Source organism: Myotis lucifugus, unplaced genomic scaffold (genome assembly GCF_000147115.1).
Source record: "Myotis lucifugus unplaced genomic scaffold, Myoluc2.0 scaffold_29, whole genome shotgun sequence".
Lineage (NCBI taxonomy): Eukaryota > Metazoa > Chordata > Mammalia > Chiroptera > Vespertilionidae > Myotis > Myotis lucifugus.
The window spans coordinates 6,519,492-6,591,580 of NW_005871077.1; the positions used below are offsets into that span (position 1 = coordinate 6,519,492).

The window sequence follows — 72,089 nt, forward strand, 5'->3', positions numbered from 1 at the left end:
AACACTTAGAACATCCATTAATTCTCTAAAATTCACATAATTACACACAAGTACTATAGATAGAATATTTATGTCCCTCCAAAAGTCATATACTAGTATATGTTAAAACCTAACTCCCAGAGTGATGATATTAAGAGTTGGGGCCTCTGAGAGGTGGATTAAGTTCTGATGGTGGAGTCCTCATGAATGGGATTAGTATCCTGATAAAAAAGGCCTCAGGGAGCTTCCTGGCCCCCTTCTGCCCTTTGAGGACAGCCAGAAAAGGCCGCCATCCATGAACCAGAAAGTGATTCTGTCAGCACCTTGATCTTGAACTTTCCAGCCTCCAGAACTGTGAGAAATACATTTCTGTTCCTTATAAGCTAACTGGCTATATTATTTTGTTATAAAAGCCGGAACAGACTAAGACAATACATATTCTCTTTGTCATACTCTCCTCATGAACAGAAGTACCCACCATTTTTGGCACCAGCTCTAAGATCTATGTCATGCTCTCTGGAAGAGGTGTCAGGACAAAGCTGATTGGTTGGGGGTTACTGCAACACTTTCTTGTCTTCCAGGCCGGATGGGAACGTTGTATTGAAAAATATAAACAGCGCTGAGCAAATCTCCAAGCTTGCAAGGAAAGGTAGGCAGGACCAGCTACTCATCCGCTCTGTGACTCCGCCAAGATGACAGTTTTAATTGAACTTGGCGGATGAGCTAATTATGGACCGAAAAAGTTAGCACTGAGGTTGCAATGAATAACACTTTTTTTTTTTTTGAAACACAGCACACAGGTGACATTCTTATACAATTTAAGTGTTTCTTCAAGGGTTTGGAAAGATATTTAAAGCAAAAGTGTTCCGGATAAAGGTGAAGGGAAAAGAAAAAGTGTATGTGTGCAACTGTGAAGGTTGAGTGGTGAGCAGGAAATGGAGTTCAAAAGAGGCAGAAAAATGACTTACAAAAGGCAGCAATAAGTGGGAAGGAACAATTAATTGAATCAGTCTGTTAAGGCTCAAAGCAGTCTGATAGAAAGACGACGTAATATCCTGATTCCCGAGTTAGGATCCATAATTAAAGCCAGCTCTTGAGAAATAAATTCATTCATTTGTGTATTCAAAAAGGGAACACAGTTAGCCCTTTGACCTTACTCCAAACTTTTTTTTGGGGGGGTGGGGGGGCACGCAGGGGTTAATTCTTTAAGATCCTAAAAAAAAAAAAAAGAAATAAAAAAGAAAGAAAAAGAAAAACATTTGAAAGCGTTCTGTATAACCAGGATGAATTTGAGATCCTAATGAAAGGACCAGGAAACAACCTTCACTTCCAAATGTTTGGCCACATCCTATACAACCCCCAAAGTTTGCTTTTGAAGATTCAACTGCTAGCTTTAGCATGGACTTCAGAGAGTCTTACTGATGATATTGTCATGTTTTCTATTTCTTTCTCCATTTTGTTACCCAACATTTATATTTTCAGACACACATATACATACACTAACACCACCAGGAATTTGGGCAGGAACAGGACAACTAGCCCCACTACAGTAAACAGGGGTAAAAAACAGGCCAATCGTTTGGATCCCAGAATGGAAAACAGATACACCTAGACTACCAGAGGAAGACTGGCCCTGGTCTCTGTCAAAATAGTTACTAGCATAATCATGTGGAATGTTAAAGAGCAGTTTTTAAACTGGATAATGGCTCCACCTCTACTACTGGGGAGGTGAATTATTCAAGTTTTGTGATTTAGAACAAAATAAATGAGAAAAGAGCCATTAAACTACATGGTATTGGCATTTGAGAAATGAAAAATAAAAAAGTTTTTTTATTGAAGAGGAATTTTACTCTCTGCTTCCAGGAATAGTCAAGGGCTCTCCCTCCCTCCATCAATAAGAAGCACAAGATGGCACCAATGTTAGAAGAAACAATGGAGAAGGCATGGCACTGTTGGTAGGGTAGGGGGAAAATGCCAGCTGAGAAGAACAGCTGAAAGCCATCATCTCTACTAGTAAGTCTGTGAATGTGGGTTCCATATTCAGAACAGCTGAGAGTAGGGCACAAAGCCAAAGGCATGAAGAGCCCACGGAGCGGAACAGCCCCTAGTTAGTGGCCAATATCCATCAGAATCACCTGTTGCCAAGCATGAGCCAGTGGAGGTAATGGGGTCTCAAGCTCAGACATTCTGATTTAGTAGGTCTGGGGAGGGGGCAATAAATTTGCATACCTAACAAACACCCAGGTGCTGCCAATGATGCTGGTTCTGGAGATAGATGCATTTCTACAAGAGAGTTTGGTTAGCATTCAAGACTGTAATATTATGGGAAACTCAGTCTCCATGTTCCTTTAACAGGCAATGCAATAGCATATAGCAGGTCCTCAAATAACCGTTTCATTATAACTGATAAAATGCCATAGGAACTTAAATCTTGTTCATATCAATTTAGTCTGATATGTCATTTCTCTGTAGTTCCAACAATCTATGGGTGACATTAAGTGAGGACATACTGTATTCTGTTAGATTTCTTGGTAGGAAATGATGTTGACTTGCTTGCAGGTGAGAAGCATCATCAGTCCAGTGGGCCCATGTTTCCAAGAACCAGGGGAAAAGGCTCATTGCCAATTGTTGGTTCTTTGTGACAGAATCATCTCTGTCACAAGGGTCATATTGAGAAGTGTTTGGTTCAAATATATACACAGCATTTTGAACCCTTCTCTAAATGAATAGAAAGCTTTGGTATTCTGTTTTTTCACTTCTTGATGTTCTCAGGGTTATTTTGTTTTGTTTGTTTTGTTTTGTTTTGTTTTGTTTGTAACCCTCACCCGAGAATATGTTTTTTATTGAGTTTAGATAGAGGAGAGAGAGAGGGGGAGAAAGAGAAAGAAACATCGATGTGAGAGAGAAACATTGATCAGTTTCCACCCATATGCACAGCGCCTGAGAATCAAACCCAAAACCCTTTGGTGCACGGGACGATGCTCCAAATAACTGAACCACACCAGCCAGGGCTGTTCTCAGTTTTTAAGACAAAATTCAAGATATCCCTGAATATTATGCTAGGATGTTTTTTTCCCCTTCTTCACAGCAATGTTTTTTATCTAGGCCTATTAAAGTCCTTGGAGACTTCTGAACACCTGTCAAGACAACCGAGAATCACATTAGCTCTGGAAAGAGAGCTGAGGTTAGTCAACACGTTGGCTTTGTTTGGTGTTGAACTTGATTTGGTAGTGATGGGATCAGGTGGTCTCAAAGGGAAATTGCAGGATATACACAATACATTCAGCTAAAAAGTCAATGACTCCCAGACAGGTATATTCTGTTTGGCCATCTAAAAATTGTGTCCCCAGATGATTTGAGTGAGACAGCCACTTTACCTAGTGGTTGAAAAGCCTTACTTCCACTGTAAAACAATTTCAGCACTTGTTCATTAAATTTAAATTTAAGACATCAAAGAGGATTTGCAAATCTGGAAAACATTTATGAAAAATTTAAATGGGGTGTCACTTTGGCAGTGTAAGTGGCATGAACTGTTTGATTTTCAACTATTTGCAGATGTATCTGACTCTGGGATTAACACATGTATATTCCAGAAGAAATTGTGTATGCAAAGTTTTGACCAAATTTGTCTGGAAGAGAAAAATATATGTAGTATGGAACTATTCTCCTGTATGTAGTATGTGCCTGTTTGTGTATATGAGAAAAGAGAAACATTTTTTTTCATTGTTTTATAGCTCTTTTTTAAAAAAAAAAATCAGCTTTCCTTTTTTTATTTTTATTTTTTAAAATATATTTTTATTGATTTCAGAGAGGAAGGGAGAGAGAGAAAGAGAGAGAGAGAGAGAGAGAGAGAGAGAGAGAGAAACATCAATGATGATAGAGAATCATTGATCAGCTGCCCCCTGCACACCCCCTACTGGGGACTGAGCCTTCAGCCCCAGCATGTGCCCTTGACCGGAATCAAATCTGGGACCCTTCAGTCCACAGGCCTACGCTCTATCCACTGAGCCAAATTGGCGAGGGCTGTTTTATAGCTCTTGATATAAATTATGCATCAAAAAATTTAAGAACTTAATGTTCTATTCTCATTTTGTTCAGAATTCCTGAGTTCCAAAGTTGACAAATTCTTGCTTTCTTGGTTCATATTTACTTTTAAGAACTTCCTTTATATAACATCTGGTAATTGGTCACACCAGACAATACCAAAAGACAATACAAGCTGGAAACATATCTCAATGTAGGTCCTCTACAAGTCTAGAAGTTTTCTCAAAAATTGTTTTTTATTTTTATTGTAGGTTCCAGCAAATGAATGACTCAGAGCTTCAACCCTTGACGGGAAGGTGGTGAGGAAGAGAAAGTTCAAGTCTTAGCTAGAATACTTTGAAAAATTAAGTGTTTTCTGTAACTCTTATTTTAGTTCTTGATTATGTCACTTTGTATTTCTAAAATGATTTTATGTGACTTACATAATATTTTAAAAACAAGCCAAGAAAATAAGGAAAAATAAAAAGTGATTGTCATAAGTACTCTATTAGAAGTCTCCTGTTTATGGGGATCTGCATTTTTTAGCAGCCAAGGCAGAGAAGGAAACACTTTTTGAAACTATTTAAAAAAATGAATTGTTTAAGAAGAGAATAATTAGTTCTAGTACTGGTACTGAGACCTAAGTGAAAAATTTTACATGGCTCAGTGGGGAGAGAATACTCTGTAATATTCTCAACATCTTTCTTGCATGATATAATTCAGGCAGTTGTCCCTGGGTATTACCTTCAAATCAAACCTTTGAAAATGTTGAACAATGCCCCCCATGCCTCATTCTGCATATCACTTGAAGAACAATTTGGGAAGAGTTGGAATAGTTTGGATGGAATTAAGTTTTACATTCGCAAAGCACACCTCTGACTTTAAAAGTCTTGTTTTCTTTTACTTACCAGAATAATCTGTGACATGTAGATCTCAAAGCGCCTTTCCAAATGTCCTGATCCCATATAAATTCTGCACTTTTTCATCTCTATGTCAATGCTTGCTGTTTCCTCCAGTGGAAATATTTCTCTGATCTCACCCCAAATGAGGCTCCAATCCCACTGAGTGTCCAAGGCCACTCAACTGTGCATCCCACACAGCAATTAGAACAATATCTTCTCCAAAGTTGAAGTTCAATTAATATTGAATGGAAGAGTGAATAAATGTCAGTATTGGAATGTTCTCTTGGCTGCATTATGGAAGAAAATAAAACATTTTTTTGTTTTTCATTATTTAACTCAATCTTTTTTGCCTACTTTGGCTCTTCTTAGAAACCAAAAAGAAAAGCTTTCATATGTGACTCTTCACAGGAGGCAAAAAACCTTTCAAGCGGGCCACGTGTCATATCCTCCTAAGACAACCTCGCTTTACACCACGAGTCAGAGCACCGGTGCCGGGCAAGCTTAGTCATGACCCTGGGAAATCCACCGGATGAACATTTGCTCAAGATTTTGAGACCAGGCAGCTTGGCATCAGAGCAGTGGCTCAGTTAGGAGAGAAGCATTGGGAGCATCATTTGCTCTTCACCTGCCTGCTATTACGGGGGCAATGACACCACAGGATACTGCCATTTATCAGAGGGAAATAGCCTGGTAATAGAAGGAGAACTAGACCTCATTAAGATGAAATAGTGTCTGATATCCTTGAGTCAGACAAAAGCGAATATGAAATTGATGTGGTCAGCATTCCTGCCAAGATGCATTTGAAAAGAATCAAACAAAGTGGCAATTGACAGCACTTTAGGAAAAAAATACCCACAAATGAAACTGAAGCATGTTGAATGTAAACCTCTAGTCTTAAGTGCATTCAAATAAGACTTTGCATTTGATTTTCTTCCACACTGAGATCATTCAGAACAAATCTATAAAAGAAATGAGGTGTATACATTTAATATGTTCTTGTCAAAGCCCTACAGCAAAAGGTGGTGATAGGATTAGTTTAATTCGCACACTCTCATCCTCCTGAAATCAGTATGGACATGTTTCTAGTGTTGAAAAGACAAAAAGTGTTTCATGAAAAGGGGTGGAGAAGGACAGCTGGTGACTCCTGCCTTGGAGAAGAATATTACTGACACTGGCCACAGTCCTCAAAGATCCTTAACTATTGCATAAAAAGGATATCACCTCTTTCTGCCATCTTTCCGTGCTGCCATAAGGACTGGTGCTTTGGAGAGTATCAGCAATGCCGAAAGGAGAGGCAAAGTCCAAATTCTTATTAGGGTGTGCTCCAACATCATCCCCCAGTTGACGATGAAACATGGTTACCTTGGCAAATTTGAAGTTATTAAGGACCACAGAGCTGGGGAAATTGTTGTGAAACTCACAGGCAGGTTGAACAAGTGTGGAGTAATCAGCTCCAGATTTGATATAACTCAAAGATCCAGAAAAAGGGCAGAATAACCTGCTTCCGTCCCGTCAGTCTGGTTTCATTGTACTGACAACCTCAGCAGGCATCATGGACCATGAAGAAGCAAGACAAAAACACACAGGAGGGAAAATCCTGGGACTCTTTCTAAGTATGTAATACGTAAATGCAAATAAAATGCCTCAATGGACAAAAAATTAAACAATAAAAAATAAAAAGAATATCAGTTATCCAACGTTACTTTTCTGTCTGGCACCTCCCAAAACTATAGATAAAATGGAGGTATCTGTTTACAGTGCGCTTTAGCTAGAGAGCTTCAAAGTCTCTAAGCATAAAAGCCTTTATTCGAGTGATAGTCCACATTCTCAGTGGCTTCAGAGGAAGATAGTCAGCATACTCTTGTCTGAGAAGCAACTGGCAGCTAGTGGCCTTTTAGTCCATGTCAGGTTTGGTATTGCTTGTTGTTGTTTTGTCTTATTTATTAACAGAAGAAAACTTGATCATTTTTTCCCAAAGTATTGTCCATAGATACTACCCTTTGTCTCCCACACAGGGAGCATCTCCAACCTTCCAACCTTTTTATTTTTTAAAATATATTTTTATTGATTTCAGAGAGGAAGGGAGAGGGAGAGAGAAAAACATCAATGATTACAGAGAATCATTGATCAGCTGCCTCCTGCACTCCCCCTACTGGGGATTGAGCTCACAACCTGGGCATGTGCCCTGCCAGGAATCTAACCGTGACCTCCAAGTTCATAGGTTGACGCTCAACCACTGAACCACACTGGCTGGGCCCATCTCCAACCTTTTATCTCCCAGTCTTTGGAGTCCCTCCCCACCCTTGCTGTGTTTCTAAAACAACCAAAGAGCAGCATTGGACTGAGGAAGCAGGCTTTAGTCTCCTGGGGGTGCTACAGGGGTCAAATCTATTCTGGAGATTCAACCTTAAAGGGCTGGCACCAATGCCTCTTCTCCCTTTCCTGGTTGTGAATTATTTTTAAAGTGAGAAATTTATGGACTTGAAATAATGTGAAGCCACATTTTTTTAAAAGCATGAACATATAGTCTACTTCTTAATTTTGAAAATATCAAGTTAAATACATCTATATGTGGTAGATAATGCAGTTTTAAAAAATAAATTTCTTATTAGACTATTTCCCTAGAACAGAATGTTTGTTGCATAGAATAAATCTTTGGAGACCTTATTGGACACACAGCTCTTCTCCAGCCAACTGTGACAACAATAACAAAGGGTGAAGTTCTTGCTGTGGGAAAAGGCAAAGCAAACAAAAAAGTGCAATATGTTCCTTACAGAGATTTGCTTTGAAATATGATCCATAATAATTGCAAAAGAGGGAATTACTTTCCAGTAATTCTTTAGAAAACTACCTCATCTGAAAAGTAATTTTAAAGTAAGAAATAATGGACTTTTCTAATTGTAATCTTCTCAAAATAAATAAATTCTTTTAACAGGGTAAAGGGGCAATGTGGTCAAGGACCAAACAATGAAGTGACAGTGCAGAGCTTCCAGGTGGCCAGGACTCCATGAGTCAGTTACTGAAATTTTCTGATCCAGCTTTCTCTACTTGCAAGGTGAGATTCAACAATTGACTTCTCAGAGACTGACAAAAATTCACCATAATAACAATAACAAGAAGAAAGCTTCTATTGAAAAATTTTGAACTTTGTGAATACCTAAATCATAGCATCCAAACTATTGTAAGGAAGTGCTTTAAGAGACTCATTTTTCTAACTTTGACTTTCCTGGTAAATTTTTTCTAAGGAGAATTTCAATGAGTAACAGGATTAAAAATATTTTCCAGATTCTAGAGATAAAATAAATATGGTGTATGTGATGATGGCAGGATGAGAGGAACAGCAAGGAGCCCCACGCTGACCTGCTCCGACCCCGCTGCCAACACACCCCTATGAAGTTATTTTTCAGTCAAGAGGAGATGACAGAGTTTACTCCAAAAGTGATGCTGGGGTCAGAAACAAGCAAGCACTACAAAAAGTTAATTTTTACTGCAAAATATGAACATTTCACTTGCCCTATGTTTAGCATAGAGCAGAGACTTATTAATGAACTCTGTGCTTATGGGGGAGTTTTTGTATATGAGTTAGAAAAGAAATGTGAGAACCCCACAAATAGAAAAACCTACCCATTTCTCACAATCACATATTCTTGATGTATTTAATCTTTCGCAATGATTCCCATAGCAACTCCTCCTGGTGGTAGCAAAACTGAAGGCTACTCAAGTCTTGAAACCCAGTCCTGCCCTGAGCAGTTTTGTTTTTTTTTTCTTTCTCTCCTTCTTTTCATTTACTTGCTTATATTAAATCTGGGGTATCTTAGAGCTCTTTTTGCATTGGCCCTCAGAATCCAACCAGAGGTAAGAATATGAGATCCTTTCTCACGTTAAAGACAAAATATGTTATTTTTGTTTGTTTTACTTTTGATTTTCAAAGCAGAGGCTCTGATTCATTTACATGTTCCCTCTCTTCATCACCACTTACAAATTCCTTAACAGCACTTATAAACCTGAGGAGGTACTTCTTAAGGGGGTATTAATTAAACTTGTTCCTAAAGAGTGAAAATATCACCTCTGCTCTGCCCTCAGTTCCAAGGTGATCAGGAAATCAAGAAGCTGAAAACTCCATGTAAAAATTCATGGGGTGACACAGGCAGCTTTTGTAATGGCAGCTTTGGGACTATATACTGCTTAAGAATTCAAATGGTAGGACATATTTCCCATTTCCTCCCTTCAATTTGTTTCTGCCCCCAGATACTACCAGCTCTAAGGAGTGGGCTCAGGAGTAGAAAATCAAATATTATTATTAATCACTGTAATTACTTTTCTTGGCCCAACTGTGGAACTGGGACACAAACCAAATTCTCTTGAGTGCAGTCTTAACTAAAACATGTTGCTAAGCCACCATTACCTCATCCTTAGTCATCTACAACAAATATTACTGCAACTTTTTTTTCTAAAATGTAATTGAAATTGTTGGTTTAGATACATTTAACTCATACAAGACAAGGTTTACAGCACTTTTCCCTAAAGATGGAGAAAAGTCTTATTTCTAACTCTTAAATATCCGGAAGACTTAAATGTAAATAAAATTAGTTCAAAAATTGCTTATGTATATTGGTATGAGAATACACTTCTGTTTGCCAGTTGAGGAAAATTACAATTTTAGAGTTAATAATACTTAAATACCTTGTTTGAAATTATAGCAGTTAGGAGAGGAAAGAAGAAAGAGAGAGAGAGAGAGAAACATCAATTAAGAGAGAGAATCACTGATAGGCTACCTCCTGCACACCCCCTACTGGGGATCTAGACCACAACCCAGGTATGTGCCCTTGCCCGGAATCGAACCCAGGACCCTTCAATTCACAGATCAGCTCTATCCACTGAGACAAACCAACTAGGGCTAGCAGTTTATACTTCTAATATCTTAGTAGTACATTCTATTTTCTGATAAAGGTACATGTATAATCCTCCATTAGGCTGCCATTCACATTGAAAAAATCATAGACTTGTGTATATATTATGACCATTCTCCAGCAAATATTCTTTTGATCTTAAACAAATAAAAAACAGCATATTATGAAAATTTTCTGAAGAAAGTATGCTTTTTTTGTAATTTGCACAGAAGCAAATACTAAATATATTAAATGCATTCCATTTAAAGCCACCAATATGGGTTATAGAATTTACCAAAGTATTTATGGTCAAATGAAACTACTGGTTATATTGTGCTATACTCAACAACTATTAGAAAGATTGTATTTTCGACCAGTGAATTTACTATCAGGTAGTCAAGTTGAGACCATTTGTCTGCAACATTTTGACCATGTATTTATATGTCACTGTGACTTAGCTTAATGGGTGTCAAGAAACCAAAACTTGCCAAAACCGGTTTGGCTCAGAGGATAGAGCGTCGGCCTGTGGACTGAAGGGTCCCAGGTTCGATTCCGGTCAAGGGCATGTACCTGGGTTGCAGGCACATCCCCAGTGGGAGATGTGCAGGAGGCAGCTGATCGATGTTTCTCTCTCATCGATGTTTCTAACTCTCTATCTCTCTCTCTTCCTCTCTGTAAAAAATCAATAAAATATATTTTAAAAAAAAAAAAAGAAACCAAAACTTTTATTTCTCTGAGCTAGAATTCTTATATAATTTGGGGCACATCAATTTACCCCATTCCCTTTAGTTTCCTCACCTAAAAAATTATTATAGAATCTCTAAGGTCTCTTTGATTATATGTTTTATAAGATTCTAAATTTGATTCACTGACACTTTTAAGAATGTGTGATTGCACTATAATAAAAAAGACATCGCTTTTAAAAAAGTTAGTATTTTGTAAGTCAAACAGCAGCATATGAGACATTCAAATAAGTCAACTCCTATTTTCTTTCTTGAAAAACATATATTGAAAGATAATTGACATACAGTAAGCTGCACATAATTAAAGTTATGATTTGATAAATTTTTATTTATGATATACCCAGCATCATCACAATCAAGATAACGAACACATCCATCACCCCGGTAAATTCTTCATGCTCCTTCTTGTCCCTCCTCTCTTCCAACCCCATTTCAATCTCCAAAGATCTGCCTTATTTCACTACAGATTACTTTGTATTTTCTAGAATTTTATATAAATACAACTATATAGTATAAATTCTTTTTTGTCTGGATTTCTTTGCTCAGTATAATTATTTTGAGACTCATCTTCTTGCAAATATCAATACATAGTAATCCATTCTTTTTTATTGCTGAGCAGTATTTGATTATGTGGAGATACCAGAGTTTGTTTATCCATTCAGCTGTTGATAGACATTGCAGTTGTTTCCAGTTTCGGATTATTATAAATAAAGCTACTAGGAACATTTGTGTATAATCTTTGAACATATATTTTCCTTTCTAAGAGGAACACATAGTAGGTGTATCTTTAACTTCTTAAGAAACTTACAGTCTGTTTCCAAAGGGGTTTTTTTTATGTACATGCCCACAAGCAAAACATGAGAGTTCCAGTTGCTCCAATTTCTTGCCAACATTGGTATGCTCAGTCTTTTTAATTTTAGACATTCTAATTGGTGCCCAGTGATATGTAATTGTGGCTTTAATTTGTATTTCCTTACTTTCAGCATATTTTCATGAGCTTATCTGCCATCCATCTATCTCATTGGTGAAATGTCTATTAAAACCTCATGCTAATTTGGTTTTTGGTTATTTATCTTCTTATTACTAAGTTGTGAAACTTCATTATATATTCTGAATGCAATTCTGCCCATCAATGGCTGTCTTTTCTTTCTCTTTACCATGCTTTCTAAGAACAGAGTTCTTAAATTAGTGAACTCTAATTTATTAAACTTACTAGAGGCCTGGTGCATGAAAATTCATGCACTGGAGGGGGGGTCCCTCAGCCCGGCCTGCCCCCTCTCACTGTCTGGGAGCTTCAGGGGTGGGAGACGACCCAACGATCAGGGGAAGACCACCCCGATCACACCTCTGCTGCTGCCACTGCTGGCAGCGCAAGCCTCAACCAGCCCTGGTTACCTGAGCCTCGGGCAGGGGACTCCGGAGGCAGGCGCGTGGCGGGGCTGAGGGGACTGGGCACTGCCATCTTATGGCTGTGGGTGCCACCATCTTTGAGGGCAGGGCAGTCAATTAGCATATTCCCTCCTAATTGGCTGTGGGTGCCGCCATCTTTGCAACAGTGTGAGGGTCAGTTAGCATTTTCCCTCTTCATTAGATAGGATTTCTTTTATGAATTGTGCTTTTGATGTTATATGTAAATAGTATTTGCCTAACCAAACATCACAGATTTTCTTCTATAATGATAGACATGTTCTTCTATAAGCTTTATGATTCTTTTATATTTAAGTCTGTGATCTACTTAGAGTTAATTTGTTTATATGGTTCAAAGTATGAACTGATGTTTACTTTTGCACATATGACTATCCAATTGTTCCAGTAAAATTAGCTGGAAAGACTATCCTTTATCCCCTGAATTGCCTTTGCAACTTTATCAAAAATGTATTGACCATATATATGTGTCTGTCTGTTTATGGACACTCTTGAGATTTGTCTTTTTATCCTTGCAGTTGTATCAATTTTTGCTTCCTATATTTTGAAGTGTTGTTATTAGATGCATTAATTCTTATAATGGTGTGCTCTATAATGAATTGATCCAGTTATCATTATGAAATGACCTTCTTTATCCTGGTAATATTCTTTGCTCTAAAAACTTGTTCATCTGATATTAATATAGCTATTGAAACTTTCTTATGATCATTGTTAGCATGATATATCTTCTTCCATACTTTTACTTTTATAGTTAAACTGTATTTCTTCCAGACAGTATATAGTTATCCTTGCTTTTTTTTCCATTTGCCAATTTTTGACTTAATTGTAGTGTTAGGCAATTGCAATTTAATGTACTTTCAGAAATGATTTAGTTATATGTACTATATCACTATTTATTTTTTTATTTGTCTCATTAAATAGTTGAATTATAGCTATTGTTTTATTATGTATTTGTATCTGTCATTCAAATTGATGTTTCCCTGAAGGTTGTTTCTCCCTGGCTGTTTTCATTCTGTCTTTAGTTTTTAGAAATGTAATTAAAACTATTGATTACTCTGTGTCAGGCATTGCCCTAGACACTGAAAATACAACTGTAAGTAAAACAGACAAAATTCCTGTCTTCTGAGACTTATCCTGTAGTGGGAGAGATAACAAGGTGACCAGATGGCTAGAGTAGGATATACAAGGAAGAAATTGAAGTAAGAGGTTCAGTCAAAGGTCAGATCACACAGGTTTTTATAGATCATGGTAGGTGTTTGGATTTTATTCTCTGTGTGAAGAGAAGCTACTGACAGGTTTTGAGTATGAAAGTAACATGATTTGGTTTACATTTTTAAAGAATTATTCTGGCACTATGTGCCAAAGGTAGAGTAGAAACAGAAAGTGCAACTGAGAGGCTATTGCAGTTTCCTAGGGAGAGAGATGAAGCAGTTCAGATTGTAAGTGGTTGTGGTTGGATTCTGGCTATATTTTTTAAGGTAGAACTCATAGAACCTAATAATCAATTAGATTTGGGAAAGGAAAGAGAAATTGGGATGATTTCTAGGTTTTTATCTGAGCAACTGCATGAAAACTGATGCCACTTGCTACAGATTATCAGGTTTGGACATATTAAGTTTAGGATGTGTACTAGATATTCAAATGAAGAGATCAATTAGGAAGTTGGATTGGAGCCTAGAAAATGAGGGGAGAAGTCATACTGCAGAAGAATATTTCTGAATCACCAGTGGGCTTGTGTAAACTTTTACAAAAATATCTTAATTGCTCTATCTCAGAGGAAGAACTTATTTTCTTGTGATGCAAATATAGTATGTTTCATTGTGCTCCAAGTTCAACACTCAGCCTATGTTAGTGAAGATTCTTTTGATCACATACAACAAAAACTGACTGAATAGCTAAAGAAAAAAAAAAATTGATTGCAAGGAATTTTCTGATTCAGTCACAGAATTGAAGGAATATTGAAAATTATGACATAGGAAGGGCAGCAACCAAGGCCAGACCAGAGACCTTCATGATAAGTGTTAGAGGAATTGCTATTAATAAAACTGAAGTCCAATGGCTTTAGGTCCTCATTGCAATGCTCTAAAACACCAGGAAAGCCATCTGTTCATCAACTGTTAGAGAAAGGGATTGAAATAACTCCTTGCTACTCAGAGTGTGGTCCTTGGATTAACAGTTTGAATATAGAATCTTATATCCCATCACATACCTAATCAATCATAATTTGCATTACAACAAGATCACCAAGTGATTAAAACACACTTTAATGATTGAGAAACACTAAACTAAATAATCTTCTAGACATAAAGTTCTCTGATGGTCTGAATTAGGCAAATGTTCATATAGCAGCTATATCAGTGTTAGGTCCTTTTGGATTCTTACCCAAATTAACTTTAGGATTCCATGTTGATTTGTTTATACTGTTTTTTAGTGCATTGTGTATCATTTTCCTGTTAGAGGCTCTGAGTATTACCACATATATATGTATGTATCTTAAGTTTGTCTATTTGTGTCAACATCTTACCACTTCAAGTGAAGTTTAGAAACTTTACTTTTATTTAGATCCCTTGATCTTCCTCATTTTTAAATATTATTATCTTAAGTTGCAAATCGTGTAACAATTTTTAGTCATCAGATTTGATTTATAAAACTCATGAAGAGAGGAATGGTTTATTGTATGTACATCTATTTCTGCTCTTTCCATTGTTTTTACTTCCTGATGCTTCAAAATTCCTTTGTTTGCCATTTCCTTTCTGTTCGGAGAACCTCCTTTAGTCATTCTTCAAGGGCAGGTCTGCTAGCAACAATTATTTTAGTTTTTCTTCATCTGAGCATATCTTTATTTTCTCTTCATTTCTGAAGGATAGTTTCACCAAACATGGTATTTATGACTGACAGTTCTTTTTTTAGCACTTCAAAATTGCTATGCCACTTCTTTCCAGCCTCCATGGTTTCCAATTAGAAATCCACTGTCATTCAAATTGATGTTTCCCTGAAGGTTGTTGTTTCTCCCTGGCTGTTTTCATTCTGTCTTTAGTTTTTAGAAATGTAATTATCATATATCTTAATGTTGATTTCTTTGGGTTTATCCAATTTGGAGTTTACTAAGCTCCTTGAATATATAGGTTTTTTTTTGTTGTTGTTGTTGTTTGCCCAAAATTTTTGTCATTACAGTACTTCCTTGAATACCCTTTTGGCCCCATCCTCTTTTTTCTTCTCCCTCTGGGACTCCACTGATATAAATGTTAGATCTTTTGTTATTGTCCCACAGGTCCCTGAGGTTCTATTCATTTTTTTCCAGTCTCTTTTCCTTCTATTGTTCAGACTAAATAAATTCTATTGACCTGTCCTGGTTCTTGGTAAGCAGTAATTTTTTTATCATATCTTGGACATTGGGCTTTTATGTTAGCAGACTCTGGGCCCTATTTAGATCTCTTATGATAGCAGACAGTCACCATATGATGTTTAGCACACAGGTGCTGGACTAATTTTGTGGGCTGTGGTTCCAATGACCACTTAATTTTCAGAGCCATGTTGTGCTATTTATCTGCTTGTTTCATTGGTGCCACTGGACTCCCTCTGTTGGTACTAATGACCACTTAATTTTCAGAGCCATGTTGTGCTATTTATCTGCTTGTTTCATTGGTGCCACTGGACTCCCTCTGTTGGTACTAATTGGGGTGGTGGGGTATATTTTCCCCAAGCCAGGGTATCTAGGGCCTCTAGGTGGGAAAAGAGATTCTCTGTCCAAGAGTACAAAGAGACTTTCTGGACCAGGTTCTTATTGTGGTGGGTTTCCTTGTTAGGGCCACCTAGCCACTCAACGTTTTTGGATGTAGCTTGGAGTCTCAGCCTAGAGGGGAATTAGAGCACTCCTGGGTAGTCTATGCAGGGGATACCTCTTGCCAGTGCCTCTTCTGTGTCTTTGGTTGAGGAAGGGAGTCTCAGCCCCAGTGAGAAATGAGCGCACTTCTTTGTGCCATTTATCACTAGCGGGGCTATCAATCAATCTCCATTTCTGATGCTGCTAAGCTTGCCTAGTGCTGTCAGGGTTCTTATTCAGTCCAAGGTATAAGTGAGCCCATCTGAAACTGCCTTCTGTACAGGTTGGGGGCTCAGAAAATGCTAATCCTCAGTTACTTCTTTTATTGGGTAAGCATCCCAAGACACCTTGAGGTTTTTTTCCCTCTAGTCCTGAGGTCTCTAATCAACTTAGAGTTTTCCTTTCGTATTATTTTTAGGGAATAGCTGTACTTAACAGGGAGAAATGAATCTATACTATTTTACTTAGACCAGAAGTCCCTGGATTGAGTTTTTTGTTGTTGTGTTTTATGATTCTCTTTACCTCCTGCATTTTCTTTTCTTTTTTAAATATAGTTTTATTGATTTCTGAGAGGAGGGGAGAGGGAGAGAGAGATAGAAACATCAATGATGAAATAGAATCATTGATGGGCTGCCTCCTGCATGCCCCACACTGGGGATCAAGCTCACAACCTGGGCATGTGCCCTGACCAGGAATTGAACCACGACCTCCTGGTTCACAGTTCAACACTCAATCGCTGAGATTATGCTGGTCAGGCCCTCCTGTGTTTTCTTATTAGCTATAATAGCTATAATGCTCTGTGGCATTATTTTAGTAATTATTCTAGGGCTTAGAGTATAGTATATAATTTTAGCTTATCAGAATCTATCCTCATATAATATTATGCCTTTTCACATATAGTATAAGGACCTTATAACAATATTCTTGTACTTCTTCCTTTCAGCCTTCATACTATATTGCCATACATTTTATTTCTATAAATGGTATGTACTCCACAATACATTGTTATTGCTTTAAGCCAGGGGTCCTCAAACTACGGCCCGCGGGCCACATGCAAATACAAATATTGTATTTGTTCCCTTTTTGTTTTTTTACTTCAAAATAAAATATGTGCAGTGTGCATAAGAATTTGTTCATAGTTTTTTTTTTAAACTATAGTCCGGCCCTCCAACAGTCTGAGGGACAGTGAACTGGCCCCCTGTTTAAAAAGTTTGAGGACCCCTGCTTTGAGCATTTGATTATCTGTTCAAGAGATGTAAATAAGAAGAAGAAACTCTTCCTGCTATCTACAAAGTTATCATTTCCTTGGCCCCTCATTTCTTTGTGTGGATATAGATCTCTCTCAGGAATCATTTTTCTCTGCTTAAAGGACTCCCTTTAACATTTCTTGTAGTGTTGCTAATAATTTTATTTTTAGCTTTGTCTGTCTGAATAAGTCTTTACGTGATGTTTTCACTGTGTAGACCCTAAATTGGCAGTTTTTGTCTTTGAGAGATTTTAAAATGTTGCCCCATGGTCTTCTCACTTTCATTGTTTCTGGGGGGAAAAACTGCTTTTATTTGTTCTTCTGCATTTAATGTGTCCTTTTCCTCTGGTTGTTTTTAATATATTCTCTTTATCACTGGTTTTAGACAATTTGATTAAATGTACCTTGGTGTATATTTCTTCATGTTTCTTGTTTTAAAACTTCTTGGATCTGTTTATACTTTCCATAAAATTTGGAAATATCTTAGCCATTATTTCTTCAGAACTTTTTCTGTCCAACCAAAATTACACAATATTAAACCTCTTAAAGTTGTCCCAGAGCTCAGTGGTACTTTTCTTTTACCTCTTTTTAAAATTTTGTTTACTTTTTGTTTCATTTTGGAGAGTTTCTACTGCTATGCTTTCAAGATCACTAATTTTTTATTACGAATTGTCTAATCTGCTGTTAATCACATCCCATGTATTTTTCACCTCAGACATCAAAGGGCTTCATCTCTAGAAGTTTGAATTGGTTATTTGTGTGCTTTATTGAATTTATTGGGATCACACTAGTTAATAAAATTATATAAGTTTCAGTTGTATGATTCTGCAATACATCATCTGTATATTGTATTGTGTGTTAACCACCCCAAGTCAAGTCTGCTTCTGTCACCTTTTACCCCATCCTTTACCCTTTTCTACCTCCCCCATTACTCTCCCTCTGTTAATCACCATACTGTTATTTGTTTCCATGAGTCCTTCTTTTTTTTCTTTGCTTAATCCCTTCACCTTTCTCACCTAGCCCCTAAACCCTCCCTTCTGACAGCTGTCAGTCTATTCTCTGCATCTATGAGTCTCTCTCCACTTTGCGTGTTAGTTTATTTTGTTCATTAGATTCTACATACAAATGAAATCATATGGTACTTGTCTTTCTCTGACTGGCTTATTTCACTTAGCATAATATTATCCAGGTCCATCCTTGATGTCCCAAAGGTAAGATTTCCTTCTTTTTTTTACAGCTGAGTAGTATTCCATTGTGTAAATGTACCACAGCGTTTTTATCTCCTCATCTATGGATGGACACTTGGGCTGCATCCAAATCTTGGCTATTGTAAATAACAATGCAATGAACATAGAGGAGCATATATTCTTTTGAATTAGTGTTTCAGTATTCTTCAGATATATTCCAGAAGTGGAATTGCTGGGTCATAAGGCAGTTCCATTTTTAATTTTTTGAGGTAATTCCATACTTCTTTTCACAGTGGCTGGACCAGTCTGCATTCTCACCAACAGTGCAGGAGGGTACCCTTTTCTCCACATCTTTTTTTTCTTATATTTTATATCTTTAATTCATATATTCAGTCCTTTCTCTAGCTTTGTAAATTATATTAAATAGAGTTATAATGACTATTTTAATAATATTCTTGTCTACTAATTTTAACATCTGTGTCAATTCTGAGTCAATTTTGATTTTTATCCTCATTATGTGTTATACTTCCCTGCTTTTTTTGTATGCCTGGTAAGTTTTGAATGGATACGGAATACTGTGATTCTCACTTATTGACTGCTGAATATTTCTGCATTCTTATATATTTTCTTGCATGGGGGTTCAAGTTACTTGGAAAGAGTTTGATTCTCTTGGATTTGGCTTTTAAGCATTGTTAGGCAGGACCAGTGGAGCGTTATGTCTAGGGAGAACTTTACCTCTGAGCACTCTGCTCAGTGAGCCATAAACTATCAGGTTTTCCACTCTGACTGCTGGGAGTAGGCATTCTTGTAGCCCTAATAGACCGCTGGGCATTTTTCATTCTAATCCTTTTGACTAGTTCTTGCTCTACCCCCAGTAGTTTCTCAGAGATGTGCTCTGATCAGTATTCAGCTGAATACTTAAGGACACCCAGCAGATCTCCAGAGTTCTCTCTCTCTCTGCAGCTATCTCCTCTCTGGTACTCTGTCCTGTGATATCTAACCAACTTGACCCCCCTGTGCTCCCAGCTCCCTTCTCCTTAACTCAGAGAGATTACTAGTCTACATGTGGCTTCTATTCCCTGCATCATATCCTGGATACCTCCTCCACATAATAAGCTAGTCATCATGGACTCATTGTGTTTCCTTTGTCTCAGTTGCTTCTGTATTGCCTGGTAACCTAATGTCCAATGTTTTGATAACTTTTGTTCCACTTATTTTTTCTAGTCTTTTAGTTTTTCTTGTGAAAGGGTAAATCTGTTCCATGTTAATTTACCTTTGCCTGAAATAGAAATTTTACTCTTACATTCTTTATGTAGAAAAGTGACCTGGAATTGATAAGAGTAAATGTAGGGATATCATTTAGCAGGCTATGTCCAGGTAGCACTAGGATGGTGCAGGAAAGATGAAGAGATACTTAGGAAGTAAAATCAGCAGCATTTGATGACTGATAGACTGTGCAGGAAGGTCAGAGGAGGAAGAAGGAAGTATTAACTGTGCCACTGGATGCAAGGTGACACTACCCACTGACATGGAACTCTGGAGGAGGTGGTGGTTTGGGTGAGATAAGTTTAATTTGGGATATGTCCAATTTTATTTTGATGGGCAGAGTGTTCATAAAGTGAGTTATTAAAAGGTAAGGTTAGAAAAGTAGTAATAAAGAAGGTAATTTATAAAAATAGAATCACATGAACAAAAGATTGTGATCATGGCTTTCTATGGTATTTTATGGATCATTCTTACTCTTTGTAGAAGGACATTTATTTAACACTTAGAAACAGAAGTTTCACTGACCAATATTGACTGTTTTTAGCAGGTCAGTAAAATAAAAATGGCTTAGCTTCTAAGGTTAAAATTAAGAATGGTAAAGATTCCTATTAATGGAGTAGATATTTCCTAATGAATTGCTTATAAGTTGTTATTATTACATAATTGAAAATTCTCGATTTGCATCATTAGGCTTTTGTGTTATAAGCTGCTTCATCTTATCAAGAAAACATTGACTCCCAAATGTAGATAGCAGACTGATATCTAGAAAGGTTAAAGAATTGAGCCAGATTGACAAAGCAAGGTATAAGAATTCACAGCAAAATTTGAAGAAGATGGTGGGCTTGGTTGTAATACATCAAAGACAAAAATTGAGCCTCATTGTATAAACTGAGAATTTCCAAATATGTAAAAATAATTACTTATAAGGGATTCATTATAAAATATTTACTCCATTAGTAATAATAATAATAATAACAACTAACATTCTTAATTCTAAAATCAGAAAATGAAACTGAGACATTAAAAGCAGACAGAATTGTTTCAGGCTGAGTCTTAAAAGATCTGATTATGATCCAATATCAGAAGTGTAGACAGTTTTAGGCAGCAATAGCAAGCAGCTGCAGAACTCACCATCATGTTTAATATTTTGCTGAATTTTGATATATAAGATCTCAGTTTAAATACTTGTCTAACAGAAAATCATCAGGCTTAAGATACTGACCTTTATTTGTCAAAAAAACACAGAATACTCTCTCTCCTGTCAATGATCATAGCTGTCAAATGTTCTGTGTTCAGTCACTAAAGACCTCCAAGATTGCCAGTTGAGGCATGGATATTAAGTATACATTTAATCAGCTGGGGAAGGTGAGAAGGAACATTACATTGATTAATTTCAGTAGTAACTGTAATTGGCTCTTAATTATATTTAGTGTCTGGTAGATTCATTTAGTTGCTGATTGCAAGACATAGTGGCAAATATTGAGCAGAGTAGCTCTCTTTATAGACGGTGCATGTTTGAAAAAGAAACCCATATTCTCAAACCACATTATTGTGAATGTAAATTGAGGAAACATCTTTGGAGTATAATTCGGCAATACCTATGTGCTTATATTCCCTTTGACAAAGCAATTTGAATCTAATACTTTTTCCTACAGATAGTTTCACATGTATATGCAAAAACATATGAACAAAGATAGTCATTGCAGAACAGAGGTTAATGGAAACAGCCTAAATGTTTATCAACTAGGAATTGGATGGATAAATTATAGTATTTCCATACAATGGGATAAAGTGCAGCTATAAAAATGAGACAGTACTTTATATATATTGATTTGGAACATTTTCTGAAACATGTAGATATGTGAGGAAAACAAAATACAGAACAGTGTGTAATATACTATTTGTGTCAAAGAGGAGGAGTGAGTGTAAATACTATGCATGTGTTGCTGGAAGCTACCCATTGTCTATGCTATCAGGAAAGTGTAAACAAGGAACCCAGAATGCTGATGGACCTTGAGCTCTGGCAAGGGCCAAAGCTATGCACTGATTGTTTAGTTGAGACAATGGTGGCTCAAGCAATTTCCTGACCTAATAGTCTCAAAGTAAATCTTTACTAATATTTACTGACCTTTAAGGTAGTCTGTCTGTTACTGGAATTGCCTGCCTGACTAAGGGCAATATGTGTATCTAAAATTGAATAAAAGGCTGGCAGGTCCTGGGCACCAGTGAAGTCCTTCCACTAGAGTTGGGCTCTCTGCCTGGCCCCCTGTTTCTAAATTTGTATTTCTTGTCTAGTCTTGTCATTTGCATGCAGCCCTTCTCCAGGTCCTAAACCCACGCCACGCAGGACGTGATTACCACATCTTTCACATCTGGCGCCCTTGAATGATGGACACCTGTAGAAGAAGATTCACCTAGAGCAGTGGTCGGCAAACTGCGGCTCGCGAGCCACATGCGGCTCTTTGGCCCCTTGAGTGTGGCCACGAAGTTTCAATTGCACTGTATGTACGCGCCCGCACGTGGTATTTTGTGGAAGAGCCACACTCAGGGAGCCACAGTTTGCTGACCACTGACCTAGAGCGAAAAACAAAGTTCACCGGATAGGTGGGGAAAATTCACTGGATAGATGGGGAAGAAATCACCGAAAAGGTGGAGGAAATTCGCCATATGCAAAGCCTACGCTAGCTGCAGAAGTCACGATCTGTAAGTGGGTAGGAACGTCTTTTTTAGCCAGGCTAATGGGGCAGAATTGGGTTAAAAAGGGAAAACCTTTATTGTAGACTGTGGGCTTGCATGCTCAAGGATAAAAGAATTAAGGTGTCAGAAGGTCTTCTCTTACATTTTTTGCATATTATTATAGAACATAATACTTGGTTTCCTGAAGAGGGTACATTAGCTGTTGAATGTTGGGAAAGAGTGGGGCAGAACTTGAAAAAGCTCAGCAGCAGGGGAAAAGCTTGCCTCCATGTTCTGATCCTGAAACATTTAATTCATCGCTAATAGAATCACCTGTGCAAATGAAGTATGGTAGCAATCATCTCAGGTAGAAACTGTAGTTTAACTCTAACCCTGCTGTTTGGCTTCTGTACTTATTTGATTTGTTTAACAACAGAAAAGTTACTTTGATTTTCTGAATTGTATAAATCATCCCATTCGATTGAATACCTTATTGATTGTGATGTGAATAACCCATTGATTGTGATCTTACTGGTTATCAAAGCACATTCTTCTGTACCTGGGAAACAGGACAGCACAATTATCCTAAATTGTCTCAGTGGCCACAGATAATGCATTCTGGTTGACTCAGTGGTCTCAAGACCCGAGGGCTCTAGATAATGTGTTCCTGTCGACTCAGTGATCTGGAGACCCAAAACTATAATTAACATGCTTAATTCTGCTTCTGTAAACTGATTTTTTGTGAACCAGGTTCCTCATTCCAAACCCTGGGATGTAATCAATACCTTTGTGATTTTTGCCTATATAAATCTGGTGTTGCGGCCATCTTATCACTTCGAGATTTGGGAGAGTGAAATGCCCCCTCAGAGTCCAGGATTGCAATAAATGTGACTCTTTAATTCAACTTCTTGAGGCGTCCTTCTGTGATTCGCGGGGTACATTACAACACAAAGAGCTATCTGAGAAGGATTAAAGCACATGATGTTGGAGGAGAGACTTGCTTTTCCTATTATACAGGTAGCTGACCCACATTTCCCAAATCCTATCTAATAAAAGACAAAAAGGGTAATTAACTGAACCTCTGCTACGCTTGCCATTGGCTAATCAGGGTGATATGCAAATTAACTGCCAACAAAGATGGCGGCCGGCAACCACGCAGCTGAAGCGAACATGAGGCTTGCTTGCTCCAGTGATGGAGGAAGCCAAGGTTCCCCACCTGCTGCGGCCCGGCTCTGAGCCTGAAAGCAACAATGTTTCAATTATAGAAGCTAAACAAACCCCAGATACCTGCTTTCAGTCGGCCGTGGCCTCAGAGCTGGCGCGGCTCTCAGCTCCAGTGATGGCAACAAAGTTTCAATTATAAAAGCTAAACAAACCCCAGATACCTGCTTTCAGCAGGCCGTGGCCTCAGAGCTGCAGCGAGCAAGGATGGCAACAAAGTTTCAATTATAGAAGGTAAATAATTCCCAGAATTTAAAAAAAAAAAGAATAAAAGGAGAGGCTGGGAGCTTCAGTCGTCGGCCAGCCTGAAAACGGCCCTCAGCCCCTCACCCAGACTGGCCAGGCACCCCAATGGGGACCCCCACCCTAAAGGGGGTGTGACCAGCCTGAAAACAGCCATCAGCCCCTCATCCAGGCTGGCCAGGCACCCCAGTGAGGACCGCCACCCTGAAGGGGGTGTGACCAGCTGCAAACAGCTATCAGCCCCTCACCCAGGCTGGCCAGACACCCAAGCGGGACCCCCACCCTGATCCAGGACACCCTTCAGGGCAAACCAGCTGGCCCCCACCCGTGCACCAGGCCTCTATCCTATATAATAAAAGGGTAATATGAAAACTGACCCTAACAGCAGAAAGACTGGGAATGACTGGTCACTATGACACACACTGACTACCAGGGGGCAGACACTCAATGCAGGAGCTGCCCTCTGGTGGTCAGTGCGCTCCCACATCGGGGAGCTCTGCTCAGCCACAAGCCAGGCTGATGGCTGCCAATACAGCGGTGGTGGTAGGAGCCTCTCCTGCCTCCTCAGCAGTGCTAAGGGTAGACAAAAAGGGTAATCAGCCCCTGGATGAGGGGCTGATGGCTGTTTTCAGGCTGGTCACACCCCCTTTAGGGTGGGGGTCCCCACTGGGGTGCCTGGCCAGCCTGGATGAGGGGCTGATGGCTGTTTTCAGGCTGGTCACACCCCCTTTAGGGTGGGGGTCCCCACTGGGGTGCCTGGCCAGCCTGGATGAGGGGCTGATGGCTGTTTTCAGGCTGGTCACACCCCCTTTAGGGTGGGGGTCCCCACTGGGGTGCCTGGCCAGTCTGGGTGAGGGGCTGAGGGCCGTTTTCAGGCTGGCCGACGACTGAAGCTCCCAGCCTCTCCTTTTATTCTTTTTTTTAAATTCTGGGATTTATTTACCTTCTATAATTGAAACTTTGTTGCAGCTTAGGTCTGCTCCCCACTGGCAAGTGGACATCCCCCGAGGGCTGCCGGGCTGCCAGAGGGATGTCTGATTGCCAGCTTAGGCCCAATCCCCCGGGGAGCAGGCCTAAGCCAGCAGGTGGTCATCCCCCGAGGGGTCCCAGACTGCGAGAGGGCACAGGCCGGGCTGAGGGACCGCCCCCCGCCCCGCCGAGTGCACAAATTTTTGTGCACCGGGACTCTAGTCAAATAATAAGCAGTGACTTGACATTATGTGCAACAAGCTTATGAGCAAATTAGACTTTGTGGAAGAACAGGACATTTTTAAAAAGAATGTAAGCAACCAAAAAGGACACAAGGTGCTCATGGGAAAGGCACAAGCATTCCGGCTCCAGTGTGGAAAGGTTCAACAGCTAGAGAAAATGGGACAGGCAGATTTTAGCAAAAATAACTTTGGATGCCAGTCAATGCTATGTAGAGCAGAGTATGAAAAAAATCTGTGAACTGGGTGCTTGTCTATGTGTATTGTTTATTGTTAGTCTATTAAGCATGCCTTTAATTTAATTTAATAGAAAAGAAACAGTAGATGGCCAGTCCATTACTAAATTTCCCCAGAGCAAACAAAATGTGGGAATGGAGAGAGAGAGAATATGAGTGGTACACATGGCCAATAACACAGGTTTTAAGAAAATTCCCTAGACAGAGGGAAGTAATTAAAAAATTACTAGGTCTTTTGGTGATCCTATAAAATCGATGTCCGCTCTCGAGAGTGTTATTAAAAGTCTCATTTTCACCATGTTTTTATTTCCCGGTCCATCATTTAAAATTTTGCAGAATTTAGGAATGCATCTGGGATTTCTGTACTTGTGAAGAGAAAAAGGCTGGCTGAAGAGAAAGGCGCCCACCTGATTTTAGGTGGCTGTTGGCTGAGCCACAATCTCTTCATGGATGCTATAGAATAAACCCAAGATTGTTTTTTTCCCTAAAAGATGGCAAAAATGACACAAGGAAAAGATACAGGCTATCTTTGGACAATAGAATTAATGTTTCCATAATAATGGTAATTCTTGAATAATAATGTATCACATTCCAAGGTTGCCTCCCAAATCTTGGGGGCAGTCCTGTTATATAAAATAAAAATAAAATAATTTAACATTAAAGTCACTGAAAGTCAGTAAGTTATCTCTGTCACAAAATTTGTCAAAAGAAAATGCCTGAGATAGTAATTGGCTTTAAAATCTCAAAGTTGTTAAAACATAAATAAATAGATGTAACTAAAATGAAGAATTCATAGTGAAGCTTTTCAGTAATAATATATTAATGATAAATGGTCAGTTGCTCTTCTCCCTGTAAAAGTGGAGAAGTGGGTGGCAGCAGCAGCCTTAGATGTTATCTCTAAGGAAGAATGTGGTAGTTTTAAAATTCAAGAGGGCCTGATCCCTCCTCCCCCTGCCTTTTTCGCCAGCCTCAAACATCGTTTTCCAAAGTCTTTGGTAACTTAAAACTTTAGAACGTTGCTGAATTAAATAATAAAAATTATTAAATATCTAGATATTTTAAAATTACAAAAATATTAAAATATTAATCTAAGTTTGCCTCATATGAAAAATCTAGAGGATAGATTTGAATTTATTAATTAAATATGTCTTATGTTTTATTTAAAATATATATCCTTAAATATATAAAAATATTACTAATTTGAGAAATGCTAAGTATTTAACTTGCCACCTAAAATTTGAGGCTTCTAAAAGTATAAAGTTCAAATTAAGTTAGAAGAAATTATATGGTTGTAATAATAAAATGCATAAAGTTTAGAAATTCATTTTTGAGAAAAATATTTTCTCTGGAGAAATTAGTAATTCAAAATATATTGTAGTCCTCATGTGTACTACGTGTAGTAAAATTTCAACCTAGAATATAATATTTTATTGACCTAAAAAAAAAAGGAGGATTAATTCTATAGTTTGAGCCAAATTTTTAATATAAAAACTGGTTTAAATTTAATTCCTGTCTTTTAGAATAATTACAAAAGGTGTGTTGATAAATGTCAACCTAAAAAATGCTGGCTGTTTACTTTTAATTATCATTGGAAAATTAAGGTTTAAATATTGTATAGTTTTAATAATAGAAGGCAGGACATGCATTTTAAAGGAAAAGGAGGAAAAATTTCTATACAAATAGCTGAAGATATATACAAGTTAATAACAGAAAGAAAGAATATTAGAGTAAAATGCATTTTGAACATAAAAAGAAGGTTTGAAGACTAATTTGAAAGTATAAAATTTATGAAGGTTATATATATGATGAGAAGGAAAAAAGAAGTTTTGAAAGAAAGAAAGAAATTCTAAAGTTAACTATTTTCAAAAGTTGTAAAAGGGTCATAAAATCTCAGGGAAGTTTAAACAAAGACTAGACCACTATCCTTATCAAGTTACATATGCAAATGAGCACTAGCCAAAAAGAATGCTGTTTAAAAGTAAATTTTAAGCTTAATAAAAAGAAATTTTAAAATCTCTTCCGCTACTATTTACAAAATAAACTAAAAGTTATTTTTCAAGCATTAAATCTCACCATGAGACACCATAAGTAAAAAAAAGAGAGTTACTTAAAATGTATGCATGGCAGTATTGGCCAGCATCTGAAAAATAACCAAGTTGTTGCTCTGTTTAAAAGAAAGAAAAAGGTTTTTAAAAGAGGCTCCCTAAATATAGCTTAAAGATCACTATGGGAGGAAATAAAGGGAAATGCCTTTCAAATATTTAGAAACTGTAATTAAAAGTCAATATATTAGGCCTAAAAAGTAGAAATGCAAAAAGAATTGCCTTGAAACCTTAAATGACTTTTTAGAAGTTATTAAAGGACATTAATTGGTTAAGACCTTATCTAAAAATCTCTATGGAAGAAATGACAAATTTGTTACTCAATTAAAATGACTCAATGACACAAGCTGTCATTTCCAGCAATTTTGTAAAAAGTGGAGAATTTAGCACACTGCAGGATTTTCAAAAGCCTCTTAATATTATTTAAAACAGAAAAGGGGGGGTGTGTGGAGAAATCGCCTGTAAGTAGACTAACCAAGCTTAATTACTTTAATTTTTTTCCCTTGTGATGCCGATGACAAGACACCCATGGAAATACACTGGTGTCAGAATAAGCCAAAGGAAAATGGTCTGGTTAAATGGGAAGATCCCGAGTCTGGTTTATGGAAGGGCCCCGATCCCCTGTTAACATTTGGTTGAGGATACGCTTGTGTATTTCCAGAAAACTACTCCAAGCCCGTGTGGATTCCTGCAAGAAATATTAAACTTCAACATGGATCCGAGGGAGGAAATGGCCAGGTTAATGAGGACCTTGCACCTGGAGCCACGCCTAGCAGCTGCAGACAATCAACTACCCCAGCTGCAGATAGCAGCAGCCCCACGCAACCCACTGAAGATAAGGAGTGGGAGGAGAATGAGGCGGACCACAAACAGCCCAAGGTCACCTGGGGGATGGTGAAAAAGACGGTCCAGAAAGCTGAGTGAATTTGTGAGGAAACTAAAACCCCATGGACCCCTGAGAATGTCTTTCTTGCCATGCTAGCAGTCATCAGCTGTGCAGTAATAATACCGGGGGCAAATGGGGAAGCATTTTGGGCTTATGTTCCTCACCCTCCATGGGTAACACCCCTTCCGTGGGCTGATCCCTTGCCTAATGTAGTCACCAATAACACCAAACACCTTGGTCATCCAGGAAGACCACAGGTGGGACAGGGAAGTATATGAGCAAAATATAATTACACAGGTGTCACCACCCAGCTTCCCTTTTGTATGACACAGAATCAAACCACTGCTCCTTTGTCTGTAAAATTAAAGAGAGGCTTCTGGCTAGCATGGACACCAAAGGAGGGGGGAGCAAAAGCCCAAATACATCTCTTATCACTATTTGCTCCTGCGAGAGGTACAGAAAATGTAACTTTACTAAGACACCTTCCCATAAGCCATTATGTAAAAAGTTTTATGAATGGCACCCCACGGAGGAAGAAATTAATTGGCAAGACTGTTATAGTGACTACCCTACCAACAGCAAACTTAATAACAGTTTTTCTTTTGTGGATTGGAGCCCCTACGGGTCTGCGTATAGTAACAATAGCACCCTAGAATGGAAGGGGACCGCATCCTATCTATATGTTGAAGCTAATCACTCCATGGCATGGAGGAGGATTTGTTGGATCCCAATTACACGACAATTGGCCCCTACAAAATACACAATGGAAATTAGCTGCTGCACTTGCACCTATTAAATGGTATAGTTTTAACTATAGCTCAGATAATTCCATTCGTACCTTATGGGGAACTCCCAATAGGACAGTATTTGCCACCGCCTGTGTATTTGATCCATTTGTACTCCTCTCAGGCCCCATCCAGATGTGCCTTAATGCTACAAGCCATCTGTATAAGAAGTAATGCACAGGCTTCACACTATCCTTTCCACTGGATCTCCTTACATTTGCCTCTTCTTACATTTGTCTCATTCTTGTTCTTATATGTTTATTTCTAGTCTGTAGATGTGGAATGAAGAGTCTTGAAAGGACTCAAACCCTTCAGGCAGCATTCACTTTTCAAGATTTATTAAGGAAACAAAAAGGGGGAGATGCTAGAAGCTACCCATTGTCCAAGCTATCAGGAAAGTGTAAACAAGGAACCCAGAATGCTGATGGACCTTGAGCTCTGGCAAGGGCCAAAGCTATGCACTGATTGTTTAGTTGAGACAATGGTGGCTCAAGCAATTTCCTGACCTAATAAAATAAACCTTTACTAATATTTACTGACCTTTAAGATAGTCTGTCTGCTACTGGAATTGCCTGCCTGACTAAGGGCAATATGTGTATCTAAAATTGAATAAAAGGCTGGCAGGTCCTGGGCACCAGTGAAGCCCTTCCACTAGAGATGGGCGCTCTGCCTGGCCCCCTGTTTCTAAATTCATATTTCTTGTCTGGTCTTGTCATTTGCGCATGGCCCTTCTCCAGGTCCTGAACCCGAGCCACACAGGACATGGTTACCACATCTTTCACAATGTGTAAGTATATGTTTGTCTGAAAGCAAATGAGTAATCATGGCTGTCTCTGGGAAACCAAAGGACAGGGTATAAGGAAAGGGTTGCTTTTCATGCATATCCTTTATATGTTTTGAATATTTTACTATTAATATATAAGCTATTCAAAAATTTAAAATGCATCAAATATTTAAAATTATATCAAACCATTATAAATTTTGACATGGCTTAAGGAAAAAACAAAGCCAAGTCTTCTTGCTAGAAGACTGAGTAGAGGAACTTAAAATATGCCAAGTTCTGTTAAAATTGCATATAAAAAGAAAATTGGGGTTTCTGGTCAAACTAATTATTAAAAGAAGTGGGACACATAGAAACAAAGAAGGTAGGATACTTTCTTTGCTGGACACATTAGCTTCAAATTTTGAGAGAAAAATCATGACAAATTTTCTGAACAGAAAACAAGCCTGAAAGTCACTTATGTCCTCTCAGTTCCTCCTCCTTCTCTCGAGTAGCTCAGACCTTGTAGTTACCCAGCATTTATTAGGCTTCTATCAGTAAGCAGCTTTGTCTGACCAACAATGTAAGGAGAATCAGGAAAAGGAGAAGGCACCATTCTGAATGTTTATTGGAATAAAAATACTATGATAAAAATATTTTATTTGTCAAATTTCTATGTAATGAACTGCAAATATCTATCTATTAAAAAGATCTTAATTTTCACTACTTGGAGTTTGAAGAATATAGACAATAAATAAGTGCATACTATAAAATATATTATGGGTGTGGCTACCCCCTAAGCTGTTATAACCCAGAGGAAGAACATCTAGGCCACAGTGAGCACTTCTTCATAAATTTTTTTGAAGACATGCAATCTAAACTTATAGCCATTGTTTGTCATTTATAAATATCAGAATATTTGCTAACAACTCACTTTTTATCTTAAAACATTTTTAATGGTCCTGGTTCAAGAACTTAATGTATCAAGAGAGAATTTTTTAAAATTAGACATGAAAATTGGTATTTTGTTTTCCCCCTCTGGTCAGTTTGAACAATTATAAGTTGATGGGCTAAAAGGCCTAGCCATCAGTTAAAGAAGCAAATCACCAGGTTGAGGACATCAAACATCAGATTGCCTGGTCATGAATTATCAGTGAGAAAATTCACTTCTTACCTTAACAAAGTTTAATCATATTCTACAAGTTGTTGGATGTTTTCTTGGACAGATCCACTCTGGTAGAACTTAACTTACTCTAAATACAACTTATGAGACGATAGAAAGCAGATGCTCCCTAAGGCTCACAGGCAGCTGCATTTTAATGAACTGAACTGGTGCCAAAGACTAACCACCATTTCTATGGAAGAAACACAAGGAGAGAAGAAAAGGAAATGCAAGAGGTAATGAAAAGGGAGGATACATCAGAGGAGAAAAAAAGTTAATTTCCTCTAGAGGAGCAAACTCTTTTGTTTCCTGCACACCACAGCTCCTCTGTACACCACAGACTCAAGGCCTGCTTCCCTTTATATAATAAAAACCATTTTCTCCCATTTCCCTCTCTACTTGACTATGTCTCAGACGGCCTACCTGGTCTTCAACAATTCTTCTCACCCCATCTTGTAGTCATTTATTTAACATCTATACACATGAGGCTGTAACACATGATTCATTATCCAGCTCACAGTATAGTGAAAGTTTTGTAGATCTTGACTCTGAAGCTTGAGCCCAAAAAAGCAGAACAGACTTCAACATAGTCTATTTTTACCCAAGAGTCCTACCTGTTGTGCAATGGTCCTGGTTCAAGAGAGAATTTTTTAAAATTAGACATGAAAATTGGTATTTTGTTTTCCCTCTTCACTTCCTTCACTTACTTTAGCTGCTCAACTGAAGTGTCTCCTCTTATGTCAGTTATTATTTCTGTTCACAGATTTTCTGCTGCCTGAACACTGGGTATCTGGTATTTGAATTGCTTCCTGTGATTCAACTAAGAAATGCTTTACCTGTGGTGTGGACAGTTAGAAATGGTCTCACAAAACTCTCTCAACCCCACATTATAAATCTGTAATTCTGCATATGGAGTAACCAAAAAAATTAACAAATTAATCATTCATTGACTCAGAAAATTTGTTATTGAATGTTTACTATATGTCAGATGCTGTACAGGTCCTACAGATAAAAATGCGAATAAGACATAGATCCTGCATCAAAATTATAAAGAACTTGAACATGAGAGGCATGTTGAATGGAAGTAATAGGTAGAGAGAGCAAGTCACAAAAGTAAACAATTAAGTGATATAAGTGACCATTGTTATGGTGGAGATATACTTTTGATGGTAAAGTAGCACAAAGGAAGAAAAACTGAGATTCAGAGTCAGAGAAGATGCAGGTAGATCTTAAGAGAAGGGAGAGCAGATAACAGAGCCTTCAGAAGGGTGTGCCTGTGCTAGAGAAAACACAACAATGAGACCTGTTTGTCCACTGCTTTGCTCCAGTTCTAACACAAGGTCTGGTGTATCATGTGCTATCAGGGGACACTTGTTGAGTGAATAAATGTATGATGAATAATGTAATTGTTCTATACATCTCTAACAGAATGAGGGAAAGGGGATGTCAAAGGATGAGGTTTTAGTATCAGGAAGTCCATAAAGAGACTTCTACATATCTTGGAAAGGAGTTTGTATTTTATTTTATAGGCAACAAGAAGCTATAAAGAATTATTTGAAGAAAAAGATATATAAATATTCATTATCATTTTTCCCATGTTGAACACCTTATGTGTCTATGCCTGTTCATGCACCAGTCTTCAGGAATGCTTGTGAGAACATCTGGGTGCAGCCCTTCAGCATGATGGCACTGGCACATTCTTCTTTGATAAAACCTTCCCAGAAGGAAGTTTAAAAGAATGAGGGTCATGTTGCATGTTACCTGAATGTGGACATATTCTTGATATAATCCTTACATCTTGGGGCAAGAAGACGTGCTGGATCTGGTATTTAACCTTATTTGCAAACTAATAAATTATCTTATTCTTGTTTTATGGGTGCTCACAGAAAGCACAAGTTCCCTGGGTCAGAGACAACAGACTATTACTCACAGCACAACAAGCAGCATTAGCACCACATGTTTTAACTGGTCCCCTGGCCCCCCTCAGTCCCATGAGTATGAGGCTACATGGACCCTGATGGGTATTGTGCCCACAACCTTTTTGTATCATGGCTGAATGTGGGGCGCGGCTATAGGGTTAAGCCTCAGACTGACCTGTTGGCAAAGTCACAAACAAGTCCCAGCTTAGAAGGCACAGTCCTCTCAGCATAATTAGGCTTGACCTTATAATGCTCCCTAGATCTTATCTGGGAAGCTAATGGGCTGAGGGAGGTGCAGCAAGTGCTGCCAAAACACGTGAAACTCACAGGAACAGTGTAACTATGGTAACCACTACCTTGTTTACCTCTGACTATAAAATAAAGGCTCAACTTGCCTCTGGATCTCTCTCTGTGGCCTCAGCCAGGCACAGGAGGATCCACAGAGAATAACGCTGTCTTCGTGTCCTTCATTCTTCGCCGACTCCGTCCACACCTTGGGAACCCCTGGACCGCTGGGGCTGGACCCCGGCAGCTGAAGAATGCTGAGCTTATCAGCAGATCCCACTGCTTTTAAACAGTAAGCAAGCCTGCCTACTCTTAGTCACGGGAGAGATGCGACATTATGCCTACAGGCTGCCAGTCTCAAACACAACCTGAGAACTGGCCCAGATAAAAAGCCACCAGAACTTTATGCCCAGCAGGATGTGTGGGAGCTTAAAAGACCCAAGAATGGCTGTCTTTCTTGATCAAATTCATAATCTTATAAAATATGTCTGGAGAAAAATAAAAACAACTTAATTAATATTAGTGTTTGGGATTTTTGTTATGTCTTTCTGGATATGCCATTCCAGAATGCTCCTCTCTCCAATGACAAGGTAAATTACAGTCCCAGACTAAATTTGAGGGAGCAGCAGACTCTGCTGCTGCGTTTTGTACTCCTTGACTTAGTAATGGCAATGGTATAATAACATATTAGATTTATGAGGCAGTGTGCTGGTGTTTTACATGAATCATTTCATTTAATCTTTCTCAACCCCATGTGATGAATTCTAGTAATTACCATTCTCATTTTACAAATGAGGTAAGTGAAGTACAGAAAAGTTAAATACTTGTCTAAGGTCACTTACTTGACAAAGCTGGATTTTTAATGTAGATCTGACTGACTTCAGAGCCCATTCATTGCTGGGAAATGTTCTACCAAATTATTATTTCAGGGCCTTTAAGTATGTAAGTGGTGGGACCAGATCTGGGTTCAGCAACCTTGGTACTTGAGTTCTGGCTAGGAAAGAATTCAGAGTCCAGACTCAAACTATAAGAGAACATTTATTGATAAAATCATAGAGGTGGAAGAAGTAATTCATAGAAGAAATGGGATTAGGAAACTTAGTTATAGAGCTAAAGTGGGGGCCCTTGAAGCTTAGGAGTGAGGAAGATATAAAGGTGACTGCCCCTGGGATGGGGAGGGAGAAGGGAAAGGCGAGGACATGCTCCCGGGAGGGAAAGCATGCTGTGCCCTTCCTCCTAAGGGTTTTAAGGGTGGAGATTTTAGGGGAGGTGCCAGGGGAAGATCTCAGTAGAATATTCAGCAGTTTTCTAGGTGTGTCCATTCACGGTTGTGGTCTCCACTGATTGATTGGCTAGCACCAGGGCAGGAGGTCATTAGCCAGTGCAGCTGGTCCTGAGGTCAGTTGTGGCTGCTTTTGTTGCTTTTCTGGGCCTGGAGCTGAAATGCAACTGAAGCCTAGATGTTATCTTTAGGGGGGAAAGGTCAGGAAGTCCAAACCACTTATCAGCTATATGTTAGGGGAGGAAAGGTCATCTGAGGGTGAGGTCTCACCTTACAATTGCCCTTTGCTAGGCATCCAGGGCTTTCCACCCTGGTGACCTGTACCTGGCCAATCATCCTTTTTCTGTTCATGTCTGTCTAACTGCCTATCACATTGGCACATGCTTATAATTCTATTAATTTAAATACATTTAATTCTCTAAAAAACAAACAAAATCCTTACTTTTAAATAACCAAGGTAGTCCTGAAAGATATTCATGGGCTTGCCACACAGGAATTGCAAGTCAGGTTTTCCTGTTGGAGGACTCTGATAAGTTTATCAATGTAAGAAATGTCCAAACCTATAGAGAACTTTTATAAAAGTTTATTTGAGTCAAACAGGATATGCCTGGAAGCCAGATCCCAACAGACTGAGAAAAATGGTTTGGATAATGACAGTTTTGCTATTTATTTTATGTATTTGAGATTAAGGAGGAAATGTAAATAAGATTACATGAAGATGGGGATCAATTACAAGATAGTTAAGATTATGCGCTCTCTTGAGGGTGGCCCTGCTTTTTTTTTTTTTTTTTCCTGCATATGTAGTCCAGGGGGTGGCCCTGCTTTAGACGGAGGGGTATGAAAGGAGGCATTTTAAAGGTGTGTTAACCTAGATTCACAGGAACAATGGACAGGGCTTACTTAAGGCAGAGATAAGTGTTTTTACTAAAAAGTTGTATGCCTAGGGCATGACTATCCACCATGACCTGCCCAGTAAGAAATGTAAGATGAAATCACCCTGTGAGGTTACTTTCCGTAGAACCTTTTTTTTGTCCACAAGTTGAATAGAGATTCTCAGAATGGATAGGTGAGACCCAAGAGCAAATGAGAAAGGAACAGGAGTGTTTTTCTTCATCATTCTCTCAGTCTAAGAATAAAAATTGTTAGAGGCTAAATTCAAGGAACCAATTGAGTATATCTTATGAAGGCAAGCACCCCAAAATATGCCTCTTTGGAATATTGATTATTTTAAGCTGGTTATTTTTAAGAAACAAAAGACTCAGGGAAAAAACCTTTGACCTTCCCCCTTACTGGCTAAAAGAGTTTAAAATGGAAGACCTGCTCCAGGAAGGGAGATATCATCACAGATGACTATGGTTTAATCTGAGCTAGTGTGTGATAGCAATGCTCATTTAATCAAAGTCCTTCCTGCCCCATTGTTTCAAGATGGACCTACAAACATTTATTTACCAAATATTAACTCTTTTCATCTCCTTGTATAATTTTGTCTTACAATCTTTGGAATTTTCATGTTTATGTGAATTCCCCATGTGCACATATTAAAACTGTATTTTCTTATCTGTCTCATGTTAATTTGATTATTAGTCCAGCCTGATGAGTTTAGAAAGCTAGAACGAAGATTGATTGCTCCTTCTCACTTTCACAATAAGTATGTGCCCAGACCAGGGGCATGACTCTCCGTCTAGGCCAGCCGTGGGCAAACTACGGCCCGCGGGCCGGATCCGGCCCGTTTGAAATGAATAAAACTAAAAAAAAAAAAAGACCGTACCCTTTTATGTAATGATGTTTACTTTGAATTTATATTAGTTCACACAAACACTCCATCCATGCTTTTGTTCCGGCCCTCCGGTCCAGTTTAAGAACCCATTGTGGCCTTCGAGTCAAAAAGTTTGCCCACCCCTGGTCTAGGTCGACCTATGAGTGGGGCCTGGCCTACATCTCTTGGCCTCTCAAATGACAGTCCATAAAATCACCTAGGATGAAAATCAGATTAGCTGTCAGTAAACAGAATCGACATTAAGACAGGAAAGTAAGTAGCTTAGTGCTTCACTCTGTAGAGGTAAAGTAAGAATGTTTATAGAAGAAGCTCAGGGTCAGAAAGAATGAGAATGGAGGATTTCAGAATCCATGTGTCTGGGTGTCAATCCAAGGACAATCTTGCAAGGGCTAAACTGCTCTCCTCCTAGGAATCTCAAACCCAAAAACACCACACTTAGCAAAAATAGGAAGACCCAAAACAGGAAAATACCAGTGAACAAGAAGCCTGAGGGAGAAAGACTTCAGATGACTGAGTCTACTTGGCAAGGCTCTTAGCTTTCACACCCAATCCACACATTTATCATTATATACATCTTTTTTTAATAAGACTGTATCACTGAGATGGCAGGCACTGTCCACATACCTACAAGTACTTAAAGAAGTTATGCTCAGTGACAAGGAGATGATTTCAACTAAAGATGGCTTCACAAGAAAGGGTATAACTAAAACCAAGTTTATGTGAGTTGTTAAGCATTGAGACAAAAGAAGGTCAAAAACAATACTCATATATCATATATCGACAGATATCCAATTATGTGAAGTCTCTAGAACAGGGGTCCTCAAACTACGGCCCTCAGGCCACATGCGGCCCGCCAAAAACATTTATCAGGCCCGGGGGGTGTTTTTGCCGCCGCTGCCTGTTGCTTAGCAGCCGACTCGTCCTGGGCCCGCAGTGTACATGTGTGGAATGTGCACCGCACTTCTCCGACTCCCCTCCTTCTCTCTGTCTCTCCACTCCTCCTCTCAGTCTCGGGTGTGATCAGACGAGTCACGAGCTTGCCTGTGGAGAGCCTGCTGCTGCCTGAGGACCGAGGTAAGAACAAGTTAGGATTTATTTTTTTTTTGAAGTTAGGAGGTCTATTTTTTTGAAGTTAGGAGAGCTTTTTCCAGAATGAAACATCTGAAATCTCCAACCAGATCTAGACTAACTGATGCACACTTGCATCACTTGTTACGACTAGCAGTGACAAATATGGAAACGCACATTGACCATCTCATTAGCCAAAAGCAGGCCCATAGTTCCCACTGAAATACTGGTAAGTTTGTTGATTTAACTTTACTTGTTCTTCATTTTAAATATTGTATTTGTTCCCGTTTTGTTTTTTTACCTCAAAATAAGATATGTGCAGTGTGCATAGGAATTTGTTCATAGTTTTTTTTTAAACTATAGTCCGGCCCTCCAACGGTCTGAGGGACAATGAACTGGCCCCCTGTTTAAAAAGTTTGAGGACCCCTGCTCTAGAACAACGATTTCCAACCAGTGCACCACAAGAATTTTTAAAATATGAAACATCTGACTATGTAGTCAGGGGCATTGACCTCTTTTCTCTTAGATTGTCAATTTTTTTTTAAAAGACAACAGCTGACACAATAGCTGTACTGTGTGAATGAATCAAAATTATATCTTTTTTTTGTCAGATTGGCAAAAATAGATTTTTGGTGTGCTGCAGAATTTTAGTAATTAGTTTATGTATGCCATGAGATGAAAAAGGTTCAAAATCACTGCTCTAGAAGGAACTCCCTCATCTCAGTTAAGTCACCTATGACTTCTTCACCATCCCACCATAACTGAAGAACATTTCTTGTTTGAATGTTTGATTCAATCTGCTCTGATGTCTTAGGCAGAGGACATTGATGATATTCAATAACTTTAGAAATAGTATTTTACCATTACAGGAAATAAAGCTAGAGCATGAAACCACATTGATCTTTGGGGAAAATTTTAGTTGCTTTCTTTCCTTTATTTTTACGTTGTATAACATGAGAAAGAGATTAGGTTCTTAGTTTCAAGTATTCAGGATCAAATGGAACATAAGTACCATTGAAAACTACTCATCTTTATTTTGATTCACTACCCTTAGAGGGTAATACTTTAGGATTAAGAATCAGTAAATTATATAATTAATGCCCTTGAGTAGCTCTTTCATGGTTGAGAGAAGTCTCAATATATTCTCACCACATTTTATTTATTTATTTATTTATTTATTTATTTATTTATTTAAAGAATTGTTGTGAGTTTATTTGAGCCAAACTATCGACAGTTGCTGGGAAGCAGGATCTCAATGGGATGGGATAATGCTCCAGAGAATGGCAGTTTTTCACCTAGTTTTATACATTTATACAATCAAAGGAGGGGATGTAAAATGGGTTACATGAAATCCACTGGTGATAGATTAGGGAGGTGGGAGGAAGAAAAGGGGGGGAAACCTCTGGGATTGGATAAAAAGTCAAATGATAGACGCATTCTTTTACTTAGGTGGGTACAAAATAGTTAACAGTCAACAAGTAACATGATAACAATAACATTGAAGGAATTTGTGTTCTCCAGTCCTTGTGCCCTAGTACATTTGATTGTGCCCTGAGGGGTCTGGAAAAAGGGAAGTTACAAGTTACCCTGACATTTCACAAGGATGTTATCTTACATGCAAAAAGACAATAGGCTCAGTTAAGGTAAAGATTGACCTTTGTCAGGGAAGATACTGGCCTAGGATGTGACTACCCACCATAACTATTTTCAGTTAAAGTTTTAATTTCAGACCACCCTTTGTGGTTACTTTAGGTCTTTGAGTTTGCAAAACCACCATGCAGGTCTTCCCTAAGCTTGTCAGGTAAGCATGTGGCCTCTTTTTTGTACACAGCTTTAAAAAAAAAAATTTGTATATGTGTATATTTATTCCGCACCAAAAAGTATATGAGTGAAAGGGTGAGGCCTAGGCCCTCCACCTTGCCTCAGGGTAAGGGCTAGGCCCTCCACCTTGCCCCAGGGTAAGGGCTAGGCCCTCCACCTTGCCCCAGGGTAAGGGCTATGTTCTCTATCTTACCTTGGCCACGTGCTTGGCAAGGACCTTCTTCCCGGAAGTCTAAGATTCTGCTAGCCACACCCAGGAACAAGACATCGACTTGCGCCTGGCCAATCGGCAGAGCACAGTCCTTTCTCCTCCCCTTACTCCAACCCCCCCTTTAAAACCCGTCTCTAGGCGGGGTTCTGTCTCTCAGCCACTTGGCCTGCCATTGTGTCGGTGAGTCTGGTGGATGGGGAGCTCAAGCTAGCTTGAAATACAGATTCTTATGCTTTTGCATCGGATTGGGTGGCTCCCTGATGTGGTTTCTTGGGGATCTTGAAATCTGGGCATAACAATGAGGTGACTTAAAATGTATAAACAAGAGATTGTAGCCCTAGCCAGTTTGTCTCAGTGGATAGAGCGTCGTCCTGCAGACTGGAGAGTCCCAGGTTCGATTCTGGTCAAGGGCAGGTACTTTGGTTGCAGGCTCCTCCCTGGCCTAGGGCTCTGGCCAGGGCTCATTCAAGAGGCAACCAATCAATGTTTACACCACATTTCAAATAGTCTATTCTCACATGCACACATCAATGAAAAAAAAAAACAAAAAACAATGGCTGGGAACATACCACACGACAGCTCAAGGGCAAATTATAAATAGTAATAGTGTCGCAGGAGTTTGCAATCAGGGGCTGTCACTTTATTATTAGTCATACATGTTACTGCCTACCATAGGATCTACTTAAAATGCTTTATTACAAATTTCAAATTATAATTAGACGATTATTTATCACCTAGTTTAGGAATGATAGATAAAGAGACTTTGGATGATTAAATAATGCCTAGAACATCTGTCTCAAAATTGTATTCTTAAAAAAAACTGTATTCTTTGTTATTAAAAAAAAAAGAGAAAGAGAAATACCTTAAATTATAAAGGGGGGGAAAAAACAGAAAATGTTAATGATCATAGCTTCCAAGTCAAATTGCTTAATTTGATGTTCTGTGCTATGTTAATTTCAGGTTTCCTACAGAAGTGTAAGGCTAATGGAAGGTTTATCTGACATTTCTTCTCTCAGTGCTCTGAGTTCTTTCATTTGTCATTTCTTGCTGGCAAATTGATGGACATTGTTACTTTCTGAGCACATGTGGAGGCAGCTGCTTCAGTTACCTTTTGCTGAATCAACAGATTGAAGCAGCTATATCCATTAGGGAAGGCAGCTTTGGCCTGGAATTCAGGAGATGGGCTTCTAGTTTTAGCACCTCCACCAGTTTGCTGTATGACCTTGAAGAAGTCACCACCTCTCTGGAGCCTGACTTTTCATATATAATTTAAGGGAATTGCACGGGATGACCTCAAGGATCCCCAGTCCTAATATTATAGTCTGTGGTAATATAAAAGAAATGCAACCATATTGAGAAGATAGAACAAAATATAAGAGAAACAGCAGCCTGAAAGGAAACTAGTTCAAACTTAAAGCCCAGGCCAGCAACTTGATCCAAAAAAAAAAAAGAGCAGGTGGCAGTTTTGCAGGAGCCTGTTTCCAAGTTTCACAGTTCTCATCTCAGAACTTGAAAAGCCAACATCTCCAGTATCTTCTCCATTTTGGCGACTGAATCCAAATCAGGCCTGAGACCAGCCGCTCACGCATTGTGCCCTTAGCCAGAAGCTCTCCTAGTCCGCACTCTTTTCTTCTGATGTTCTTTTTCTCTCACACTGAGACATCCATAGCAGGAAAACTGAAAGGGCTGAGAAACAGGAAGAGAATTCATAAATATGCAGCAACAAAACAGTGCAGGTGAAGGAGAGCTCAGGTCACAAAGGAATCCAAAGCAACTGAGTTTAGCAGAAAGGTGACTAGGAAGCAGAGATGTAAGGTGCCCCACATCCCCGTGATGAATAAGTCTCAGCAAATACAGCAGGAGGGTGCTGTAAGCAGAGAACCAGCACAGGTGTTCCCAAGAATGACTGAATACATCAAGACATTTTTTAAATGCCGAAATCAAGAAGAGGATATATTATCAATTCCCAGGGAAGACACCAAAGTCCTGTTGCATTATTCAAATCCAAGCAAGTCAGGGCATCAGAAAGACATACCAGAGGGAATATCCACTGGGATCAGATGACCAGGCTGCATGACTTAACAAGTCTTTCCTCACTTGTCTATTTTGGTGCCTGGATGAAAGCCACAGCAAGGGCCCTGGGGCTCCACGAACAGAAATAACATTAGTTAAATTATCCACATTGATAGCAATTAGACCTTGGTTTATGGGAATAGGGTAATAAATTGCTAGTTTGGGAAAATTGTATAATGAGATAGGAGTGTGTTTTCCTTGCTGGCACTCAAGTTCTCCATTGTCATAAAAGCAAACTGCTTCTTAACAATAAACATGAATTTCATAAGAACATTTGGGTCCTGTGGCATTTTCAGGTGGGTGAAAGGGTATGTTTGGGGAAGAGACACCTTTTACATTCTCTCCCTCTAACTAAACATAAGAAGATAGCAAATTTTTTCTGCCCAAGAAAACATAAAACTAATATTCTGACAAAGACCACTGCTCTTCAAATCCAACTGGAAAAGGTGACAATCTGGACAGAACTACCCAAGTCCCCTCCATTATAAACAGCTCTGTAAATGCCCTGTTAAGAAAAGGACACTAGTAGCTTCATTTGTGGAATCAAAGAACCAGCGGTGCATGCTGAAGTGCATCCAAATGTGTATGTTTCTCCCAGAGAGCAGTTCCCTGTGACAGGACGTGTCTGCTTTAGAGACTGGGAATTCCCACAGCGATATAAGACAGGTTTGCAAGTGAATTCAGCTCTGAAACTGAAGCACCAGAGAAAATAGCTACCTAAGCAACACAATGCAGGCAGCAACCCAAAGCCTCAGGTTCCTGCACCCCACTCCTCAGAATGGCTTTTTCTGCTGTTGCTGTGAAATAAGTCAGTTCTTCGTTAGCGAGAATTCTAGATTCATTTTCCCTGCAGGTTCTGACCAAGCTCCACCTGATGGAGTTCCTAAATTCTAACAACCTTTCTATAAGAAAGGGGTATCCTCCAGGAAAAAACTTGATCTCCTTCTTTTATTTTTTTTGGTATTTTTTTTAAATTAAATCTTTATTGTTCAGATTATTACATTTGTTCCTCTTTTTTCCCCCATAACTCCCCTCCTCCCAGTTCCCACCCCACCCTCCGCCCTCACTCCCCACCCACTGTCCTCATCCATAGGTGCACGATTTTTGTCCAGTCTCTTCCCGCAACCCCTACACCCCTTCCCCCCCCAAGAATAGTCAGTCCATTCCCTTTCTATGTCCCTGATTCTATTATAATCACCAGTTCATTCTGTTCATCAGATTATTTATTCACTTGATTCTTGGATTCACTTGTTGATAGATTCGTATTTGTTGTTCATAATTTGTATCTTTACCTTTTTCTTCTTCTTCCTCTTCTTGAAGGATACCTTTCAGCATCCTATCTAATAAAAGAGAAACATGGTAATTAGCCGTACCTCCGCTACCCTTCCCATTGGCTAATCAGGGCGATATGCAATTATCTGCTAGCCAAGATGTTGGCCGGCAGCAGGCAGCTTACAGCGAACATGAGGCTTGCTTGTTTCAGTGACGGAGGAAGCCAAGCTTCCCCGCCTTCCTTGCCGGCCTCTGAGCTTGCAGTTTGAAACATTGTAACAAATATAGAAGCTAAACAAAACTCCAGAAACCGGCTATCAATCAGCCAGGCTTCAGCCAGCAAGACCGCAACATTGTTTCGAATACAGAAGGTAAACAAAGGCCAGAAACCTGCTTTCAGCAGCCGAGCCTCAGATAGAAAGCCGGCTCTCAGCTCCATGACAGGCATAGAAGGTAAATAAATGCCAGAATAAAAAAAAAAAGAAAAAAAGGAGAGGTTTGGAGCTTCAGTCGCCCGCCAGCCTGAAAACAGCCCTCAGCCCCTCACCCAGACTGGCCAGGCACCCCAGTGGGGACCCCCACCCTGAAGCAACAAGATGGCGGCTAATTTGCATACTGAAGGCAGGTGGCAGCAGGCAAGGCTGTCTGCGGTCTGGGACCCGGATCTGTGACCCTGCCGGGCGGGGGCAGTGCTTGAGGCTGCCTGCGGTCTCGGGACCCAGATCCGTGACCCTGCCGGATGGAGGGCAGTGCTTAAGGCTTTCCGTGGTCCCGGGACCCGGATCTGTGACCTAGCCAGGCGGGGGGCAGCGTTTGAGGCTGTCCGCTGTCCCGGGACCCGGATCTGTGACCCTGCCAGGTGGGGGGCAGTGCTTGAGGCTGCTCGCGGTCTGGGACCTGGATCCATGTCCTCGCAAGTGGGGTGGCAGTGCTTGAGGCTGTCCGCGGTCCCAGGACCTGGATCTGTGACCCTGCTGGATGGGGGGCACTGCGCGGGAGGCTGTCCGCAGTCCGGGACTCCGATCTGTGACCCTGCCCGGCGGGGGGCAGTGCTTGAGGCTGTCCGTGGTCCCGGGACCCAGATCCGTGACCTGGTGGGCAGGGGGGCAGCACGGGAGGCTGTGTGCAGTCTAGGACCCGAATCTGTGACCCTGCCAGGTGGGGGTCAGTGCTTGAGGCTGTCCACGGGACCAAGACACAGATCTGTGACACTGCCGGGCAGGGGGCAGTGCTTGAGGCTGTGCACTGTCCCGGGACTCGGATCCGTGACCCTTCACGGCGGGGAGGCAGCCATCATGGCTCAGGAGTGACTGCGCAAGATCCGCCTCCTGGCCCAGAAGGTGCAGGATCGCAGGGAAAGCCACCGTGGCGGGCCAGACTGACGTCCTCCTGGCCGCACCACGGGGTTTGCGGATCTGCAAAGCCAGAGGCCTCTGGTGTGCACATCCCCCCCTGGCGTGCGAACATCCCCCAGCACACTGTCACCCTCCCACGCCTGCAACAGTTGCAAACCAAGGCGTGCACAAGTTCCCCCGCCTCTCCACCGCACTTCCATCAACCGGGCATGCCTAACACCCCCACAGGATGTGCACACATCCCCTCTGATGCGCTCACGTCCTTTGGAGAGTGTCTGGGTGTTCTGGGTGCTGAGAGTGGGCGCCTGTGAGATGACAGTGAGAGGGCGGAGTGGTGATGCCCTGTTCCCACGGAGGCCAGTGCAGCTACGAGATCACCTCTGGGGAGTTAATGCAGGTGCTGAGGCAGGAGCAGGTGCAGACAGACACACCTGGTGGGCGCGGGCGGCCCTCTCTGAGGTGCCTTCGGTCAGCGTTCAAGATCAAGTGCCCAGAGGCAGAGAGGAATTCCGTCCTCTCAGTGAAACAGTGGGATAGTCGGGGCGACTGTAGAGGAGGAATGTGCACTTTGGGTACCAGCACCCATGAGTGAAGGCTGCCCTGACTGAGCCTTGCTTTTTGAGGCCTAGCGCACTCCTGCTGGGCAACGGGTGACAGGATGTGCTTATCCGAATTAATGAGAGAAAACATTGATTCTCCTGCTGCCCACAAAGGTGGAAAGTGAAGTGGGGAGACATGTGGGGAATGAGCAAGGTTCCCTGTCTGGGGGTTCCAAATCTGCTGTTGATTTCTTTCACCACTGACTAGAGATATACAGGGTGTCCCCCCAAAATGTATACACACTTTGAATACCTACTAATTCCAATGGTTTTAAGCATAAGAAAGAAACAACAATGGAGCTGTTATCTGTTAAAAGTGTGGGCACAAACAGGTACTTGGACATTCCCTGAGGGGTCTCAGATTGGAGAGGTTGAAGGCCAAACTGAGGGGCCCCTTCTCCCCCCACTACCCCAGTGCACGAATTTCGTGCACCGGGCTACTAGTTTCATATAATACTGATTTGGTAGTGATGAACTCCTTTAGCTTTTCCTTATCTGTGAAGCTCTTTATCTGACCTTCAATTCTGAATGATAGCTTTGCTGGATAAAGTAATCTTCATTGTAGGTTCTTGGTATTCATCACTTTGAATATTTCTTGCCACTCCCTTCTGGCCTGCAAAGTTTCTGTTGAGAAATCAGCTGACAGTCATATGGGTACTCCCTTGTAGGTAACTGAGTTTCTTTCTCTTGCTGCTTTTAAGATTCTCTCTTTGTCTTTTGCTATTGGCATTTTAATTATGATGTGTCTTGGTGTGGTCCTCTTTGGATTCCTTTTGTTTGGGGTTCTCTGTGCTTCCTGGACTTGTAGGTCTATTTCTTTCACCAGGTAGGGGAAGTTTTCTGTCATTATTTCTTCAAATAGGTTTTCAATATCTTGCTCTCTCTCATCTTCTGGCACCCCTATAATTCGGATGTTGGTATGCTTGAAGCTGTCCCAGAGGCTCCTTACACTATCTTTGTATTTTCGGATTCTTTTTTTCATTTTGCTTTTTCAGTTGGGTGTTTTTTGCTTCTTCGCATTTCAAATCTTTGACTTGATTCTTGCGCTACTCTGGTCTGCTGTTGGGAGTCTGTATAATATTCTTTATTTCAGTCAGTGTATGCTTAATTTCTAGTTGGTCCTTTATCACAACATCGAGGATCTCATTAGATTTCTTGTGGATCTCTCTATATTTATCGGCGGTCTCATCAGTCTTTTTGAGGGCCTTACTAAATTTATCGGCGGCTTCTACACAGTTCTTGAGACACCTTAAAAGTGTGGTTTTGAACTCTATCTCCAGCCTTTTGCTTTCCTCCATTTCTGTCATTTGTGTCCTGTTTCTTTGTCTCTGCATTTTTTATGCTTTCTTGGTGCACCCCCTAGTGGTCTTTGTGCGCAGTCTTGTTGTAGTTAAGCCTTGATTGTTGTAGGTAACACTGCGGGGGATTTGACCTCCAGGCCAACTGGCTGTGAGAATCAGCTGTGTCTGCAGTGGGAGAACTTCTATCCTCTAGGGAGGTGCTAATCTAGCCTTTGCCTGAGGCTATCCAGCAAATGCCTCTGTGCAGGGATTGGGCAGGGTGGGTCCCAGGGGATCAACAGGGTGGGCGGAGCGAGCAGTTATGGCTGCTCTCAGTCCCGTCCCCAGAGGCTCTGCCTCTCAGTGTCCCAGCAACCGCTGCAAGTACCTCGGAGAGAAAGCTGCCCTCGAGCTCCGATTGATGCCAGACAGTCCCGCTTCTCCCATTTGAGTCTGGGTCCCCAGAGACTCGCCCAGAACTGGAGCCCAGAGCCTGAGACTCCCTCCCGATTGAAAAAGACAACCGCGCCCTCAGCCGCCAGCCCGCTCCACACGCACCTCCGCACCTTAGTATTTTACTTCCGCACTGCGCCTCCTCTGAGTCTCGGTATGCTTTTCTCTTTCCTTCTAGTTGTAGAATTTCCCCTCAGCCGGCCTTCCTGTGGTTCTGGGTGATGTCTGTTCCGTCTTTTAGTTGTATTTTTGAAGTAGTTGTGCGAGGCAGCAATCTCCGGTGTTTACCTATGCTGCCATCTTGGTTTCTCCTGATCTCCTTCTTAAACAGCTTGAATCTTAATAAGAAGTTATAAAAGACCATAAAAAAATATGTACTTCCCTCCCTAAATATCCAAACTTCATACTCAGTAATAATATCAAAAGAAATCCAACTGGCTATTTAAAGTTATCCTTGGATTCATTAGAGCTTCAATATCATACCTATTGCTGAGTTGATGACAGGTGGGGATTTTGCCAAAATCAGTGTATCCAATTAGCACCAGGGGTCCACAAGTCAAGCACTTGCAAGATACAAATTATAGGTGACATTTCTAAACACAGATTGGCAGCTTAAGCCAGGACAGCCTTCTCTACCTTTGGAACATTATTAGGAAGCAATACTCTACCCAACCTTTGTAATCTACATATATTTTTTTAAAAGAGGATCCTGAGAATTTTGTTGCCATACAGACTTATATGGCCAGGAGGCTGGTATATGCTTACTCTCATGAACCCAAAACAGGCTTGTTAGTTATGTGTGCATTTTGTACTTTTAGGAACATACATATCCAGGCACCCAGACTGCACAAAATTCACTATTATGATAAAATTATATAGTTTGTTGATAATGGAGTCACTTCTGCACTCTCCTTGCCTTGTAAAATCCCAGACACCAGTCTTGCAAATAGAGTTCACTTCTGTTTTAAACTAGCATTCTAAACTGTTTCCATAAAATAATAGTGCTCTATAAGCTGGGCCAAAATACCCCACAAGTAAAACCCAATAATGTCAGACAAATAGTTTATAGGAAAAAGTTGGAGTTACTGATTGTCAAATAGGTTTTCTGGCATATAGTTTTCTTGAACCCTTGGTGCTCTCTCCCCTAGTGTCCATTAGAATACATTGCAGATGAAAGAGTGGATGAACAAATAGCAAATAGAGGGAAACTCAGTAACAGCTGATCTTGCTGGTTCAACATGTGTGTCTTTTCCCACGTATATGTGTGTTCTTGGTTGTGGTTTTAGAGGCATGTCTCTACCCACAACTCAACTGACTATTTAAAAACGTGTCTACTTTATTAGGAGGTAAATCACATATACGCACTCTATATCCATCAGGGATTACAACTTTTAGCTCAGTGCCTCTCTGTAGTGGCATTGTTCAGTTGAGAAAAACAAGACTGAATGATATACAGTCCATCCTTTCTCAATAATCTATAGCAGGGCAAACTTTATCTCTAAAGGACCTAAATATTTTAGGCTTTGTGGGCCATATGATCTGGGTCACAACTGTGTGACTTTGCTGTTGTAGCACCAAGCAGGCACAGAAAATATCTGAATAAATGAATATGATGTGCTCCAATAAAATTTTATTTATGAGCACTGAAATTTGGATTTTACATAATTTTCATATGTCATGAAGTATTCTTCTTTTTTTTCAGACACTTATAAATCAAATACATTTACTTTTGATCCACAGGCCATGATTTGCCAACCACATCCTAAAGTCAAGCTGCTTTAAAACACATTCTTGACCATTGGAGAGTGGCATACCTGACTTTCTCATCTTGACTTTTGACTAGGTTACTAGTCAAAGGGGCAATGTAAGAAATGTCAGATGAGCTTCACAATTGGGTTTACTGTGAAGATGCCACCCAAAGCAGCACACACTGTTGCCTTAAAGTGGAGCAATTTCCCTGGTGTCCTGAGGATGGTTGTACTCCTTCTGGGAAAGTGGCTTCTTGCAAAAAATCATAACACAGATAACTTTCTTTTTGTTTGAGCTGCTAGGAAGTTCACAGGCCAATTTGCTCAGATCTAGCAAACATATTGGATCACACAGCATATGTTTTGTATAAATATATCCCACCTTTATCTCATTTTTCTAACCAATTTTTTCTTTATCACTTTTAAAATAGTATTGCGTTGTAAGGATTTTTGTAAGTAGCCCAATAAGGCAGAAAGCAAATAAAATAATACTAATAAAATATATATTATACTCATATTTCTGTACTTAAAATTGTTGGTAATCATTAATCAAAAATGATTTCTTATTCAGCCAGTGTTGCTCAATGGTTGAGCATAAACCCATAAACCGGGATGTCAGGGTTTGATCCCCAGTCAGGGCACATGCCCAGGTTGCAGCCTTAATCCCTAGTAGAGGGCATGTAGGAGGCAGCCAATCAATGATTCTCTCTCTATCATTGATGTTTCTATATCTCTCGCCTTCTTCATTTCTCTCTCTGAAATCAATAAAAACATATTTTTTATTAAATGACTTATTATAATGTTCCCCAAAAGAGCACTAGGACCAGTAGTTTTATGACCCGTCATGGTCAAAGAATCCTCACCTGAAGGAAATCTTGGACAGAAGTCCAATAATGCAACAGACACAATGTGGATGGAGTTGCTCTGAGTGAAATGAGTACCCAGGATAAGGAGGTACAGAGGCCACCTGAAGGATAGTCACTGGGAGTAATTATTAGAATGATAGATTTCTGGGCTCCACTTAGAGCCTCTGGATCTTCCTCTTTCAGGCATCAAGCATGAGAATCTACATTTTAAATGAGAATTTTGAGGAATTGTTTGAAATACTAAAAGTTGAGTGGCATCATCCAAGAGATCTGCTAAGGACAATTTGAAAAACATTGTTCCAGGGATGCAGTTGCGTGAGGGTTTTTTGTTTCGTTTTGTTTTTCCTTCCTCAGAACTGTGGAGCAAAGCTTGTTCCTCTCCCACTTGCTGCCCAGATTGAATTGACCAAAGCAATGGTTATGGAGAAGCCTGGTCCCCTGCTGGTAGGGTGGGAATTTGTGAGATAGTATTACACACCACTAAACAAGGTGCCAGACATGCTATACAGATTGTATGGAAAGAAACTCTTCTTATGTCCATAAGGGATTGGATTCAAATGGAAAGCCAGCATATGCGATCTATGGACAGAAAGAAATCCATAGGGAAGTGATGTCACAAAACCTCATTAATTGCCACACTAAGATTCACCATGTTGATGCTCATGCCACTCTGAATGATGTGGTCCATGTGATGGGGTTGCTGTTTAATAACAAATAGGCTTTGAGGAGATTCATGCAGACATTTGTCCTTGCTCCTGAGGACTCTGTTGCAAACAAGTTCTATGTTCATAGCGGTGTCTTCAGATACCAAGATGAGGTCTGGTGGCTTTGTCACTGAGCCTCACGAGGAATCTGAGGGAGAAGCAGAGAAACCTGAAGAAAGACAGCAGACACCTGAGATGGTACCTGATTATTCTGGAACTTTCTGTGATCAGACGCTCAGCAATGACTTGGAAGAACATTTAGAGGAACCTGTTGCTGAACCAGAGTCTGCTCCTGAACCAGAACTGAAGCAAAAACCTGAATTTGAAATCCAAGAGGAAAAGTGTGAGCCAGCATTGGAGGTAACTGCTCCTGAGGATGCTCAGAAGAATTCTTCTCCAGCACCTGAAGACATCACTCAGACAGAGCAGGGGACATGTTCCTGGGCATCTGTGACCAGTAAGAACCTTCCACCCAGCAGAGCTGTTCCAGTTACTGTGATACCACCTCATGTTGTTCAAGTACCAGCTTCACAGCCTTGCCCTGAATCTAAGCCTGAATCTCAGGTTCCATAGCAGAGGGATCAAAAAGTTCTGAACAACAAATAAATATTCCTTTCCAGAGGGGTTGAACCCTGAAGAATTGTGAGACACCCTGACAGCCACCAACTCTTCATTGGCAATCTGCCTCATGAAGTGGACAAATCAGAGCTTAAATATTTCTTTCAAAATTATGGGAATGTGGCGGAGTTGTGCATTAACAGCAGTTGGAATTACCCAGTTTTGGTTTCGTGTGTTTGATGATTCTGAGCTTGTCCAGGAGGCCCTTAACAACAGGCTCATCATGTTCAGAGGTGAGGCCCATCTGAATGTGGAAGAGAAGAAGACTTCAGCTGCCAGGGAAGGTGGACCGGCGAGATAACGATACACATATACTGATCAGGGATTGTAACTTTTAACTCAATGCCTCTCTGTAGTGGCATTGTTCAGTTGAGAAAACAAGACTGAAGGATATACAGGCCCTCCAGGTGGGCTGGGTCATGGAATGAGAGGCCCTCGCTGGGAGGCATGGTGCCAAAACCAAGATTTGGAGTGGGAAGGGAATTGCTCCAAGATGGTGAGTTGGTCTTCACTGGTCTTCACACAGCAGTGCAAACCCCTGTTCCTGCAGAATGGTGAATTTCTTCAACCACCATCTGGTATCTTGCAATGTGACCCTGGTCTCTTATAAACACCTTTAAGCTTGTACAATTTTACTTTTTGTGTTAATGGTGTGTGTTCTCCCCCCTCTTCTTCCCTCTCCTCACCTTTTAGTCCTTCACTTCCAATTTTGTGGAATGATATGTTAGGAAAAATTGATTTTAAAGAATGAAAAAAAAAAGACTGAATTTCTTTGCTTTACTTTGCATATACAGACTGGATTTAACAGCCATTTCCCCCAAAGGAATGTTTCTCACTTATTACTGACATTTGGTATATTTCATTCATTGGGATATTTTTTTACTTATTTTCTACATGTATCAAAAGCTCTTGAGAAATACAGGATTTGATAAATAGAAACTCATTGGAAAAATTGACAATTTTGATTCTCACTGGTATGGTTAAAAACTTAATAAAAGATGTTAATGAAAAAAAACAACAAAATACCCTCAAAACATTGTTTCAGGCAGTAACACAAATTCGAAAAAGATGGGCTAGCAAAGGGAGCTATCTAGGAAATCTGGGCATGTTCTTAGTGCAAAGGCAGAAGGTACATGATGATGAGCATGGACTCAAGGAACAGTCTGTCAGAGTTCAAATCCTGCTTCTACAGTTACTAGCTGTGTAACCTTGGACAAGTCACTTAACCTCCCTATAAGTACCTTCTTTATAATCTTTACCTCATTGTAAAATAAGGATGTTGATTAGCAAAAGTTTGTTGGGCAGATTTTGTCTACAAGGTTTTTAGAACAATTCTCAAACACTTTCCCTTATTTCTATTTACCTCGTATCAGACACTTTTTAATGTAGCTCCTAATATCTCCTATTTCTTCCTCTCTCCTCCTTTCCTCTTTCATTCCTTTTCTTCTGTATTTGCCCTCCTTGATGCCAAAACTCAACATCATAGAACTAGATGGAGAAAGTGAAACTGCATCTTTAAGGTTGATGATGTCAGAATCAGGTTGAAAAGATTAGGAGGAAGAAAATCTCTGTCACCTTGAAGCCATAGCAGTAAGCCCATAAAATGAATGCAATGTGCAGACAGGGCTTAGCTGGAGCACTTTCACTCTCAAAGTGGACTGAGCTAAATTCTGGTGATAGACTTTCAGGCCAAAAGCAATCTTCTGATGTCCAGCTTGAGACCAGCTGTATTCTTACAGCCCCTAATCGCCCAGCATCTGCGATGCTGTCATTACCAGGAAGAAATGCACATGCAAAGTCCAGCATCTTTCAGTGCAAATATACATTAAATATAAATACGTTTCAATCAGTAGCCAGTCATTTCAAAAGGCTTTAGTCACATGTAGTGTCTTAAGGAAACAAAATGCAACATTTACTTGGCAATAGTGTGTGTATATTTTAGTATGGGTATGGGACGGGTGGGGGAACACTATTTTGTCCCAAGGTGATGAAAATTGGTCCTTGGGAGGCAAAAACAGTATTACAATGTTTGGTGTTTACACCAAGGGCCACAGTACATAAACAGACATACAGTATATCCGAGGTATTAAAATTTCATGGGGAATGGGAGAAGTTAGGGGGAAAAGTCTAAAAAGTCTCAGGAGGTGGAGGATATTAATGAAAGAAAGGTTGAGAAATAGTGTTTGAGTGGACTAGCTGATGCAAACTTGGTAGCAGAAAACAGCTCAGGATGCTCAGATAAAAGAGATTTTAAGGCAAAGCTATGAAAAGAATTCTGACACCCACTAAAGATTCTGAGAGGGCCTCAGAACCTCTGGGAACATCAGGCTTGGCAAAAGTTTTAAGATTTGCTGTAGGATAAGGTTAAAGAAAGTCACCGCATAGTGAGGTATGCTCTACTGTGTTCTCAGACTGAGGCCTTATTCTAAATAGCTTTATTACTGGAAACTGAGAAATCATTTTTTAAAAGAGAAATCTACTCTGTAGTCTTGAATTAAGAAGTATGCCCCATGAATTCTAAATTGTAACAATAGCTACGATAAAGTGATTGAGATGCCCAAATTCATCTAATCACACATTCTGACTGGCCTCATTAAGCACTCAGAAGAATGAGCCACAGACTTTCTTCTCTCTGAGGTCTGTAAATAGAAAAGATTATATGAAACCTGGTGATCAAATTCTGCTGTAAATGCTCATATTTTTACAAAATATAGATTACATTCTGGAGAGGAAATTAGTTTAAAATTTAGTTTATTAAACCAGGTTTAAAATAAAACAGAAGTTTAAAAGAGCAGTATTAATATTCTATTCAAATCATCTCTTGATTTCTATTTTGAAGGGATCCCATAAGACAGCTTGATTTTTATTACAGTGAGGAAAAATAAAACAACTCCTTTCCATTCATCAAAAAGAACCAACCGTAAAAACAGGTTGCCCTAAAAGCTAACACTAACAAGTCCAAATGGAAAGTTTGATTTTGTGAAAAAAATCAACAATAGCTTTAGAAATATTGCAATCAGTCCTCAAAAACTTAATTTTTTTTCCTTCCATAGCTTTTCAGCTAGTGTGGTCTTTCATTCCAAATGCTTCTTTGAGCGATTTTACTCTATCCCACAGAAGAAAATGAACTATTTAGCTCCATACTTAATGGCGAACTCCAGTTCAGTGTATGCATTAAGCCAAGACTCCAGCAGGCCCAGATCAATATATCTGGTTATGAACCAGAGGCCCTTCTTGCAGTCAGAGATCCTCACTGGAGATAAAGGACTGAGAGCTGTCACTGATTTATGCTCTCTCAGCAGCACACTGACAGACGGTGCCTCAGGAAGCAGAGTGGAAAACCACATGAAGGCAATCAAGGGGTCATTGGGAAAATGCTGACCAGTGCAGACCAGGAATCACACCTAAAAGTCAACAGACCTGAGCCCTGGTGTAACGCGTGGGGCTTTGTGTAGATCTGGACTCTGTCTACACCTAGTGAAGGCAGCTCTGTGAACCACAGGGGCTCTCTTGGACTCAGACTGAGGAGCCTGCTCTAGAGGTGGGGGGCGTACTAATCAAGTAGGCTGCTGTCCTTGCACCCCTGGCAGCTGTGATTGGAAGAGTCACTGCAGCTGCATCCTCCCAAGCATTTGGGCCTGACCAAGATACCCTGCAGATCCAACACTAGCAGTACAAGGGGCACTGGAGTCTTTATCACAGGCAGCCTCCCAAGGGGTGATTCTGCTGGTGAACAGACTCAGATGCATTTCACTAGACAGGTATGTAATAATGCAGAAACAATTCCTTTTTCTGACCAGCAAAGTAGAACAGGCTTTACGAATATTGCACAGTTTTGCAGAAGAACTTTGAAACTCATGAAAAGATTTGAGAGCAACAATAGTACATCAAGCAGATATGCAGTCAGCAATAATAAGAGAAAAGCCAGTAATGTTTCAGCAGCTAGTTGTGGGTGACCCACACAGGCCCTCAGAGTGAAGGAATCAGAGTCCTGGATTCATATTTTTATATATTTTGAAGGAAAACAATAACAAGCTAAAAAATTAAAATAAAATCTGCCTTTATGTGCAATACTCCATAGAGAGGATTGGAATGAATAAGACAAACATTCAAAACATTTATATTAGTGGTTAGCTGTTAAACAGAAAAAAATAATGTCACCTTTCTCAAAAAGCTGACCTTAAAAACTGACATTTAAATTCAAAAGGACCCATTTAAACAAACTGCACATCACCAACATGAAGTGAAATGATTGCACGTTCTCTCATGTATCTGCCCATTGTTTGTTAATGTAAGGGCAGAGAACCCATATTTTCTCTAAGCAATTTCATACAGTATAAATTCTCAGGAAAAAAGTTGCCATTTAAATTAGATAACCCATGTGATACAGTAGGCAATTGATCAAAGTTAGTTTTCTTCCTAATATTTGACAAACCAGCTTGCTTTTTCTTAGAGGATGTCCACATAGCACAGACACAGGCTCTGTTCTGTAGGAAAATGATCCTGAGCTCTCCCCGAAGACCTGTGCTTATTATGACACAGTGGCCCAAACATTGCCCCCCAGTTTTCAGGTGAATTTTGATGAGAAACATTATTCATTTGGTGCTGTTCCAGGTAATCCATTCAAGATGCTGATATTTCAGTTTTTCCTTTCCTTGTTTTGGTTTTATTTTTAATAACAACAGCTGTGCTCTGAAACAGCTTCTTTTTGTTCTTTTGACAGTGGCTGGAATCTGGGAGGTTTGAAAGATGCTTCTTCATATCACTGATCAAAGATTATTTTCCCTGAGAACTGGTTCACTCCCTAGCTGTACATTAATCAAATTCTCCCCCTTTTCTCAAGCGCCCAAAGTGTTTTCCTTCCCTCCCTCTAGCTTTTAGTCTTTTTCCACATTAGGAAAGTTGATGAAGTGGCTCTGTGGTAAGGGAGACTCGGAAGGACTTTCATCTCAAAGACCACAGATTCCATCTATCCAGTCAGAACTGGTTACTAAACCTCAGGCCTGCAGGCCTATGGCTTATCAGCTGCCCCGGTGAGCCCTCCAAGGTGGGGTTGGAGTCAACACCCGAGAATTGGCAGCAACCCATCTTGCATGTTTATAAAGTGATGACCTACAGGGAACAGACTCCTGTGGGACATGACCCTTTAACACACATCCAGGATCCTTTTCTAAAAGACAACTCTTCACTTTCTTTGCTGTCAGTCTCTCAGCCATTTGTCTTCAGTGAGTCATTTTATTTTTTGCAATACATTTTTGGGCAATCTGTAATTATTTTTTATTTGGAGATCTAATTAAGAATCATCTTGGTCATATGAAACTTTTTTTGGGGGGGTCTGAGCAGCATTAGGTAGCCATTACTTCACCCCACATAGCAAATGCCTAATTACTATGCCCAACTTTTGGCTTCCTAATCATATTCTAATTGCCTGCAATTGTGCTCTTTCTGGCTTAGCCAGTCTTATTCTGAGAACAGTCATTCTAATTCACAATGAATATGTAAATAAAGAGCTGGTGTGTGCAAAACCAAAACATTGCGCCAGACCTTTAAGAAATGAGAAGTCAGCTTAGAAATCTGTTGCCTAGCAACACACTACTAACTTTGCTCTCCATTTTCCAAACCATTTGATAGCCTCCTGTTGGTTTGTCAGCATTCCAATGTAAAACTTCCCGCCTCCCCTCTTTAAAATTAGGAATGAATGTTTGGCTTTTTAGTTTCAAGAATTGACTTTAACCATCATCTTTTTTTTTTTCTTTCTGAATTTCATAATAACCCTGATTCCCTGGTTCTCAGTAGGTCCCAATTTGTTTTTCTTCCATGATAAAAACTACTTTATCCTCCAATTAAGTACTATATCTATGAACAATTTTCATATTTCTTACAAGCTTCAAATCGATGTTTAATTTTTTAATAAATAATACCACCAGGAAATTAAATTGCACTTTGTTTTGTAAAGTCCTATCATGCCCACTAATACATTTAATTAACATTTTAGATGCTTATCCAAATTTCTCTAGCTTATGACACCATGCTCAAAAATTGTTTGACCTGTAGAGAAAAGGTTATGGTGATGTCTTTTGTTGTTTTGTTTCAAATTAGGAGACAATATCCAGTTACTAGGCTTTCATGTGGTAATTTTGGCATTTAATCCTTATTCTAATCAGAAATCTAAAGGAAAATAAAAATAAAACCTTTCCTCCACTCCTTTTATTTCCTCCAACACTGAGCTTCATTTTATAGGTGATAAGCCTTGGTCAGAGGTGATTAACCAACGGAAAGTCCATTTCTCTCTCTTCTTCCAGTCCCAACCCCTCTGGGTCTTTGACTGAAAGCAATGTCAGAGGAGGCTCCTGTGCTCAGCCTTATCTTTATGCTTTCTTCTGGCTATCTAAGGTATCTGAAATTTTCTCCAGAGAGAAGCAAAAAAACTCAGACATCTCCTTATGTGTTATAGCATGATTGCTTTCAGTGTCATTATGAACCACGTCAGCCATGTTTAATAGTTCCTGAGTCTTCATTTTGACGCTGACCCTTCTTGGCAATTCTCCCTTCACAAAGGCTTCTGTTGACTCCCAAATCATGGGCTAGCATTAGGGGTTGCAGACTTCAAAAGCACAGATTTCTATTCTTTGTTAATTCAGCCAGAGAGCAGTTTCCTAGGCAGCAGGGCACAGGTTAGGCAAAATAAATGAGCAAGTTTACTGAAATCATCCATGTCTCCTCTCCCCAGTGAAGATACTCTGCAGGGCATTGATCTTTGCTTTCAGAGGCTGGAAATAAAGCTTCAGCATCACCCCATCACCCAGTCATGCAAACTATTTAGATCAGGGATCCTCAAACTACGGCCCTTGGGCCACATGCAAATACAAATATTGTATTTGTTCCCATTTTGTTTTTTTACTTCAAAATAAGATATGTGCAGTGTGCATAGGAATTTGTTCATAGTTTTTTAAAAAAACTATAGTCGGGCCCGCCAACGGTCTGAGGGACAGTGAACTGGCCCCCTGTTTAAAAAGTTTGAGGACCCCTGATTTAGATAGTCAATGTAAAGATGTGAATACATTAAGTTAGATGAGGGAATTTTTACTTCAAAGGACTGTGTTTAGACAACAACTAAAAGTAAGAAAAACAAATGTTTCCTAAAATATCTAAATCCTTTGGCAGCTGTATTATTTGGTTTGTGTTTAAGGACATGTGGGTATGTATATTTTAAGGCTCCAAATATGTAATGTGAAGAAGTAGAGAAGGAATATACTTAAATACTCATCTTGACTTTCCACAATGCTTTCACTGACCAAATAAACCTCAGTAGAAAGTATGTTTCTCTCATTATTATTTTTTTAATAATTCTTTATTGTTCAAATTATTACAGATGTTCCTCCCCCCCCCCAATAGCTCCCTTCCACCCGGATCCCACCCCACCCCATGCCCTTACCCCCCACCACTGTCCTCATCCATAGGTGTAAGATTTTTGTCCAATCTCTTCCCGCACCCCCCACACCCCCTTCCCCCCGAGAATTGTCAGTCCACTCCCTTTCTATGCCCCTGCTTCTATTATATTCACCAGTTTATTCTGTTCATCAGATTTTTTTATTGACTTAATTTTTAGATTCACTTGTTGATAGATATGTATTTATTGTCACTTTGTTGTTAATTTTTATCTTTACCTTTTTCTTCTTCTTCCTCTTCTTAAAGAATACCCTTCAGCATTTCATATAATCCTGGTTTGGTGGTGATGAATTCCTTTAGCTTTTTCTTGTCTGTGAAGCTTTTTATCTGACCTTCAATTCTAAATTATAGCTTTGCTGGGTAGAGTAATCTTGGTTGTAGGTTCTTGCTATTCATCACTTTGAATATTTCTTGCCACTCCCTTCTGGCCTGCATAGTTTCTGTTGAGAAATCAGCTGACAGTCATATGGGTACTCCCTTGTAGGTAACTAACTATTTTTCTCTTGCTGCTTTTAAGATTCTCTCTTTGTCTTTTGCCCTTGGCATTTTATTTTTTTTTTTTAATTTTTTTCCATTTGCAAGTATTTATTTAGGTAAGAGATCATAAAACACATTTTATAATACACATAAGAAAAAACACATTCAAATGAATAAAAGATAAAATGACAGGTGACAGAATTTAGTGTTTATAAATGAGACCATCAATAACTTTAACAATTTAGAGAAGAAACTCAAAGTATACTTAAAAGTTTGAGACCATGCTTTACAATATTTTATAACACAAAAATAAAGTGTTAGGCTTTTAAAGAAATACATTACTCAATAGTTTTTCAACAGATTTCATAACGGATTTCTAGACACTGTCATATATGACATGAAAAGTAAAGTCAAGAGCTTTGGCAAGCCAAGTATTAGTCCACAGCAGCTTGTGAGGTTTACTTTCTTATATAAAAATTCTTCAATTTACATTTGTTCTTGTTACAGGAACAGAAAGAAACTAACATGCCAAGTATATCTGAGGAGTCTGTTAGCTATATAGCAAAAATAATTACTTTTGAAAGCCTACATTTTATGAAAATGGGTACCATGCAGCATCTTCAATAACAACAAATGTAAACCATGTGATTATTAAGTCTTCTAAATAAAACATCTTACCCCCAAATCTCACACAATATCCCCTAAGTCTGCATCTCCTGTTTGGAGAAGCCTCAGCTTTAAACGAATGCCCATTTGCTCTTTTAAAAAGCCCTTACCTCCATTACTAAAAACGTTTCTGTGAAGTCCCTTAGAAATGTCTTCAGTGTGACAGTAACAAGATACATCCAATAAAAGCCCACAACCAACAGGAAGACCTATGAGGCTAAAGAGTGGCTCTAACTCCCAAAGACCCCTCTGTGCTGAGACCCACAGCTCCAACAAGACAACTTACAATTCCTTACTTAAAAACAAACAAACGTTTTATCGTGAATAACTCAATAATCAGGTTTCTAGGAAATGAGGCTTTTAGATTAAGATTTAGCAAAATCAACTATAATGAATTTTCCTCCAGGCATTTATGAATGACAAATCAGTTGAAATTTTACATACAAAAGACATAAATACTGCATAATATGTAGTGAATATTGGCACATACCCTTTCGTTTTTAAAGCATAAAATGCAATCAGCATATCTGCCGCTCTTAAGATACACATATGACGGAGCTCAAAGCCACCGCTGAGCGCACGGGAACTGTCCCGCTCAGGGCTTCCCGAAAGGCTTGTAGCAGACATCAGGCTGCCAGAGGCAAATGTCCACAAGGACTTGATTGAGCTTCTGCATCCAGAGGTCCCGCTCTTCCTTGGTGTCTGCGGACAGCCAGTGCTTGGTGACACAGTGTGTCCCTGCACTGGCTGACAAGCGTCTCTCGGTCATCTTCTCTTTGTGGTCGGACAGTAATTAATTCAAAAGTGTTGCGTCTTGTGCAAAATTCTGTTGGCTGGTTCTATCTGACAACTGGTACAATTGGCCAGATTTATCCTTCCTATGGGATTCTTCCGTTTCTTGTCATCGGGGTAGGTCCAGTAAGAGATACAGTTTCCAGACAGAATATACCATCTTCGATGCCAGGTACCAAACCCACTCACATCTTCAAATATGGTTAGAAAACCTTTTTCTTCAACACTTGAATTCAATGGACATTTTATTTTTAAATAAATATGACCTTCCAAAAGAGATAAAAAGGGCACCTTTTCCTGGAACAAATATCCCAGTAGCTCTCTCTCTTTTACATCATATTTTATCTTGTCCACAGCAAACTTAGTGTTTCCAACTGAAGACAAGGACAGCGTGTAAGATCCAACAAGGATAAAGTTGCTGGTGCGCACAGCATGGAGACCGCCCGGGCTGGCCATCACTGAAGAATGAAGGGTGCTTTTTGTAGTTCTAGATATGAGAAGTCGCTTTGGAGTGATAGCCTTGGATTTGTATGCCTTTTTCTTCTTATCTGGCACTGAGGGATCTTTCTTTTGCATCAAGCTGTAAACTTCAATACTGATTTCAAAGTCATTGGACACATCTTCCAGAGTGTATGTGGTGGAGAACGTCAGGGCATCACCATTCAGAGAAGTGGCAGTGCTTGCCAGCGGGGTGGCCACCATGTTCTTGGCTCCTGCCTTCAGTATGAAGAGGAAGGAGTAACTTGCTGCATCTGGTTTCTGAACTGTGCTGCAGACAAAATCTGCCTTGAGAGGCAAATGGATTTATGACAAAGTGACTGACCCTTTGGACAGGACAAATTCACTTTGGGAGAGGAGACCAACCTTATTCTTCCTCTGAGGTCCTTCACTCTTCAGTTTATTCAGCTCATCAATCAAAAGTGTTCTCTTCTCAGTTGTGATCAGAAGCAGTCTTTCCGCCTCGGCTTCTTCCAGGGACCCCTTCCCGTGCTCCTCGTCCACACAGCAGTTCGGGGCCTGGCTGCCTTGGTAGGTCACCGACTGCTGCAGGTTGATTTCATTGTTGAGTTCCTGCATTTTCTGCTTGATGTTCACCTGACAAGGAAAGACACTCTTTTCTTCAGCATTCTTTTTTCCCTCTAATTTTGAAGTAGCATCTTCCTTCCGAGCAATCTGCTTAATTGAAGGATAGTCTGTTTTTTTGATTCTCTGAGATCTGTATGCATCAATGCTGTAAAGAAGGTCACGGTCTTCACGGTCCTCAGAACCAATGCTATCACCAGACTCGGCCCGCGGGACACGGGTTCACTGGAACTTTCCTGATTTGGGACTCTCATGTATGCTACTGCCCTTCAGTTCCAATCTAGGCGAGGAAGCAAAACTCTCTGGACTTACCAGCCGACTGTGTGCCAGTGGAGCAAGCAGCGACATTGAGGAGATATTCAGGGCATCCTCCTGGTCCTCCCCGCTCTAGGCTCCTGCCTGGCCCATCTGCTCCGGGCTCCTGGCCACATCCAGCTCGCCTTCCTGCAGGACATCACTGAAGATGTCGTTAATCACTTTTGAACTATTGATGTCATCCTTGTCATCCACGCTCATCTCAGTCTCACGTACCACTGTGGTCTGCTGCTCAACCTTTGGGTCTGATGTTACTTTTAAAGACTTTTCCTCTTCTAAAAACAATGTTATTTTCAAAGGGCTAGACTTCGTCATTTCACATTCAGTGAAACCTGCGGGCTCTGGGCTGGGGGGCTGTGCTGGAGTCTGCTTTCCTGCCACCTTTTCCTTTTCTGTTTCTGGACTTGACAGGATATTTGAAACAACTTGATGTTTTCTGAGGGGAGTGTTCTGAGAGTGAATTTCCTGTTTGGTTTCTAGTGGTTTGCTTCTTGAGTTTTTGCCTTTTTCTTTACTCCATAAATTGCCCTTGTCAAATCGGCCACGAAGACATGCTAGTTCTTTTTCACGTTCCTGCTTGAGCCGCTGCGCTACATGGGTCGTAGATGAAGATGTGTTTTTGCTTTAATAGTCTTTCCTGGATGGCCTTGGTGTTTGGAGTGACCACGGGGGTCCTGTGGGGCGTGCTCAGCGCGGGGCTGTCTTTGCTGTGTTCTAGACAGCGCTCTCCGAAGCGCTCCAGAAACGGCTTGACTCCTGCTCCTGGTGTTGTAGATTTGTCTTTAGAGTGAGACTGCAGACAAGTTTCTCTATTTACTTCTTCTTTGGGCCGAACTGTCTGGGATTCGGCTGATTTCCCGATTGTTTTCGATACCTCTGTTTTCAAAGGACTAGCAGGAGTTTTTTGAAGTCACTCAGGTTTTCGTACCTCACAATTTTTAGCATTGGTGACAGATATAGAAGCTTTCACAGGGGAAGAAGCAGCTTTTGCAGTGCTGGAAATGGCACCCTTAGGCAAGGAGACACCCCTATGGGGCAGGACTTGCTTCAGTGGGGCTTTGGTGCTCACTGAGTCTGCCTCTTGAGTGTGTCACTTATGGATGTGAGGAGTTGAAATCTGGTATCTGACCACTGGGTACACTGGCTCCTGGATGTCCAAGGAGGTGCAAAGTCAGCCACTGCCTGAGGCCACCCAGCAGGAGCTACAATGAGATCTGCAGATTTCTCCTCTTTGTTCGAGGTTTGGAAGTTTTGGAGCTCTCTGACCCAGCTGCAGTTTGTTAGGTTAGGCTGTGAAAGGACAGACCATTCATATGCATAAGCCGTTGTGCACAGCTTGGGTGGGGTTGTAAATTGGATGGGGCGGGGTCTCAGGGAATCACCAGGGCGGAGCAAACAGAGATGGCTGCCCGTCAGCCGTCTCCTCGTCTCCACGTCTCTGTGTCTCCAGGTTTCCGCATCTCCATGTCCCCACATCCCATGCCCCCATACAGTAACAATGATCCCTGCAAGCACCTCTGCAAGAAAGCCACCCTTGCTTTCCGACCCAATGCCAGACAGTCCAGTTTCGTCCCGGAGGAGTCTGGATCCCCAGAGTCTCGCCGGAAACTGGAGTTCAGAGCAGTCAGGAGCTTATATCTCCCTTCCAATTGAAAAAAACAGTGCACCCAGTTGCCAGCCCGTTTTGAGCGCCTCCATACCTCCACTCTTGGCGCCTCCACACCTCCTACCCAGTCTCAATGCACTTTTCTCTTTCCTTCTAGTTGTAGAACTTCCACTCAGCCAACTTTCCCGTGGTTCTGGATGATAGCCATTTTGTCTTTTAGTTGTAGTTTTGGTGTGGTTGTGGGAGACAGCACATACAAGTGTATACCTTATGCCACCATCTTGGTTCCTCCCATTATTTTTTCTTATTCTTTCACCCTTCCCTCAAAAGCCCTCAACCTCCATCTTTCCCTCACTACTTCAAAATTTCTCAGATACGTAACCTGACCCAATTTCCCTTCTCGTGAGGAAAAAAAAAAAGAATACATTTATGTTAAGATAAGAAAAATGTTTATGGTATCATGCTTAATTAAGAAAAACAAATCCATGATTGTATATAGAGTATTATCTCAATTGGCCAATGATGCCTCCTGCTGGCTTTGCTATCTCTTCCTTCACTTGACATCAGCCTCCATTCTGAGGGTCTTCTCTTTCTGTCAATAACAAGTGACTCACAAAGAGTAAGCACTAGATGCACATTTTTAGATGAATAAATTAATTCTGTGAGCAATACACATATATTTCCCCTAAAAGTTGGATGAATTAAAAGTACAATCTATTAAGAGATGTCTGGTTATCAGTTTCTCAAGTGCATAATGGAGTTCAGAGAATGATGCATATAAGTTCAGTACTTTTCCCTCACCATACAATTTTTTTAGTATTCATTAAGAAATTTATCTCAACACTAGGCATGGAAATCAGAGTCTCAGCCTCAATGATGAAAGTGATAATTACTCTGGTAAGCAAGGCTAGGTCTTTATGTATTTTGCTGACATATTGAATATATACCATTTATGGAAAGCAGGAAAACTTGGGGTGGCATTCACATACTTGTTTACTTACTTTAGTTACTTTATTAACTACAAGTCGGTTAAGTTTCAATTATGTTGTTGACAACATGAAAGAGTCAACAAATAAATTCAAAAAGAGTAAATGCATATTGTTAGTGTTTACTTATTTATATATTACTAGAGGCTCAGTCATGAAATTCGTGCATGGGAGGGGGGTGTTCCTCAACCCGGCCTGCACCCTCTCCAATCTGGAACCCCTCAGGGGATGTCTGACTGCCGGTTTAGGCCCAATTCCGCAGGGGTCGGGCCTAAACCGGCAGTTGGACATCCCTCTCACAATCTGGGACCGCTGGCTCCTAACCGCTCGCCTGCCTGCTGCCTGATTGCCCCAACCACTTCTGCCTGCCAGCCTGATCACCCCCTAACCACTCCCCTGCCAGCCTGATCGCCCCCAACTGCCCTCCCCTGACTGCCTGATAGCCCCCAACTGCCCTCCCCTGCCAGTCTGATTGCCCACAACTACCCTCCCCTGCCAGTCTGATTGCCCACAACTGCCCTCCCCTGCCAAGACCCATCTCCTCTGCTGGGACCGGCCTCCTTCGTGCCATGCAGAGCTGTGGGAACCCCAGACCTCACTGTGCGGAGCGGCCACCGAGCCCCGCCTCCGCTGTGCACGTGGCCATCTTGTAGTGGCCATCTTCTGGCAGCCATCTTGTGGTGGCCATCTTGTGACAATGTTGCGCAAGTGCATCTCACAAGGGAGTCAAGCGAGGGCATCACGCAAGGGCATCACACGAGGGTGTCGAGCAAGGGGGTCATGCGAGGGCGTGATGCCACCTAGGCTTTTATTATATAGGACTAGTGGCCCGTTGCACGAAGAGTCACGCAATAGGCCTTACTTCCCCCTGGCTGCCGGCACCGGTTTTTCTCTGGCACCCGGGACCCAGGCCTTTGGTCCGCCGCAGCAGTGAGGCTTGGCTTCTCCACTCTGACTGCTCCCAGCCCCTCCTTTTTATTTTTTTTCCCCCAGCTCCTTGAGCAGAGCCCAGGCCCCCAGCCCCTCCTTGAGCAGAGTTCAGGGCCGGTGGGAAGCTTAGCTTCCTCCGTCGCCGGAAGCAACCCAAGCCTCCTGCTCGCTCCAGCTCCGTGACTGCCACCATCTTCAGTCATCTTCAGTCTTCGCTCCGAGCCTGCATATGCAAATTAACTGCCATCTTTGTTGGGTTAATTTGCATAGTTGCTCTGATTGGCTGGTGGGCGTAGCGAAGTGGCGGAGTGACAGTGATGGTTAATTTGCATGTTTCTCTTTTATTATATAGGATAAGCAACCGTTGTACATTGTTGATTAATAGCAACCATCTTTCTTAGTTGCTCCCACATCTTCAGATACATACTTCACAGCAATACCCACGTTTTCTGGTCCTGAGAACAGACTAATTGAGTGGGTGCTTTGTATTATAAAGTGTAATTTGCCTAAAAAGAAGATTGCCATTTCGCTCATTAATTTTACATTACCATACTGTGCTTCTATTGGCATTATCACAGTGTTATCTACAGCTACCTACTGCGATTGCAAAAATACACAAATCGTTCTGTCATTAAGAAGAGTAAACAATTCTCTGAGTGATGCAAGGAAAGGAAACACTTTTACAATCATTTTCTCTGGCTATATAGCAAACTGTTCTACGATTACAGTGTGTGTTTGCATGTAAACAGTCATGTACAATATCAATTGACCTCATAGAGCTACTTCATTGCTCTTGCACTATTGAACTGTTTAAGATGGCTTGCTCTCCTGCAGAATGTTGGTTTAATGACATAAACAAAAGAGACTATTGACATTGTTATAAAGATGTAACTCCAGCCCTTGTGGGTGTGGCTCAGTGGTTAGAGTATCGACCTAGGCACAGAAAGCTCTTGGGTTCAATTTCCCATAGAGGGCATGTACCTGGGTTGCAGGTATAATCCCTGCCCCAACCTGGGGAGTGTGTGGGAGGCAACCATGTTTCTCTCTCTCCACTGTCTCTCTCTCCTTGTCTCCTCCTTCCCCTTTCCTTCCACTCTCTCTAAAAATCAATGGAAAAACTATCCTCACTCTGGTGAGAATTAAAAAAAAATAGATGTGACTCCATTTAAATTTTCTCTCTTAATTCTAAATCATTAAAAAGTAAATGAAAAAAAGGTCCTGGCAGGTGGCACAGTTGGTTGGAGTGTCATCCAGTACACCAAAATGTTACAGGTCCAATTCCCAGTCAGGGCATGTACAGGAGACAACCAATTGATGTTTCTCTCTCACATTGATATTTCTCTCTCTCCCCCTCTCTCTCTAAAAATAAATTTAAAAAACACACATATCCTCAGGTGCAAATTATAAATAAATAAATAAATAAATAAATAAATAAATAAATAAATAATAGTGATGGCTATAGTATAACTACTAACATAGTTGTTTTCATGTAGGACTTAATATATCTGTATTTGTCAATACTCCCACATCCTCAGATACAGTTTACTAAAGGTGTCCCATAATTCACGCAAGATTTGCAATTCAATTCAATTGCAAATCTTGCGTGAATTTTAGGACACTCTACAATACCCACCATAGATTAAAAACAACATAGAAAAAAACTTTTGAAACAAAAATAGTAATTTTCTGTGTAAAAAGCATTGGATTAAGAATCAGAGAAAGTATTTCAGCTTCCACTCTATGAATTATTTATGAAATACTATGGGCAAGTGTAACATATTCATTTATCAAGAACCTGGGCTTAATTAATAAGACAGACCTTGGTGTGACTGGAAGGTCCACCACTTACATCTGTGGAACCTTCAGAAAATTACTCCCTGAGCCTCAGTTTTCTTTATCTATAAAAGTGAGACAACAGTAATATCCAACTGATGGTGTTGTTATAAATATTACATGCAATAATGCATGCAAAGTGTTTAGCATGATATCTGGTAGATACTATCCAATCCTATATAATAAAGAGGTAATATGCAAATTGACCCTCATGCCATCGCACAAGATGGCCACCCCCATGTGGTCAAAGATGGCCACCACAAGATGGCTGGCAGGGGAGGGTGGTTGTGAGAAATCAGGCCAGCAGGGGAGGGCAGTTGGGGGGGGACCAGGCCTGCAGAGGAGGGCAGCTGGGGGCAACCAGGCCAGCAGGGGAGGGCAGTTGGGGGCAATCAGGCTGGCAGGGGAGTGGTTAGGGGGTGATCAGGCTGGCAGGCAGGCTAGCAGTTAGGAGCCAGTGGTCCTGGATTGTGAGAGGGATGTCCAACTACTGGTTTAGGCCCAACCCCTGCGGAATTGGGCCTAAACCGGCAGTCGGACATCCCCTGAGGGGTTCTAGATTGGAGAGGGCACAGGCTGGGCTGAGGGATACCCCCCCCCCCCCCCGCCCAAGTGCACGAATTTCTTCCATGGGCCTCTAGTAAATAATGAGTATCGTTAATCTTATTAAGACATTATTTCTGGTTGGCAAATTCTTTAGCTTTATATGATAACTGTATAAATAGTCTATACAATTACAATAGTCTGTGATTGAACTCCAGAATGCTTATTCTTTACAAGAGAATTTCTAACAAAAAGATTTAAATTACAAAAATAACATCAACTCATAAAAATATTAACCTCTATTTTGGAAAATTTAGTGAGGTAAAGATCTCACACTAGAGGCAATGTGCCGGAATTAAGATTATGCACCTCAGTGTTTATTTGTTTACTTTTTTAGTATAGTGTAAGTTTTGAGGATTATGTCTTTTTTATATTTGGAATCCTAATGCTCAACTCATTGTGTGATTTTAAACAAATATACAAATGAGTTACTGATTTAATGATAGGAACAAGCAGTCTAAAATCTCTGTCATTGTGTTGAATATACTGGAGTAAATGATAGACATTTTTATTAAAGTATGTAAGGAGTAAAAGAAATATTGGGCTGGAGTTTGTAATTTTGGTTAGAATGGCCAAAAAAGCTTCACTGAGGATATGCCATATGACTAAGAGAAGAATATAAGGGAGTAAGCCACTTTGATTTCTGAGGAAAAAACATTCCAGACAGAGGGAAAGCAGGTGCAAAGGCTCTGACCTGGGAGTCTAATTAGTGTGTTAAAGGAGCAGGAAGAAATGGTGAAGTCAAAATGGAGTAAGTAGCAGGGAGAGTGGCAGGAGGTACAGTCAAAGAGATAACAGGGAGGAAGAGCAGATCATGTTAAGCTGCAGGGCCTTTCGAAGACTTTGGTTTTTTCTCTTCTTTTAATTTATCTTTATTTTTGAAAGTAGTACAGATGTCCCATTTTTTCCCTCATTGACCACTTCTAGCCAGCCCCCATTTTCTTTGAGTGAACAGAAAATATTTTGGAGGTTGAACAGAGAGGTAACATGAGCAGATTTGTGATGACTTTGGCTGCTGTGCTGAGTATAGTTGGGATGGAGAAGTACAGGAGGAGAAGTAGGGATGTCAATTGGGAGGCTATTGCTTTTTTTCCTTAAGTATTTTTATTTTTTTTATCCTTATTATTGACAGTATTACAAATGTCCCACATTTTCCCCATTGTTCCCCCTCCTCCAGGTCCCCGCCCCACCACAAGCCTCTGCCACATTATTGTCTGTGTCCATGGATTATGCATATCTATACTAATAATAGACAAATATGTAAATTGACCATCCCTCTGCGACACCCACAGCCAATCAGGAGTGAGTATGCAAATTAACCCAACAAAGATGGTGGGCCTGTGGGCAGTGCTCACGAGTGTAGGCCCCAAGTGGCTGGGAGGCAGGTGTTCCCGTCCTCCGGCCACTCTGGGCCTCCACAAGCAGGTGCCAAGCAGCCAGGGTCGGGGCAGGACACCTGGCTTCGAAATCAGGCATCCTGCCCCGCCCCGGCCACTCCAGGCTGGTGGGCAGCGTGCACGGAGAGCCTCTGGGCAGGGGAGGCAGGCCAGCGGAGGGCAGCCTGTACTCCCCACAAGGTGGTGGTGGCAGCTGTGAGCATGCCAAGCAGAGCCTGCGGGCCAAGCTGAAGTAGCGCCTTCAGGCCATCAGTGCCCAGGAGTGGCTGAAGAAGTCCCGCCTCCTGGCCCAGAATGTGCGCGATCGCAGGGACAGCCACCATGGCAGGCCAGATTGACATCCTCCTGGCCATGCCATGGGGGTTTTCAGATGAGCAAAGCCACAGGCCTCCAGTGCGCACATCCTCTCCTCCCCCTGTGGTGTGCGAACATCCCCCAGTGTGCTGTCACCCACACACGCCTGCAACAGTCCCGGACCATGGCATGCGCAAGTTCCCCCCTGTCCCTCCGCCACACTTCCATCAACCCCAGCATGCCTACATCCCCCACAGGATGTGCGCATGTCCCCTCCAACAAGCTCATGTCCTTTAGAGAGTGTCTGGGTGTTCTGGGTGCTGAGGGTGGGTGCCTGTGAGATGACAGTGAGAGGGCAGAGTGGTGATGCCCTGTTCCTGCAGAGGCCAGTGCAGTGATGAGATCACCTCCGTGGGGCTAATGCAGGTGCTAAGGCGGGAGCAGGTGCAGATAGACACACCTGGTGGGTGAGGGCGGCCCTCGCTGAGGTGCCTTCGGTCAGCATTCAAGATCAGGAACCCAGAGGAGGTGAGGAGTTCCATCCTCTCAGTGAAACAGTGGGATAGTTGGGGCGACTGCAGAGGAGGAATGTGTACTTTGTGTGCCGGCACCCATTAGCGAAGGCTGCCTTGACTGAGCCTTGCTCACTCGGGGCCTAGCACACTCCTGCCGGGCAGCGGGTGACAGAACGTGCTTTTCTGAGTTAATGAGAGAAAACATTGATTCTCCTGCTGCCCGCGAAGGTGGAAAGTGGAGTGGGGAGACATGCAGGGAGTGAGTGAGGTTCCCTGTCTGGGGGTTCCAAATCTACCGTTGGTTCCCTTCACCGCTAACTAGAGATATACAGGGTGTCCCCCCAAAATGTATACACACTTTAAATACCTACTAATTCCAATGGGTTTAAGCATGAAAAGAAAGAAACAACAATGGAGCTGTCATCTGTTAAAAGTGTGGGCACAAACCGGCAGTCAGAGATTCCCAGAGGTGTCCCAGATTGGAGAGGGTTACAGGCTGGACTGAAGGGCCCCCCCTGACCCCTGTGCACGAATTTCATGCAGCGGGCCTCCAGTATGCATATAATTTCTTTGGTCAATCTCTTTCCATCTCCTTTCCCTCTTCCCTCTGCGATTTGTCAATCTGTTCCATGCTTTCCTATCTCTGGATTTTTTTGTTCATCAGCTTATTTTGTTTATTAGATTCCAGATATAAGTAAGGTCATTGATACTTGTCTTTCTCTGACTGGCTTATTTCACTTAGCATAATATTCTCCAGGTCCCTCCATGCTGTCTCAATGGGTAAGAGATCCTTCTTTTTTATAGCTGTGTAGTATTCCATTGTGTAAATGTAGCACAGCTTTTTTATCCACTCCTCTACTGATGGGCACTTGGGCTGTTTTCATATCTTAGTTATTCTAAATATCACTGCTTTGAACATAGGGGTGGATATATGCTTTCTGATTGGTGTTTCTGAATTCTCAAGATATATTCCTAGAAGTGGGATCACTGGATCAAGTGAGAGTTTCATTTTTAATTTTTTGAGGAAACTTCATACTGTTTTTCATAGTGGCTGTACCAGTCCGCATTTCTGCCAGCAGTATACTAGGGTTCCCATTTCTTCACATCCTCACCAGCACTTGTCACCTGTTGATTTGCTGATGTAGCCATTCTTGCAGGTGTGAGGTGATACCTCATTGTCGTTTTAATTTGTATCTCTCTGATTAGTGACTTTGTGCATTTTTTCACACATCTCTTGGCCTTCTGTATGTCCACTTTGGAGAAGTGTCTATTTAGGTTCTTTGCCAATTTTTTAAATTGGATTATCTTCCTTTTGTTGAGTTGTATGAGTACTTTATATATAGTGGAACCTTGGTTCTCTAATTTAATTCATTCCAGAAGGCTGCTTAAGAAGCGATTTATTTGAAAATGGAGCCATTTTTTCCCCCATTAGAAATAATGTAGATTGAACTAATTCATTCCAGATCCCCAAATGACTCCCTGTTTTAACCTTTCTTATATATAGTACATGTTTAATGTACTATTAAATGTATAAGTAAACACTTCTCTTCTTAAATTTATTGAACCACCCCCTATTAGCCTTAAAGGATTACTTTCAGCACTCATTCCAGGGGTGTCTTTGAGATCAGTATGCAGCATCTTTGCTTGTTCAGATATCACTGCCTCCAAAATGTTGTCACTGGCTAACTGCTTTTCCTTCATCCAAATCAACACAGTTTTCCTACTTCTTCAATTGCCTATGATCCTTGTTTGTTTCATACCCTTAGCACTCTTGATGGCCTCCTTATGTTTTAAAATTGTGCTAATCATTGATTTAGCCAGCAACAAAAGCATTCTCTCCTTTGTTTATTGCCTGAGAGATGCTTTTTGTCATGCTGAGGTATTAGCATGAAAAGGTTTTCAGGTTGAAAAACGGAAGTTTGGTTCTACAACCCAGACATTTTTTATATGAACAACTTGGTCGAGAATCTAATTGATGGGAGACATTCCAGAAATGAGGTTTGACTGTATTTTGCAATTTAACCCCTTGTCTAATGTATCACTGGAAAAGATGTTCTCCCATACAGTGGGTTCCCTTTTCATTTTGAGGATGGTTTCTTTTGTTGTGTAGAAGCTTTTTAGTTTGATGTAGTCATATTTGTTAACTTTTTCCTTTGATTTTCTTGCCCTAGGAGATGTGTCTGTGAAGATTCTGCAACGTGATATGTCTAAGATTTTGATGCCTATGTTTTCTTCTAAGATTTTTATGGTTTCACAACTTACAATTAAGTTCTTTATCTATTTTGAGTTTATTCATTAAGTTTTGAAAGATTGTATGTTTGTAAGAATTTGTTCATTTCCTGGGGGAACCCATCCAAAAAAACCCTGCTCTGCGAGGACCCTGTGCTCTTACACCACATGTCCAAGCAGAAGGTGTTAGAAAGTGAGTCCCGCACAGGACTCTGATTCTCTGCACTGCTGGTCTCAATAAAGCTGGGGCCAAGAATCCCAGCTCCACTCATGCTCCCAACTCTCCTCAGTGTGGGTCAAAAATCTGCAATCTGCCCTGTTGTCATCTCCACAGGATGGACCTGCTCCTCAGGTGGTGGGTGGGGTTCCAACCCCACCTTGAGGTGTGAGAATCCTCTCCTCTGTCCCCATGCCACAAGTTTGGTCACTTTCTGGGGCTGTGCACAATGCCTTTCAGGAAAGCAGAGGATCTCACAAAGTTCCTGCTGGGTGAAGCCCTCAGGCTCGCCGCCCCCACCCCCCCTTTTTTTGGAGCCAAACACTGCAGCACAGCCTTTCCAGCAGGAAGAGCCTGGGATGAATGTCTGTCACTGGGGCTGCCCACAGTAGTCATGCTCTCTCATTGGGAAGGTACTGACCCAGCCTTCCAGGCAGACAGATCTCCTCTAGATTCCACGACCCTGTGCTAGGCAGGCTATCCTTCCAGGCTCTACTCTTTGGGGTTTGGGATGTCTGTGTGGGGATGGGAGTCTACACTCTCAAGGGAAGGGAGCTTTGTAGCCAATATCACTTGGGCCTCTCAGCCAAGCACCAGATCCAGG

General features: G+C 40.7%; 2 pseudogenes; one reads left to right on the forward strand and one right to left on the reverse strand.

Annotated features, from left to right (window-relative positions):
- Positions 1–37,038: 37,038 nt before the first annotated feature.
- LOC102427720 lies at positions 37,039–50,751 on the forward strand (annotated as a pseudogene).
- An 8,529-nt stretch (positions 50,752–59,280) lies between these two features.
- Positions 59,281–72,089, reverse strand: part of LOC102428040 — a 112,870-nt pseudogene continuing 100,061 nt past the window's right edge.